The sequence below is a fragment of the Salvia hispanica genome, chromosome 2 (genome assembly GCF_029641045.1).
Source record: "Salvia hispanica isolate PSC_SH4W2 chromosome 2, Shi_PSC_v1, whole genome shotgun sequence".
Classification (NCBI taxonomy): domain Eukaryota; kingdom Viridiplantae; phylum Streptophyta; class Magnoliopsida; order Lamiales; family Lamiaceae; genus Salvia; species Salvia hispanica.
In genome coordinates, this window is record NC_142693.1 from 6,398,863 (window position 1) to 6,470,951 (window position 72,089).

Consider the following 72,089-nt stretch of genomic DNA (forward strand, 5'->3'; position numbering starts at 1 on the left):
TTATCACTTAGGGCGAAAGCATGGGCAAACAGATTCAGTAAAGATAGATTTATGTGGCGCAGAATTTATGGGCTGAAGAAGATAGTCAACATGCTGACGTCGCCCGGCCTGTTTAAATAAGGAAGTACTATTTTTTTTTTCTTTCTGCATGTCTCTTTTCCATGGAAGACATGAGATTGCATTGCACTACACACACACTACAATGCACATTGCACACACACACACTATACACACAATGCACTATAGTGCATACACACACTGCGCACACATACATACACTACACACACTGCACACACACACACACTGCATACACAATGCACATTCACTGCACACACTGTACACACAATGCACACACTACACACACATTTCATATCAATTCTTCCAAATTTAGTTCTTTAGAATTCAATTCCAATTCTGTGTACCAAACGGACGCTTAACGTTGTCTTTGTTGTTTCAATTACTATTGCATAACGGTTTTTCTCGTGTTTGTTAAGGCCTAGTTGTATTGTATCTCTATAGTCGGCATTTCTTAAGTAAATTGCTACCCATATATGTTTTCTTAGAAATTGTACATATATTTTTTAGTGGATGTTGAGATCGTCGATAGAGGATTGGCAAGTGATGCAGCGAAACATGAACGCTTTGAGCTCGCAGCGGTTGTTCTCCTTCCGGAGGCGGCGGTGCAACTCCGTCGCCTTCTTGTTCCGCTGTCACGTGAAGCTCCCTTGGTTCACCATTTTCTTGCTCTAGTCCATGTTAGAGAGCTTGCGGAAGTGGGTGAGGATGGACTGCACCTGAAACGACGATAGCCACACCTTCGACACAGTATTGTATAGGCTGTAGATGATAGCGCAGGTTTAGACACCGCAGAGGGTGATCTACTCGCTCACCTTCTTAATCAAACCCTTTTTTCGCTTCTTGTATGAAGCCTTTCTTTAAGAGTCATTGGTAATGTAGGCTATCTTTCTCGTCTTTGTTTGCAGGTTAACAATGATTTCTTGTGAGTTTAAGGTTATGTTTGTCAGTTTCTGTGTATATATATAGCTGTGGAAGACATGAGATTGAATTGAATTTGAATATGCTTAGGCTCCATTTGGCATCATGGAATTGATCTTGCAGAATTGAAATTGGAGCTTTCAATTCCAAATCCAATATTTGGTACCATAAAAGAAGTTGGAATTGGAGAGACACTCTACAACGCACATTGCGCGCGCGCACACACACACACACTGTATCATCGTGTTGACATTTTTAATACACTACGTTAATAAGTTAGCAAGTTAGCAATTTAAGAAAAGTTAGCAACAGATCACACTCCATAAAATATATATGTACAATTTCTTTAAGAATGAAAAAAGGGCTCAAGATTTCATAGTACATGTATGATGCCAATATTACTCCCTCCGTCCATCATTTAAAGAATCATTTAAACTCGGCACATGTTTTAAGAATCAGTTTGACTTTGTGAAGAAATGTAATTGGAGAAAGTGAGTGGAATGTGGGACTCATTTAAAATATTAATTTTATATTGAATTGTAAGAGTAAAAAGCTATTAGAATGTGAGGGTCCTTATACTAAAAAGTAGAAGCAAAATAGCTCTTTAAATGATGTACAAAAGGAGTATCACAATAAATGGTTTTTCCTCATAAAACATATGAGGGCTGCAATGCATTAACTGACACGGTAAAACAATTATGAAATTAAATGGAACAACTCAGACAATGCAAAGCAAATTTTCAAATAAATATGGACACAAAGAGAGCCCTAAAACTCACCAAGAAAAAGAAAGCATTGTTAAAACCAAAAAGCAATGACGAGAAAGAAGGTAACCCTTGCCTACATTACTAATGATTCAGAGAGAAAAGCTTCATACAAGAAGCGAAAGAAGGGTCTGATAAAGAAGGTGAGCGAGCTGAGCATCCTCTGTGGTGTGCAAGCCTGCGTCATCATCTACAGCCAGTACGACCCCGCGCCGGTGGTATGGCCAACGCCTCTTGATGCGCAGTCCATCCTGGCCCGCTTCCGCAAGCTCTCCATCATGGACCAGACACGGAAGATGGTCAACCAGGAGAGCTTCACCCGCCAGCGGATCAAGAAGGCGACGGAGCAGCTCCGCCGTCTCCAGAAGGAAAACAGCTGCCGGGAGCTTGAGGCCTTAATGTTCCGATGCATCCTCGGCCAAGCCTCCCTCAACGACCTCCAGATCCATGACGTCTCGGAGATGAGCTTTATCATCGGCCAGACGCTCCGAGATATAAAAGCAAGGATGGATGCTATGGTAGCTGAGCACCAGCGCAATCTGGCTGCGCCGCCGCCGCCGCTACCTCCACTCCTGCTGCCGCCGCCGCCTATGTTGGCGATGCCGCCTCCTTCTCCTCCAACCGCTGTGGAAGAGGCTCCAGTGCGGATGGAGGATGATGGGATGGAGAGCTTCCCATGGAACCTGGTCCAGAGCCCGGGAGGAGGAGGCGATATGGAGGGGACCGGGCTCGGGTGGGATCCCGGGATGGTGCTGCCGGATCCATACGATTTCGACCAGTCTAGCTCTTTTCAATCTGGCCAGAATCCAAATCGGAATCTGGATCCAAATCCTAACCCTTACCCTAACCCTAATCCAACTCCTTTTAATAAGTGATGATCTCATTATAATGTTTGAGATTTAGACGTGACGGATTAGAGTTTTTATGTTTGGTTAAGTTAATATGTGATTTGTATCCTGATTGGTGATGTATATATGATGGATGAATCTACAGATAAGTAATTTGTTTTTATTAATGTGCTCAGATCGCTCACCTTCTTAATCAAACCCTTCTTTCGCTTCTTGTCAGAGCCATTGGTAATGGTAATGTAAGTAATAGTCACCTTCTTTCTCGTCATTGTTTTTAGATAACAGGGATTTCTTGATTGATTTCGGGCTATGTTTGTGTGTATATATATAGTTGTGGAAGACAGGAGATTTAACTGAATTTGAATTTGCTTAAGCTCCTCTCGGTATGAAATTGAGCATGCCGAATTGGAATTGGGTCTTTAAATTCCTAACCCAAGGTGCATTATATACACACTATCTGCACAATGCACGTACTATGTGCGCACACACATTGCACAAACTATACACATACAATGCACACACATTGCACACATATTTTGCACACACTATACACACACAATGCACATATGCTACACAAACTACACATTGCGCACACACTTCATATAATTTTAACATTCCTTGTAAACATGAGGAATGCCCTTAAGTATTGGAATTTCCTTGTTATCTTTATATAATTTATGTGTCCTTGTAATCTAGAGATGAACACTTAAGAAATGTAATTGATTTTGTGTGATACGGAATATAATTGATTTTGCGTGATACAATTAAGGAATGTAATTGATTTTTTTTCATATAATTTATAGCATTTAATTCTATATATTTGCAACAATATTAAAGTTCTATCAGTGGTCTAATCGGTCCAATCAATTGATCGTGAATCAGTAACTTCATTACCACACCCTAAAACTCACCAACAAAAAGAAATCATTGTTAAACATAAATGCAATGACGAGAAAGAAGGTCACCCTTGCCTACGCTAAGAATGATTCTGAGAGAAAAGCTTCATACAAGAAGCGAAAGAAGGGCCTGATAAAGAAGGTGAGCGAGCTGAGCACCCTCTGTGGTGTGTGAGTCTGCGTCATCATCTACTGCCCTTACGACCCCGTGCCGATGGTATGGCCAACTCGTTTAAGGTTAAGTTAATGTGTGATTTAAGGATAAGTTAATGTGTGATTTGTTTTTATTAATGTGCTCAGCTCGCTCACCTTCTTAATCAAATCCTTCTTTCGCTTCTTGTCAAGAAGCCTTTCTCATTGAACTGAATTTGAATTTGCTTAAGCTCCTCTCGGTATCGTGAAATTGAGCATGCGGAATTGGAAGTGGGGCTTTAAATTCCAAACCCAATGTTTGGTAAAAAAAAAAAAAGGAATTGGTACTGAAATTTCAAATCTATATATTTCCAATTCCACAATTTGAATTTCGTATCACACAGAGATAATTACAATTAAAATAATTAGTAATAAAATTGGGAAAATTCACACAGAATGACAAAAACACATACTGCACACACTCTATACACACTGTCTGCACAATGCACATACTATGCGCACACACACATTGCACAAACAATACACACACAATGCACATACATTGCAAACACATTCTACACACATATTTTGCACACACTATACACACACAATGCACATATGCTACACAAACTACACATTGCGCACACACTTCATATCATTTCCTTTAAATTTTATTCAATAGAATTTGAATTCAATTCTATGTATCAAAGAGACCCTTAGCATTGTCTTAGTTGTTTCAATTACTAATTTCATAACTGTTTTTCTTGTGTCGGTTAGTTCCTAGTTGTATTGTACTTCCTTTGTCCCTTGTTTAGTGATTCATATTCCTTTTTAGGATATCCCGAGCTAGGCGATTCATTTCTTTTTTTAGCACTCTTTCTCTTACTTTTGCCTCTATACTTTTTCCTCTATCTTACTTTATTCTCTCCACTTAACTAACAAAAATTCACTTTCTTAAAACTCGTGCCAAAAAGTAATGCCTCACTTAGTGAGGGACGGAGGAAGTATGTCTATGGTCTTCACTTGTTGATTATTTACTAAACATATACTATGTTTTATGAGGAAATAAACATTTATTATGATGATATTGGCAAGGTACATGTATTAAATCTTGAGCCCTTTTTTTCATTTTTAGAAAATTGTACATACATTTTATATTAGACCCTTTTTAAATTATACATACAGTTTTATAGACTAATAATGTAGTGCTTTTGTTGGGAGTTCCCCACTATTTAGGACTTATTGATAGTAGGTTTTTCGCCTTGTTGCTTTCGTATGTGGTTTGCATCTTTGCGGCAGCCTTGTCATTTGTCGTATTTAACTTATGCTTTTGGCTTTCGGTAGTTTGATCCCTTTTTACTATATAGAAAACTAATACTTCCTCCCTCCCATAATAGATGTTACACTTTCCTTTTTAATTTGTCCCACAAAAGATGTCACATTTCCTCTTTTGGAAAAAATTCCCTCTCACATCAATTATAAAATTATATTTTTTCACACCACTTAATAAACAAAATAACATCTCCTAAAATCTCGTGCCATCTCCCAAGTGTGACATCTACTATGGACGGAGGGAGTAATAAAGTGGAACATCAACGTGCATATTTATAGATACTAATTAATTAGTACTCCCTACGTCGCTATTACTTGTCACTAGTTTCCTATTTAATCCGTCCGCCAATACTTGTTACACTTATTTTTCAACCCACTTTCTATTACACCTTAAAACCCGCGTCGAGTCGACTTGAGCCAAGTACTGGCGACAGAGGGAGTACTTACGAAGAGTATAAAATAACGGCAGATTGATGAAACCTCAATTTCCTCTACTAATTACTAATTTCCTCTTGAGCCAAGTATTGGCGGACGGAGGGAGTACTTACGAAGAGTATAAAATAACGGCGGACACCCGCAAGAACCTAGTGTCAGGATTAATACTAGTTAATAAGGGGTTTAAACTTGTATTCGAGTCTGATAGGTTTGTTTTGTATAAGTTTGGGAAGTCCCTCGGAAAAGGTTATGTAACCGACGGACTTTTCAAGCTTAGTGTGGCTACGCGCCTTGTTCCAAAGCCTTTGGCTAACAATAATAATAAAGCATCTACTTCCTCTTATTTGACCGAGTCTTCAAATTTGTGGCATTGTAGATTGGGACGTGTAAATTCAAAAGCTGGTAAATGATTGGTGAACTTAGATTTACTAAAGGCAATTGAAGTGGATAGGCAAGACAAATGTGAAATATGTCTTGAGGCTAAAATGACTAAGTTACCGTTTCACTCAGTTGAACGAAAAACAAAACCCCTTGAATTAATTCACACGGATGTATGTGATTTAAAGATGGTGCAAACTAGAGGTGGTAAAAAGTACTTTATCACTTTTATAGATGATTGCACAAGATATTGCTACATTTATCTTTTAAGAAGTAAAGATGAAGCAATTGAAGCGTTCAAAAATTATAAGAACGAAGTTGAGAATCAACTTGGTTGTAAAATCAAAGCGATTCGAAGTGATAGAGAAGGTGAGTATGTAGCCCCGTTTGAGGAGTTATGCAACGCAAGTGGTATAATTCATCAAACAACAGCTCCATATTCACCACAATCTAATGGTGTAGCAGAACGCAAAAATCGAACTCTAAAAGAGATGATGAATGCGTTGCTACTAAGTTCAGAATTACCACATAACATGTGGGGGGAGGCTATTTTGACAGCCAACTATATCCTAGACAAAATTCCACTCAAAGGAAAAGACGTCACTCCTTATGAGTTGTGGAAAGGTAGGAAACCATCCTACAAATACCTCAAAGTGTGGGGTGTTTGGCAAAGGTGATGGTTCCCCCGCCCAAAGAAGTTACAATTGGCCCTAAAACAGTCGATTGTATCTTCATTGGATATGCACTTAACAGTAGTGCATATAGATTTGTTGTTCACAAGTCTGAAATATCGACTATCACAGTAGGAACAACAATCGAGTCAAGGAATGCCGCATTTCTCGAAAATACATTTCCTTGCAAGGACAAAGAAGAAGTCCCAAACAATTCTGAGACAAGAATTGAGGATGAGGCCACTAGTTCTAAAACAGTGGATGAAGCTACTAGTTCTAAATCCGCGAATGAAGAGCCTAAATCACGCAAGCGAGTGAGGCCTGATCCAAGTGATGCAGTACTAAGACGTGGTAGTAGAGTCAGAACACCAAAAACGTTTGATCCTGATCACATTGCTTTTATGTTGGATAAAGAGCCAACGTCAATAAAAGTAGCCTTCGATGGCCCAGACGGGTTACATTGGAGAGAAGCTGTTCAAAGCGAAATTGATTCAATTTTGCTAAACCAAACTTGGGTGTTGGTTGATTTGCCCGAAGGTGTGAAACCTTTAGGGTGCAAATGGGTGCTTAAAAGAAAATTTAAGGCCGATGGAACAGTGGATAAGTATAAAGCCCGACTAGTTGTAAAGGGTTTTAAACAAAAGGAAGGACATGACTTCTTCGATACCTATTCACCTGTAACGAGGATTACATCTATCCGAGTGCTTCTCGCGATTGCTGCATTGCACAATCTTGAGATTCATCAAATGGATGTTAAGACTGCGTTTCTAAATGGTGAATTAGAGGATGAAATCTATATGGAACAACCCGAAGGGTTTGTAGTGCCCGGACAAGAGAAGAAGGTATGCAAACTGGTTACGTCCCTCTATAGATTAAAACAAGCGCCGTTGCAATGGCACTTGAAGTTTGATAATGTGATGTTATAAAATGGGTTTAAAATCAACGAGTGTGACAAATGTGTCTATATTAAGAGCACTGATAACGGGTACGTTATAGTGTGTCTCTACGTTGATGACATGTTAATCATGGGTATTAACACTCAAGTGATTAACGAGACAAAAGCCATGTTAAAGAGAAACTTTGACATGAAAGACATGGGTCTAGCCGATGTAATTCTTGGAATGAAAATTCTAAGAACATCCGATGGAATCATCTTAAACCAATCTAATGAGAAGATATTGAAGAAATTCAATGCCTATGATGGCGCGCTGGTTAAGACTCCAATTGAACTCAATGTTCACTTGAGCAAAAACAAGGGCGAACCCGTTGCACAAGAAGAATATGCACGGGTCATTGGGTGCATTATGTACATAACTAATTGCACTCGGCCGGACATTGCTTGTGGCGTGAACAAGTTGAGTCGCTACACGAGTAATCCAAACAAAGAGCATTGGAGAGCTCTTGTAAGGGTTTTGAGATATCTAAAACATACTCAAAATCATGGGCTACACTTTTCGAGTTACCCCCCGGTACTTGAAGGGTACTGTGATGCGAATTGGATATCCGACAATAAGGACTCACTTTCAACAAGTGGATACGTCTTTACTATTGGGGGTGGTGCTGTCTCGTGGAAATCCACGAAACAGACATGTATAGCCCGTTCAACTATGGAATCAGAATTCATAGCTTTAGATAAAGCTGGGGAAGAAGCCGAATGACTTAAGAACTTCCTTGAAGATATTCCAGGTTGGTGTAAGCCAGTGCCTCCAGTGTTGATTCACTGTGATAGTCAAGCCGCTATCGGGAGGGCAAATAATGGCTTCTATAACGGTAAGTCTCGACATATTCGTCGACGACATAATACCGTAAGACATTTGATCACAACAGGCGTGATTACAATTGACTATGTGAAGTCAATAGATAATCTAGCGGATCCGTGACCAAATGAATAAGTTGATAGAGGGAATGGGTTTGAAATCCACAAACTAAAGAATTGTCATAGTGGTAACCCAACCATGATGACTGGAGATCCCAAGAACTTGGTTCAATGGGAAAACTAAGCTATGAGAGTTCGTGAGAAACACTCATCTACATCTATTCCCTAGAGAGCAATAAAGTGTTTGAAAACTTGCCTTGTGGTGAGGATATGTCTATGACTTTTAATGATTCCTAAGGATCTCAAGGAGATTGAGTTCTCAAAGATACCGAGTAGGGCAAGATACTCGAGTAGGAATCACCTATGTAAGTGTGAAGTGTGGCCGCTTCAAATACACACTTATGAATCCAAAGTGGTATCCAAGGCCGCAAAGGACACAAAACGTGTGAACGGATGAGGTTGAGGTGTTTAAGTGTTAACACCATTGTCTCGGTGCACGCCGTGGGGGACTAGTTCAAAGCATCGCGCTACTAGGCCGCATGTGTATCCGATGGCGTTGACTATGGAAGGTTCAAAGCTAAAAGCTACCTATCCTTATGCTTATATACCTTTCGAGGGTTGAGCTTGTGTCTGCATGCATTTGCATTTTGGCTATTTCCACTCATGTGGGGGATTGTTGGAATCTATGCCCGGTCAATGAACTTTGACCAATTATAATTTCAACAAGACATTTAATTTTTTGAAATTAAATGATATAGCGTCGATCTACGTTCGGAGTAGATGACCGTGGTATATTCATTTTCTCAAATCTGATTCCCGGTGAGTGAGAAATAAGAGATTAAAGTTGTGCAAAATTGCGAACTTAATGAGCTACGAGAGAAGCTTAGGGAATAATTAAGAGAGTTAATTATCCCACATTGGAAGTTACAACCTTATTAAACTAGTATTTAATAAGAAGGATTATTACATGGAATAATTATAGTGAACTAAGATGAGCTTTAGAGCCCACACGCGCGCGCCGCCGCCACCGCGCGGCCCGCCGCGAGCCTCGAGCCCGAGCCCGTGCTCATGATCGTGCTCGTGCTCATGCCCGTGCCCGTGCCCTTGTCCTTGTCCTTGAATCTTGGCAATTGGTCTTTGGGTGGTCTTTGGGCTGTTCTTTGGCCTGGTCGTGGGCTTGGTGCTTGGGCCTAGTTGTGGGCTTGGCCCAAGGCTAGTGGGTCTAGTTCTTTTTAGACCAGCACCCGTTTCCACGTCAGTGAGCCAAGCGGGATGCCAACTCGTCAGTATGACGCGGTAAGCCAACGTGGCTGAACACGTAGTAATCCACGTCATGACCGATTCTAGAAGCTTCCTAGATTCAGCCTCTCAGCTCTGTAACGTTTTGTAACGCTTCGTAACCGACGACCGTTACGGTCTAGCATTGATGACATCCATTATGGCCGTTGACCCCCTGCAGTGGACCGAGCCTATAAATAGGCTAGCCATTCTATGCATACTACACACATCAAACACTAGAAATCATTCTGCATCATAAGCTCTCTCCCTCTCTGCATTGTTTTTCTGTCGAAAGCTCTGCCCTCTCCTCCATTCAGTTCGCTGGAGCTCTGTTGATTGCGGTGCTGCTTCATCAGAGACGCTACCCGTTTTATCTTTGGGGATGAAACGTCAATCCAAAGAGCACTACCGGAGCGTATCTCGTCTTGCGGAAAGAGGCCTCCTCGACTCGGCTAAATTCCTTTTCAGTTTATTTGTTTCGAATTTTCCTTTGTAATTTCGATTCAGTTAGTTCACTTGTATTCCTTCTTTTAGGTTGTATTACGCCCGGTTTATCTCTTGTATTCCAGAATCCAATAAAGTTAATATGTGATTTGTATCCTAGTTGGTGATGTATATATGATGGATGAATCTACAGATAAGTAATTTGTTTTTATTAATGTGCTCAGATTGCTCACCTTCTTCATCAAACCCTTCTTACGCTTCTTGTCAGAGTCATTGGTAATGTAAGTAATAGTCACCTTCTTTCTCGTCATTGTTTTTAGATAACAGGGATTTCTTGGTGGATTTTGGGCTATGTTTGTGTGTATATATATAGTTGTGGAAAGCATGAGATTTAACTGAACTTGAATTTGCTTAAGCTCCTCTCGGTATCACGAAATTGAGCATGCCGAATTGGAATTGGGTCTTTAAATTCCTAACCCAAGGTTTGGTAAAACAAAAATTGGAATTGGTATTGAAATTTCAAATCTATATCTTCCCAATTCCACTATTTGAATTTCTTTTCACACGGGGATAATTACAATTAAGATAATTAATTATAAAATTGGGCACATTCACACAGAAACACACATTGCACACTCTACACACACTATCTGCACAATGCACATACTATGCGCACACACACATTGCACAAACTATACACATACAATGCACACACATTGCACACACATTCTACGCACATATTTTGCAAACACTAAACACACAATGCACATATGCTACACAAACTACACATTGCGCACACACTTCATATAATTTAAACATTCCTTGTAAACATGAGGAATGCCCTTAAGTATAGGAATTTCCTTGTTATCTTTATATAATTTATATGTCCTTGTAATCCTCCTAAGTGTATTTGACCTCCTAAAACATGAGTTAATCTAGAGATGAACACTTAAGAAATGTAATTGATTTTGTGTGATACGGAATATAATTGATTTTGCGTGATACAATTAAGGAATGTAATTGATTCTTTTCATATAATTTATAGCATTTAATTCTATATATTTGCAAAAATAGTCAAGTTCTATCAGTGGTCTAACCGGTCCAATCAATTTAATCATGAATCGGTAACTTCATTACCACACCCTAAAACTCACCAACAAAAAGAAATCATTGTTAAACATAAATGCAATGACGAGAAAGAAGGTAACCCTCGCCTACGTTAAGAATGATTCTGAGAGAAAAACGTCATACAAGAAGCGAAAGAAGGGCCTGATAAAGAAGGTGAGCGAGCTGAGCACCCTCTCTGGTGTGTCAACCTGCGTCATCATCTACAGCCCTTACGACCCCGTGCCGGTGGTATGGCCAACTCGTTTAAGGTTAAGTTAATGTGTGATTTAAGGTTAAGTTAATGTGTGATTTGTTTTAATTAATGTGCTCAGCTCGTTCACCTTCTTAATCAAATCCTTCTTTCGCTTCTTGTCAGAAGCCTTTCGCATTGAACTGAATTTGAATTCGCTTAAGCTCCTCTCGGTATCGTGAAATTGAGCATGCAGAATTGGAAGTGGGGCTTTAAATGTTTGGTAAAAAAAAAAAGGAATTGGTACTGAAATTTCAAATCTATATATTTCCAATTCCACAATTTGAATTTCGTATCACACAGAGATAATTACAATTAAAATAATTAGTAATAAAATTGGGAAAATTCACACAGAATGACAAAAACACATACTGCACACACTCTATACACACTGTCTGCACAATGCACATACTATGCGCACACACACATTGCACAAACAATACACACACAATGCACATACATTGCAAACACATTCTACACACATATTTTGCACACACTATACACACACAATGCACATATGCTACACAAACTACACATTGCTCACACACTTCATATCATTTCCTTCAAATTTTATTCAATAGAATTTGAATTCAATTCTATGTATCAAAGAGACCCTTAGCATTGTCTTAGTTGTTTCAATTACTAATTTCATAACTGTTTTTCTTGTGTCGGTTAGTTCCTAGTTGTATTGTACTTCCTTTGTCCCTTGTTTAGTGATTCATATTCCTTTTTAGGATATCCCGAGCTAGGCGATTCATTTCTTTTTTTAGCACTCTTTCTCTTACTTTTGCTTCTATACTTTTTCCTCTATCTTACTTTATTTTCTCTACTTAACTAACAAAAATTCACTTTCTTAAAACTCGTGCCAAAAAGTAATGCCTCACTTAGTGAGGGACGGAGGAAGTATGTCTATGGTCTTCACTTGTTGATTATTTACTAAACATATACTATGTTTTATGAGGAAATAAACATTTATTATGATGATATTGGCAAGGTACATGTATTAAATCTTGAGCCCTTTTTCTCATTTTTAGAAAATTGTACATACATTTTATATTAGACCCTTTTTAAATTATACATACAGTTTTATAGACTAATAATGTAGTGCTTTTGTTGGGAGTTCCCCACTATTTAGGACTTATTGATAGTAGGTTTTTCGCCTTGTTGCTTTCGTATGTGGTTTGCATCTTTGCGGCAGCCTTGTCATTTGTCGTATTTAACTTATGCTTTTGGCTTTCGGTAGTTTGATCCCTTTTTACTATATAGAAAACTAATACTTCCTCCCTCCCATAATAGATGTTACACTTTCCTTTTTAATTTGTCCCACAAAAGATGTCACATTTCCTCTTTTGGAAAAAATTCCCTCTCACATCAATTATAAAATTATATTTTTTCACACCACTTAATAAACAAAATAACATCTCCTAAAATCTCGTGCCATCTCCCAAATGTGACATCTACTATGGACGGAGGGAGTAATAAAGTGGAACATCAACGTGCATATTTATAGATACTAATTAATTAGTACTCCCTACGTCGCTATTACTTGTCACTAGTTTCCTATTTAATCCGTCCGCCAATACTTGTGACACTTATTTTTCAACCCACTTTCTATTACACCTTAAAACCCGCGTCGGGTCGACTTGAGCCAAGTATTGGCGACGGAGGGAGTACTTACGAAGAGTATAAAATAACGGCAGATTGATGAGACCTCAATTTCCTCTACTAATTACTAATTTCCTCTTGAGCCAAGTATTGGCGGACGGAGGGAGTACTTACGAAGAGTATAAAATAACGGCGGATTGATGAAACCTTAATTTCCTCTGCGAAATCAAGAACATATCCTTTTTAAATATTAATTGTTTAAATTTGCATTAAAATATTATACTCCCTCCGTCCCATAATAATTTGCACTCATTCCTTTTTAGTCCGTCCCATAAGAATATGCACTTTCTAATTTTAGAAATTCTTTTTATTTTAACAATACTTTAATTACTTGTTCTCTCTACCCATCTCTCACTTTCCCAATTTTGCATTAAAAGCCGTGCCGATCCCAAAGTGTATATTCTTTGGAGATGAAGGGAGTAACTTGCAACCACAATCGGTAAGCGAATCAGTGAAACTATTGAATCATTTCTCATTTTGCCATTTTTTTGTCCAAAAAAGTAGTCACAAAACAAAAATGAAAATCTATAGTAAAGATCAATTTTGGTCCTGAACATATGATCAAAATATTAATTTAGCCCAAAAAATTTACTTATTAAAAATGGGTCCATACAAATGAAAATGTTGCCGAAGTAGTCCTTTTTTTACGGTTCCTGTAAAAAACTAACAGACAACGCTAATTCCAAAGTGGCATGAGCATTAGTTTTTTGACGAAACCGTCAGAAAAGGACCACTCTGACAAGGATTTTATTTGTTATGGTCCTGTTTCTCAAAAAGTGAATGTTTTAGGCTAAATTTGTATTCTGGTTTTAGGAGTGTGTGCAGTGTGTGGGTAGTGTGTGCAGTGTGTGTCCAATGGAGCAAGCTACTTTGTTGTTGAAGCCTGTGCCATCATCTATAGCCCTTACGACACTATGCTGAAGGTGTAGCCATCACCGTTTAGGGCACAGTCCGTCCTCGCCCGCTTCCGCAAGCTCTCTAACATGGACCAAAGCAAGAAAATGGTGAACCAGGAGAGCTTCATTCGGCAGCAGATTGATACGCTCGGATTTTGCACTATTTTAAGGCCGTTATTTGGTCCGTTTTTTATGTCAAAGTCACTCTATACGTCCTTTATTTACATATTTTGTCTATTTTGGTATTTTGACGTGTTTTGTGAGAAACGTGCATAATTGAGCCGAAATAGGGAGCCAAAATGCAAAGTCTGAAAATCTGGAGTCAGACGGTGACCGGTGACCGCCGCAGACGTGTGCGGCGACTGCCGGCGCCCGGTGGGCAGATCAATGCAGCGGTCCGCCTGGGAAAAATACGCTTGGAAGAGAAGTCTCGCCCGGCGACTGCGGGAAGTCGTGCGGCGGTCCACCGCCGAGGAAACAGACTCTCTGGACTCCAACGCGGTGACCGCCGGCCAAGGTGCGGCGGCCAGCCGGAGAAAGGCGGCGAATTCGAGATGCCCTAGATTTGCTCCAAGATTTACCATATTTTGAAGATCTTTTCCTTCTACAACAAGGATTGGCTTTTCCCTATAAATAAGACCTCAAGCTTCATAAAAAAGATATAGCTTCTACTTGCAAAATAATTCATAGAGATCAAGAGCTAGAGTACTTCACTTGTGCAAGGAGTTGGAGATGGATTTTTCAAGAACATCAAGAACGACAAGGATTCAACCTACAGGTTTTATTTGCTTTAGTTTTATGTTCAATTTTTCTTCCCTTCAATCTATGTGTTTAGCTTATTTCATCATGTGTAACTAAAATCATAGGATTCTAGGGATGTGTTAGTAACAACTTTGATTATACAATTCCAATTTTCTATTTAATATCCGTTTTGTTTTTACTTTGTTTCTTCACTAAGTAGTTTTGATGTTGCATGATTGAGTGACACAATCTTGTATAAAGATTTAATATAGCTCGCTTCATAACTGTGACAGAGTTCTAGCGAGTTAGATTCACTTAGTAGACGCTACAGTTAGCTTCCCTTAAAACGGCACTGTTAATTGAGAGTGAGGACTTTTCAAGGGTCTTAGGAGCTTTTTTGGAGTTACGTGTTAGGATTGACAACCCTAATTTTGTAATCAACGTTTGCATCGCATGAGCATAAACTAGGTGACTCGTCCTTTCAAAGTATAAACTGTGCTAGGGTATTGTAGTTTGGAACTTGTATAACCATAACTGTGAACGCACATCCCTAGGATTCCCTTATCTCTATCGATTATCTCCGTGTTTTATTTGCATTTAGTTGTTATATGCTATTTATTACTTTCAGTTTTCAAAAGTTTTCCAAAACCTACTGCTTTTCCAGATAGTAATTGAGTCTTAGTAGAGGATAGACACTTTGTGTTTGCCTTCCCCGTGTTCGATATCCGGTACTGACCTTTGGCTATACTATATATACTCTATATACTTGCAGGTTTATTTAGTGCTAAAAAATAGTGCATCAAGTTTTTGGCGTCGTTGCCGGGGAAGACAATTCACTTTGGAGTGATATCTTCAAACGGATAATTTTGCTACTTTGGATTTTAATCGCTTTTATTTTATTTTTATTTTTATTTTTATTTTTATTTTTATTTTGTTATGGATTTCCTGTAGGTATGGAGGATCCATATGGCTATGAGCAGCAAGGGGAATTTGTATACTAGAAATCACGTTTCGAGTAATTGAATACTGTAAAACTCTTATTTTATTTTCCAATGAATAAAACAGATTATTTTTGTCATAATGTTGTTATGTTTTACATTTAATGGATGTTAAGACATGTTTAAATGTATAAGTTAACTTAACAAAGTCTAAGTCTTTGTTTTAGTAGACCGGTTGTGGGCGTCGTCCACTTTAAGGTAACACGGTCAGTTCTAAACAAAGAAAAAGATGAATTTCACAACCTAGATGGAATTTGACTATCCATCGAGAAAGGTTGCAATGTCAGTCCGCATATTTCTAAGCCTTACTGAAATAAGATGACATTGGTGTGGTATAGCACTGAACGGATCTAACAGCAAGACTTGTCCTTGGGCTATCTACTGAAAGGCGAGGTCTTGATAATATTTGTTTCTTAATCAATGTAGGTTAGCATTGAGCATACGGTATTGATTATGCATTACTTTGACTTATCAAATGGTGCGGGTTTTTCGTAACCCAATGATCCTGATATATTGGGTAGTGGTGATCAATATCTAGCGGTGCTAGGATTGCTATTATATTGAATCGTGCACGAGGTGAGTCTCGTTTGATAATGTCCTCAAGAGGAGCGCGAAAAAAGGTTTTATTATTCGGAACCTAGCTACTTGGAGTTTGATTACTCTATGAATAATAAATAAGCGTTTCATGCTAAGTCCACTCTTGGAATTAATAAGAAGTTAATTAATTAAGTCAATAGCAGACATTAATTAATTAATGGACATTTTAATCTTAAGCGCGGAAAATAAAAGTTAAACGGAAACCCGGATTACTTGTAATTTCGGATTTGGATGGGGAGAGTTCAATATTACTTCTGTAGTGGCTGCTCGTAATATTCCAATTATAACTTATATTAAATTGTGGGTTCAATTTAATTAGTAAAAAGTAAATTGGATGAGCCCATATCCAAAACCTTCCATAGATCCCTGTCTGGGCCCAAAAGGAACTTAATATAAATAGGAGAATAAAGGAGACAGAAACAACACAATTTTATTTCATAAAATTTTCGAAAATTTTCGGCCCCCTAGCTGAAGGAGATTTCGAATTCAACTCCTATTCCCAAAAGGATTTCTTCTGTCTTCTTTATTTAAGTCCTAGTATTCTAGTAAGATCAGCCCACACTGATATCGGAGTACAGTTCGGGAACCAGAGAGAAGATTTGTGGTCTAGTATTCAAAGCGTCACATGGAGAAGCTGCTAGCCATCTTCAATTCTTTGGAGAATTAATTAGGTATTTTTCTGCTCCGTAGAAAAGCATGTTTTAGGTTTCAATATTCTAAAGCATGATTAATTCAAGTTATGAGCATGATACATGTAAGAATTACGCGAATAGATTTTGTCTAAATAATCTTATAAATAGATCTGATTATTATGTGATTTATTGGTGTGATTAATGATTGCTAAATTATGTTAATTCATGCAAATTAATTAGCGTCCACCAGCGCTTCCGCTGTCAGTTCCTTCAAATATGTGCAGGTATAGAGGATCAACCCCGCTCTAATTGGGAAGAATCTGCTGAAAATCTGCATCGCAGAAGTTTTCGAACATAGGAATGTGACGAACCAGCGGTTGAAAAATCTAGAAAGAAATACAAGCACCTTGGAAAGAGGGTTGGCAACCCTTGTTACTCAAGTCGAGATGCTGGAATTTAACCTTGGGATCCTAGCCACGATCATAGGAAGCAGGAACACTCCAGGTACGCTTCCTAGCTTGCCAGAAGTAAACCCGAAAGGAAAGTGCCACGCCGTTCAGCTGCGTAGCGGGACTACATATCAACCTCCGGAGGCAGGAGACCTAGAGGGGAAGAAGGGAGGCGGAGAAGTCGCCTGACAACACGTCTGTCGAAGACGTGCGGCGGCCCGCCGCACCCCAACATGGCGACCCACCGTCTACACCCCAGCAGATCGAGATAGACTCTGGATTGGTCACTGATGAAAACCCAGCGGCCGACACACCCCATCGCGGCGGTCCGCCGGCTGGGCAGCAGCAACCAGACATGCCCCCACATAGTAGTGTTACCATCCCGTATCCTCAACGATTGAAGAGCAAGAAACTTGACGCTCAGTTTGCCAAATTCTTGGAAGCAATGAGCAAAGTCCACATCAACATTCCACTGGTAGAGGCCCTGCAACAAATGCCCAATTACGTTAAATTTTTGAAAGATATGGTGGCAAGAAAAAGGAAGTTGGGGAAGTACGAGACAATAGGCTTAACAGAGAATTGCAGTGCTATCATCCAAAAGGGACTACCCACTAAACACAGGATACAGGGTAGAGCGTTATGTGATCTAGTATCTAGTATTAACTTGATGCCTTTATCTTTTTACAGGAAACTTGACGTTGATAGCATCCGCCCCACCTCAATCACGTTGAAAATGGCAGACCGAAGCACAACAACACCAATGGGGATAGTAGAAGATGTTTTGGTAAGGGTTGGAGAATTTATTTTTCCAGCTAATTTTGTTGTGCTTGACATGCAGGAGGACAAGAAGGTGCCCTTAATACTTGGAAGACCGTTTTTAGCTACTGGGGGAGCCATGATAGATGTACAGAAAGGAGATCTTACATTGAAGCTACACGATACAAGCATTACATTCAACATCTACGACGCCCTGAAATTTCATGGAAAGGAGGGGGCAGAAGGCTACCAAGAATGCAGTGTCATCCAAGTCGTCACCAATTGTGTGGGAGAAGTGGAAGTCACCTATCACCAAACCCAGGATCCTCTCGAAGCTTGTCTAATAAATTCCTTCACTCCTAGTAATGACTTATCTTCTTGTGATGCTAACGTGTGTGCCATCATTGCAGAACTGGAAGTGCTACCGGAAAAAATCCCTCAAAAGGGAAACACATTCTTACCATTACGCACTCCCGAAGAAGAGGTAGAAAGGAAGAAAACAGTGGGAAAGCCACGGGGACCGCCCAAGGTAGAGCTAAAACCTCTCCCCGAACATCTCAGGTACGCATTCCTAGGGCCGGATAACACTTACCCGGTTGTTGTGTCCGCTGCGTTGAGTGAGAAAGAGTGTGAGAAGCTCTTGTGTGTTTTGAACAAGTATAAGTCTGCCATAGGATGGTCTATTAGTGATTTGAAAGGAATTAGCCCAACCACATGCATGCATAGAATTTTACTTGAGAAAGGGCATAAACCTCGTGTGCAAAACCAACGTAGACTTAACCCTATCATGAAAGATGTAGTTAGGAAAGAGGTGATAAAGTTACTAGATACAGGGATTATCTATGCAATATCTGATAGTGAATGGATAAGTCCTACGCAAGTAGTAGCTAAGAAAGGGGGGATGACGGTAGTGCCCGGCCAGGATGGAGAGATGATAGCCACTAGGGTAGCTACCGGTTGGAGAGTATGCATTGATTATAGGATGTTAAATGCAGCCACTATGAAGGATCATTTCCCTTTGCCTTTTATTGATCAAATGCTTGATAGGCTAGGGGGATATGATTACTACTGTTTTCTTGATGGCTATTCTGGGTATAATCAAATCGCAATTGCTCCCGAAGACCAACATAAGTCTGCTTTCACATGTCCTTATGGTATTTATGCTTATAGGAAGATGTCTTTTGGCTTGTGTAATGATCCTGCTACTTTTCAAAGATGTATGATGGCTATATTTCATGATTTGATTGAGAAAGTGATGGAAGTTTTTATGGATGATTTTTCTGTGTTTGGAAAATCTTACGATCATTGTCTTGACAATTTAGCTAAGGTTTTGCAGAGATGCGTAGAAACTAACCTTGTTCTCAATTGGAAAAAATGTCATTTTATGATGAAATAAGGTATAGTTCAAGGGCATAAAGTATCTTCTGCAGGGATAGAAGTCGATAGGGCAAAGATTGCAGTCATTGAGAAACTCCCACCTCCATCCAATGAAAAAGGAGTAAGAAGTTTTCTAGGACATGTAGGCTTCTACTGGAGATTCATCAAGGATTTTTCTAAGATCTCTAAACCTCTTTGTAAACTGCTTGAGAAGGATGTGAAATTTAATTTTACTTCCGATTGCTTGTAGGCTTTTGAGACCTTGAAGAAAGCTCTAGTAAGCGCTCCTGTCCTCATCACACCTGATTGGAGTCAACCATTTGAGATCATGTGCGACGCAAGTGATATTGCAGTTAGCTCAGCTTTGGGGCAGAAGAGGGACAAGATGTTTAGAGTCATTTATTATGCTAGTAGAACTTTAGATTCAGCTCAAGCTAATTATACGACTACGGAAAGGGAGATGCTTGCTATTGTTTATTCTTTTGATAAATTTAGGGCCTATCTTGTTGGAACTAAGACTATTGTTTATACTAACCATGCAGCTATTAGGCATTTATTTGCGAAGAAGGATGCGAAGCCCAGACTTACCCGATGGATCTTGCTACTCATAGAGTTTGATGTGGAGATAAAAGACAAAAAGGGGTGCGAGAACGTGGTAGCGGACCACTTGTCAAGGTTGGAGCACCCGGTGGAAGGAGAAGATTTATCTCAAGAAATCAACGAGGACTTCCCAGATGAGCATTTGTTCTTCACTCAAGCCACCTTCCCATAGTACGCCGATATTGTAAATTATTTTGCGGCAAAGGTACATCCACCAGATCTTACTCCTTATCAGAAAAAGAAATTTTATAGGGATGCACGATCTTACTTTTGGAATGAGCCCTACTTGTTCAAAAGATGTACAGATACTATACTTAGGAGATGTATCCCTCAAGAGGATTGGGCGGCTATAGTTGAAAAGTGCCATTCGTCTCCAACTGGAGGCCACTTTGGTGTGCAAAGAACCGCGATAAAAATCTTGCAGAGTAGATTTTATTGGCCTATCATTTTTCGCGACTCTGCTAGCTTTGTTCTCCAATGCAATGAATGCCAACGGACGGGGGGAATTTCTAAGAAGAAAGAGATGCCTATGAATATCATCATTGAGGTAGAATTGTTTGATGTATGGGAGATAGATTTTATGGGACCATTCCAAAAATCAGGAGAGTACCAATATATCTTACTTGCAGTAGAATAACGACAAAGCAAAAACCTACTTCGAGTAAGTCTTAAACAACTGGGCACCCGATAAAGCTAAAAGCACTTATATTATTAGTGTTATTATTTAGAAAAGGTATATAATTAATATAATTGTATGTACAAGTGCTCTAAAAGTGTTAAATATTTCATAGGTGCATCTTGCGAATATCATGATAATAAATGTTTGTTTCCACTTAAAATATATAAGGGGCAGCAATTAACTCAAAAAATCTAGAATTCAAGAGATACATTTATACAATACAACTAGGCATTAACAAAATTTAGTGAGTCAGGTCCGTCAATTATTATTTCTATTGTAACAAACTTTCAAATTTAATTTTATAGATAAATTGACAAAAAATTTGTATGTACAAAATGCCCTCAAATTTTAAACCTCCTCAAACATGAGGAATGTCCTTATTATCTTTATGTATAATTTAAACAAACATGAGGAATGCCCTTAAGTATAGGAATGTTCTTGTTATCTTTATACAATTTACATATCCTTGTAAACCTCCTAAGTGTATTTGGCCTTCTAAAACATAAGTAAATCTAGAGATGAACACTTAAGGAATGTAATTAATTTTGTGTGATACATTTAAGCAATGTAATTGATTTTGCGCGATACAATTATGGAATGTAATTGATTTGTTTTCATATAGTTTGTAGCATTTAATTCTTTATATTTGCAACAATATTCAAGTTCTATTAGTGGTCTAATCGATCCAATCAATTTAATCGTGAATCGGTAACTTCACGAATTTGGTTACCGATTGTAAATATTGATTACAAGTTAAAATCTTTTAGTTAAATTTAAAAATTGATATTTAAAAAGTATATGTTCTCGATTTAGTATCAGAAATTAATGTATCATCAATCCGCCGTTATTTTATACTCTATGTATATGTACATTGGTGTTGCACTTTATTACTATGTTTTTATAGTAGTTAAAAATGATCAAACTACCGAAAGTAGTAAGTATAAGTTCAAAACAAAAAAGCCGACATGGTGCTATTGCAAAAATACAAACCACGTTCGTAAACGACAAGGCAAAGAACTTCCTACTACTTCGAATAAGTCCTACACAGGAAGGCACCCACAAGCCAAAAGCACTTCATTTTAGTGTTACTACTTAGAAAAGGGTATACTATAAAAAAATATATATGTACAATTTCTTTAAGAATGAAAAATGGGCTCAAGATTTCATAGTACATGTATGTGGCCAATATTACTCCCTCCATCCGTCCACTATTTAAAGAACTATTTAAACTCGATACGAGTTTTATGAATTTGTTTGATTTTGTGAAAAAAAGTAATTGGTGAAAGTGAGTAGAATGTTAAACCCATTTAAAATATTAGTTTTATATTAGATTGTGGGGGTAAAAAGCTACTAGAATGTGAGGGTCCTCATACTAAAAGTGGAATAAAGTAAATGGTTCTATAAATTATGGACAACTAAAGTGGCAAAATAGCTCTTCAAATTGTGTATAGAGGGAGTATCACAATAAATGTTTTTTTCCTCATAAAATATATGAGGGCAGCAATGCATTAACTGGCACAGTAAAACAGTTATGAACTTAAATGGAACAGCTCGGAAAATGCTAAGCAAATTCAAAATTGAAATGAATCTCATGTCTTCAGCCGCTATAAATATGTACACAAAGATAGCCCTGAAACTCACCAAAGAAAAAGAAAGCATTGTTAAAACCAAAAGGCAATGACTAGAAAGAAGGTAACTCTTGCCTACATTACAAATGATTCAGAGAGAAAAGCTTCATACAAGAAGCGAAAGAAGGGTCTTATTAAGAAGGTGAGCGAGCTGAGCACCCTCTGTGGTGTGCCAGCCTGCGTCATCACCTACAGCCAGTACGACCCCGTGCCGGTTGTATGGCCGTCGCCTCTTGAAGCGCAGTCCATCCTGGCCCGCTTCCGCAAGCTCTCCATCATGGACCAGACCCGGAAGATGGTCAACCAGGAGAGCTTCACCCGCCAGCGGATCAAGAAGGCGACGGAGCAGCTCCGCCGTCTCCAGAAGGAAAACAGCTGCCGAGAGCTTGAGGCCTTCATGTTCCGATGCACCCTCGGCCAAGCCTCCCTCAACGACCTCCAGATCCATGACGTCTCGGAGATGAGCTTTGTGATCGGCCAGACGCTCCAAGATATCAAAGCAAGGATGGATGCCATGGCAGCTGAGCACCAGCGCAATCTGGCTGCGCCGCCGCCGCCGCCGCCGCTGCCTCCGCTCCTGCCGCCGCCGCCGCCTTTGTTTGCGTTGCCGCCTCCTCCTCCAACCGCTGTGGAAGAGGCTCCAGTGTGGATGGAGGATGATGGGATGGAGAGCTTCCCATGGAACCTGGTCCAGAGCCCGAGAGGAGGAGGCGAGATGGAGGGGACCGGGCTCGGGTGGGATCCCGGGATGGTGCTGCCGTATCCATACTATTTCGACCAGTCCAGCTCTTCTCAATCTGGCCAGAATCCAAATCGGAATCTGGATCCGAATCCTAACCTTAACCCTAACCCTAATCCAACTCCTTATAATAAGTGATGATCTCATTATAATGTTTGAGATTTAGACGTGACGGATTAGTGTTTTTATGTTTAAGGGTAAGTTAATATGTGATTTGTATCCTGGTTGGTGATGTATATATGATGGATGAATCTACAAATAAGTAATTTGTTTTTATTAATGTGCTCAGCTCCCTCACCTTCTTAATCAAACCCTTCTTTCGCTTCTTGTCAAAGTCATTGGTAATGTAAGTAATGGTCACCTTCTTTCTCATCATTGTTATTAGATAACATGGATTTCTTGGTGGATTTCGGGCTATGTTTGTGTGTATATATATAGTTGTGGAAGACATGAGATTTAACTGAATCTGAATTTGCTTAAGCTCCTCTCGGTATCATGAAATTGAGCATGCCGAATTGGAATTGGGTCTTTAAATTCCTAACCCAGGGTTTGGTAAAAAAAAAATTGGAATTGGTATTGAAATTTCAAATCTATATCTTCCCAATTCCACAATTTGAATTTTGGGATAATTACAATTACAAATAATTAGTTATAAAATTGGGCACATTCACACAGAAATACACACTGCACACTCTACACACACTATGTGCACAATGCACCTACTATGCGCACACACATTGCACAAACTTTACACATACAATGCACACACATTGCACACACATTCTACACATATTTTGCACACACTATACACACACAATGCACATATGCTACACAAACTACACATTGCGCACACACTGTATATAATTTAAACATTCCTTGTAAACATGAGGAATGCCCTTAAGTATAGGAATTTCTTTGTTATCTTTATATAATTTATATGTCCTTGTAATCCTCCTAAGTGTATTTGACCTCCTAAAACATGAGTTAATCCAGAGATGAACACTTAAGAAATGTAATAGATTTTGTGTGATACGGAATAAAATTGATTTTGCGAGATACAATTTGTCACGACCACAACTCCCTAGTGCTAGTGAGCGTAGCTATTTCGCGACTAAACAATTTTCAATAATCAAGGGACAACATAAAAGGGGTGAAATCACTTAAAGCAATAGTCTCAAAGGCATATGGGTACATAGTCAAAATGAATTCAGCGTATCAAGACAAAGTTCATAACTTTCTAGAACATAACTTTAGATTGCAGCGGAAGAGTCCAAGACAAAATAGCACGTATGAAGACATGCTACTTTGGGCTACCTAACTACTTATTTAAAATTCTTGTCCCAACACCTTCGCTTCCTCGTCCACGTTCAATCTGCACATTTGAAAATAACATGCAGGGCTGAGTATTTGATATACTCAGTGGGCACATTGCCAAAAACAGTTCTATTTTAAATTGTCAATGCCACAGTTGAGTGATCACGGGGTTTTACTTAAAAGACCCGAGTCACTAAATACTTTTCTTTTCATTAAGATTTGATTGCGCAATCACATAACATAACTATACCATATCTGAACATGGTGTGAACCGGGAATGTGGCCACATTCCACGACGGTCATTGGACCGGCCAACTCTTATGTTAGCTCACGGTCCCCTTATGTGTACACTAGTCCGAGTAGGGTTTGCGGCCCTACTGGGACCCGAATTCGATTTAACTTAGTTGGCATAGCCAAGCAGATAGGTAAGCATAAAACAAAACATGGCATGACAACATACTTGAGTAAAGAATAACATTTTCATTCTAAAGTCATGTTTTGAAAGAATGCCCACCTCAAAGGCTATCTCTTAGCCGAACAAACTCCTTAGCTTGATTTTTAGATGACGCGCGAAGACGCCCCTTTAGTAACATGGAAATAATATTTAATTAGGCTTAAGAAGCCAAATGAACTCAAACGTGAATGCATCCTAAGTGCGTGCTCTTTTTTTTATTCTCTTTCTTATTTTTCTAGAAGAAGTTCTAGAATTCTTGAACATTAATTAAATCAGTAGATTTAATTTATTTGGAAAAATTATTCGCTTAACTAGAGGGTGTTACCTCCTATGCCATTTATTCAAGCACTAAAATAACTCGAGGTCTATCGTTAGCATATCAATTCTTATCATTAATTATTCGAGCACTTAAGATAAGGTCCGAAAATTAAATTTATCATCGTGCAATTAATTAGCGGACCATTACTTAACCTCAATTGTTTGATTGAGCAACAAAGGTGGGCTCATGATTTAATTAGGCTAAGGCCCAACTCCTACTTTATTTTATATGTTAGCCCAAGCCGATTCTCTATTTAAAACCTTAGCCATACTTTTAATTAAATAGGCCCAGCAACACAAAATAAAATCAAGCCCAACACATTACTCCTCCCTTTTCCATCGGATCTTCCTTTCTTCCTCATTTCCATTTTACAAGTTTTCCCCCAAATTTAAAATGGAAAATCCCTAGATTTCTTTTCTCTCTCTCTTCGCCTCATTCTCACCGCCGCTCGTCGCCTTTCGCCGCTCTCATCCCCGGCGAAATTTCGGAGCTCCGTCGGTGGGAACTCCCTTCTCCAATGTCTCTCTCTCTCTCCGTCGAGTTCGGAGAAGTCCTCGGCTGCCCGACGAGCAGGGCTGCCGCCTGCTGCGTCGCTCGGCGCCGGTCCAGCCATCTCCGTCTTTCCTCTCTTCTCCGGCGATTTGCCGCTGCCGTCTTCACCTCTGGAGCTTGGGCTCGCCGTGGAGTCCCCGCAGCTGCCCTCCAGTTGCCGTCGCCAACGCTGCTCAGTCTGCTTCTCAGACCAGCGCCGACGCTGCCGCCTCGCAGCCTTCCGTCGTCGTCCAGATCGGGCAGCCCAAGCACAATTTTAAAAGCTAAGTTCTTCCACCCCTTTCATTTCTTAGTATTTTGTTTTAAAAAAAACTTGGGCAGTAGCTATGTGTGATTAAAGACTTTGATTTTGGAGCTCAACCCACTGGAAAGGGCTTGCTGCCATTTTTGCTACACCAAGTCTTGCTCCTATGATTTAGATAACTTGGTTTTACTGATATGAGGTTTATTCCACTCGACTAAGCACTGGTATTAGCTATTTATGCTTACTCCATTCTTTGCTACTGCTGAAATTTCCCATAGCTATGATTCTATATTTTTGTGTTGGTACTTTTGTGGGTTTGCTACTGAAGTTGAGCATTAAGGCAGCCTATTGTACTCTTATTCCAGTTGTTAAGGCTCTAAGAAAGCTACTGTTGAGACTTCTATGTTGAGGTGTTTCTACATGATGCTTGAGAAAAGATTGGGAATGGAGGGAAATACCTCTTGAGCTGGTTGCTGCTTGAGATCAGCTCCTAAGGCACCAAGCTTTCTAACTCTCTCTAAATTTTTGCTGATTATTTTGAGATGTGTGGGAGGGAGTTCGAATGTGGTATGGAGGGGATCTTTATAGGAGAACTTGGGGTACTTTGCTGCATTAAAAATGCTGACTCCTCATTTGTTTTCACTCCCAGCATATCTCTCTGTTTTGATCTTCAACACAGCCTTTTATTTAAGAGGCTTGGTGTTATTTACAGTACTAGGTGTTTGACCCATTAAACATTCTTGTCCTCACATGGCCTCATGGTACTTGGTTAATAACTCATTTGTTTGTAAGCTGCAGGAGCATGTAGGGTGCACCTAGGGGGATTTAAATGGCTGCCCAGCCTCTTTGTTTTCATGCTGCAGAAAATCTCTTACTTTCTTGATCTCCACTTCTTTTGATTAATGAAACTTGGTGTTTAGCTTAGGACAATAGGACTTCTTATTTACTTATTTTGGTTGATTGTGTGACTAGGAAAGGCTACTTCGCATGGGCTGTTTTGGAGGAGCAAGATGGCAGATTTGACTTGCTATCTTTGGTGAGTCTTTGGTCCTCCATAGTTAAAGAGATGTTGTTTCCTTTCCTCTATTAAGAGCTTCATTAGTTCCTCTTATTCTTTAGTAGCTAAATCTTGTTTTATCTCGCAGGTGAGGGAGAAGCTTGGCTGCCACGTTGCTGTCCAGAAATGGGCTTGCTGCCCTGGCCCCCACGGGCTGAGATTTGGGCTTGGGAAAAAGAAGAGGCCCAAAATGCAAGCAATAGCAATATAGTTTCTTAAGCTCTAGGCCCATACTTGTGTATTTTGTAATAGCATCCATAATTCCTTTTTCTTAAACTCATAAACCCACATACATTTAATTATGCAAGTGAAAATGTAGTTTGGGATGTATACAAACGCTTTAGTCGGGAATGATATCTCCGTATTCGTTCTCGACATTTGTTAAGTTTCATAAATATCTTAAATTGCTTTAGTTCGTTTAACTTTCACTTCAGAGTTTTGTTTCGCGAACTATCAACACTAATTATCAGTAAGTAACGAGTTCTTAATTAATTCAACGAAGCAAGAGAGTGAAGATTCTCTAGTTCGACATTAAACATCAACGGAAAGGATAATGAAAGAAGCGGGTATTACACAATTAAGGAATGTAATTTATTTTTTTCATATAATTTATAGCATTTAATTCTATATATTTGCAACAATATTCAAGTTCTATCAGTGGTCTAACCGGTCCAATCAATTGAATCGTGTCGGTAACTTCATTACCACACCCCGAAACTCACCAACAAAAAGAAATCATTGTTAAACATAAATGCAATGACGAGAAAGAAGGTAACCCTTGCCTACGTTAAGAATGATTCTGAGAGAAAAGCTTCATACAAGAAGCGAAAGAAGGGCCTGATAAAGAAGGTGAGCGAGCTAAGCACCCTCTGTGGTGTGCGGCATCATCTACAGCCCTTACGACCCCGTGCCGGTGGTATGGACAACTCGTTTAAGGTTAAGTTAATGTGATTTAAGGTTAAGTTAATGTGTGATTTGTTTTTATTAATGTGCTTAGCTCATTCACCTTCTTAATCAAATCCTTCTTTCGCTTCTTGTCAGAAGCTTTTCTCATTGAACTGAATTTGAATTTGCTTAAGCTCCTCTCGGTATCGTGAAATTGAGCATGTGGAATTGGAAGTGGGGCTTTAAATTCCAAACCCAATATTTGGTATAAAAAAAAGGAATTGGTATTGAAATTACAAATCTATACATTTCCAATTCCACAATTTGAATTTCGTATCACACAGAGATAATTACAATTAAAATAATTAGTAATAAAATTAGGAAAATTTACACAGAATGACAGAAACACATACTGCACACACTCTATACACACTATATGCACAATGCACATACTATGCGCATACACACATTGCACAAACTATACACACACAGTGCACATACATTGCAAATTTTGCACACACTATACACACACAATGCACATATGCTACATAAACTACACATTGCGCACACACTTCATATAATTTAAACATTCCTTATAAACATGAGGAATGCCCTTAAGTATAGGAATTTTCTTGTTATCTTTATATAATTTATATGTCCTTGTAATCCTCCTAAGTGTATTTGACCTCCTAAAACATGAGTTAATCTAGAGATGAACACTTAAGAAATGTAATTGATTTTGTGTGATACGGAATATAATTGATTTTGCGTGATACAATTAAGGAATGTAATTGATTTTTTTTCATATAATTTATAGCATTTAATTCTATATATTTGCAACAATATTCAAGTTCTATTAGTGGTCTAACCGGTCCAATCAATTGAATCGTGAATCGGTAACTTCATTACCACACCCTAAAACTCACCAACAAAAAGAAATCATTGTTAAACATAAATGCAATGACGAGAAGAAGGTAACCCTTGCCTACGTTAAGAATGATTCCGAGAGAAAAGCTTCATACAAGAAGCGAAAGAAGGGTCTGATAAAGAAGGTGAACGAGCTGAGCACCCTCTGTGGTGTGTCAACCAGCGTCATCATCTACTGCCCTTACGACCCCGTGCCGGTGGTACGGCCAACTCGTTTAAGGTTAAGTTAATGTGTTATTTAAGGTTAAGTTAATGTGTGATTTGTTTTTATTAATGTGCTCAGCTCGTTCACCTTCTTATTCAAATCCTTCTTTCGCTTCTTGTCAGAAGCCTTTCTCATTAAACTGAATTTGAATTTGCTTAAGCTCCTCTTGGTATCGCGGAATTGGAAGTGGGGCTTTAAATTCCAAACCCAATGTTTGGTAAAAAAAAATAGGAATTGGTACTGAAATTTTAAATCTATTTATTTTCAATTCCACAATTTGAATTTCGTATCACGCAGATATAATTACAATTAAAATAATTAGTAATAAAATTGAGAAAATTCACACAGAATGACAGAAACACATACTGCACACACTCTATACACACTATCTGCACAATACACATACTATGCGCACACACACATTGCACAAACTATACACACACAATGCACATACATTGCAAACACATTCTACACACATATTTTGCACACACTATACACACACAATGCACATATGCTACACAAACTACACATTGCGCACAAACTTCATATCAATGCCCTCAAATTTTATTCAATTGAATTTGAATTCAATTCTATGTACCAAAGAGACCCTTAGCATTGTCTTAGTTGTTTCAATTACTAATTTCATAACTGTTTTTCTTGTGTTGGTTAGTTCCTAGTTGTATTGTACTTCCTTTGTCCCTTGTTAAGTGATTCATATTCCTTTTTGGGATATCCCGAGCTAGGCGATTCATTTCTTTTTTTAGCACTCTTTTCTTACTTTTGCCTCTATATTTTTTCCTCTATTTTACTTTATTCTCTCCATTTAACTAACAAAAGTCCACTTTCTTAAAACTCGTGCCAAAAAGTAATGCCTCACTTAGTGAGGGACGGAGGAAGTATGTCTATGGTCTTCACTTGTTGATTATTTACTAAACATATACTATGTTTTATGAGGAAATAAACATTTATTATGATGATCTAGGTGTACTTTTAAACTATTAATAAATATAAATTTAAAATAATAATCTAGGTGTACTTTTTAGATTTCCTTCAACAAATTTTTGGTGGGTAAAAGACATGATAATAATTTAATAGATTTTCGGTCAAAGGCACACTAATCATTGTTTTACGATAAAATATGACTGAGAATGTGTGGGTAGAATGTGAGTTATACTATAAATTTTCCATTTATCTCCAAAGAATATGCACTTTGAGTTCGGCATGGATTTTAATGTAAAATTGGTAAAGTAAGAGAGAGGTAGAGAGAAAAAATAATTAAAGTATTGTTAGTGGAGAATGGGTTTTACCTCATTGAGTGAAAAAACATTTCAAAAGTAGAAAGTGTATATTCTTGTGGGACGCACTGAAAAATAAAAAGTGCATATTCTTGCGGGACGGATGGAGTAGTAAAAATAAAAGGCGACAACATTTTTAGGAGCGGATGAGCCAGTGACAAATTTTCAGGACGGGTGAAGGATGGAGTATAATTTTTTATTTATGCCTTTTTTGGACAATTAAATATCTTTTAATCGGTGTCAAACTTAACAATTACTATATTTTAAATGGAAAGTATGTTCGGCTAAAGCTAGTTTGCTCAAATAGCACTACTCTTTTGAAAATGTGTTTTTGAATGGATGAAATTTTAATTGAAAATGTCAAATTGTTTGTGAAAGAGTTATTAGTCAAAATAATTGGGGTTAACTATACTAGTTTTTAGCCTAGATTTTACATATTTTTAAGTTTATATTTTCAATTTCAATTTTTTTATCTTGTCATTTTGAACAATAATTAACTCAAATATTTATATGGGCAAGGAAGCGGCAATGACCTCTCCGATCCCACCTGCCATTAGCCTAATCTTCTGAAATGTTGTTTGCATTGCACAAAATTGCAAATTGCAAATTTAATTTTATCATTTAACCTCTAAAAATTTGAGTTAATCTAGAGATGATACACTTAAAGGAACGTAAATGATTTTGCACAAATTCAAATGTAAAATAATCGGATGTAATATCCTTAAAATGAAATATCAAAATTTTTAAACTGAACCGTGAATAAATAGTTTCACTGATATGCTTACCGATCCGATTTTTAAATAGTGGTGGCTAATTGTAATCATTTAATAAAAATTTAAAGAATGATATTTAAAAAGTGTGTGTTCTCGATTTCGTATCTGAAATTAAGGTATCATCTATCCGCGGTTATTTAATGCTTTCATAAGCCAATTAATAATTATTTGTGTTTATGTATATTGGTGTTGCTTTTTAAGAATCAAACTATTGAAAGTAGTAAGTACAAGTTCAAAACGGCAATACACAAGACTTTGCCGTAAATACAAACTATATACGAAAACGACAAAGTAAAAACCTACTTCAAATAAGTCTTAAACTACCGGGCACCCGATAAAGGACAAAGCACTTATATTAGTGTTACTATTTAGATAATTTATATACTTAATAAAATTGTATGTACAATTGCTCTAAAATTGCTAAATAGTATTTCATAGACTATAAGAGATACAAATATACAATACAACTAGGCATTAACATGAGCCCAGTCAGTCAATTATTATGTATATTGTAACAAAATTTCAAATTTAATTTTAGAATAAAGATAAATTCACAAAATTTGTATGTACAAAATGCCCTCAAATTTAACCTCCTAAAACATGAGGAATGTCCTTGTTATCTTTATATAATTTAAATATTCCTTGTAAATGTTATCTTTATATAATAAATGTCCTTTAAACCTCCTAAGTGAATTTGACCTCCTAAAACATGAGATAATCTAGAGATAACACTTAAGGAATGTAATTGATTTTGTGTGATACAGTTAAGGAATGTAATCCATTTTGCTTGATACAATTAAGGAATGTAATTGATTTGTTTTCATATAATTTATAGCATTTAATTCTATATATTTGCAACAATATTCAAGTTTTATCAGTGGTCTAACCAGTCCAATCAATTGAATCGTGAATCGATAACTTCATGAATTCGGTTACAGATTGTAAATATTGATTATAAGTTAATTAAATCTTTTAATTAAATTTAAAATTTGATACTCCCTCCGTCCCACAAAGATAGTCTCACTTTGACCCGGCACGGGTCTTAAAAAATGTAATGAAAAGTGAGTTGAAAAAGTTGGTGGGATATGAGTCCTACTTTTAAAGTATTAGTTTTATAATAAAATGTGAGTAGGAATGAGTTGGTGGAATATGGGGTCCCCTACCAAAAATGGTAAAAGTGGAATGGGACAAACTTTGTGGGACGGACGAAAATGGAAAAATGGGACAATATTTGTGGGACGGAGGGAGTCTATTTAAAAAGTATGTGTTCTCGATTTCGTATCGAAAATTAATATATCATCAACCGCAGTTATTTTATACTATATGTATATGTATATTGGTGTTGCGCTTTATTACTAAGTTTTTATAGTAGTTAAAATGATTAATCTATCGAAAGTAGTAAGTATAAGTTTAAAACTAAAAAAACCACAAGGTGCTATTGCAAATATACAAACCACGTTCGTATACAACAAGTCAAAGAACTGCCTACTACTTCGAATAAGTCCTAACCATAGAGGCACCCCATAAAGCCAAAAGCACTTCATTATTTGAGTTACTACTTAGAAAAGGGTATACTATAAAATATGTATTTACAATTTCTTTAAGAATGAAAAAGGCCTCAAGATTTCTTAGTACATATAAGCTGCGGCAGCCAATATTATTCCCTCCGCCCATCATTTATAGAATCATTTAGACTCGGATATGTTTTAATAATTTGTTTGACCTTGTGAAGAAAAATAATTCAAGAAAGTGAATAGAATGTGGGACCTATTTAAAATATTAATTTTATATTAGATTATGGGTGTAAAAAGCTAGTAGAATGCGAAGGTCTTCGTACTAAAAGTAGAATAAAATAAATGGTTTTATAAATTGTGGAAAACCAAATGAAAAAATGGCTCTTTAAATGGTTTACATAGGAGTATCACAAATAACACAGCTTGTGAGCGGATTCAGTTAGTTATTATATCTGTTGTAACAAAATTACATATTTAATTTTATCATTTAACCTCTAAAAATTTGAGTTAATCTAGAGATAGAAACACTTAAAGGAACGTAAACGATTTTGCACAATTCAAATGTAAAATAATCAGATGTAATATCTTTAGAAATACTAATCACTGATATGCTTCCCGATCCAATTTTAAAATAGTGGTAGCAAATTGTAATCTTTTAATAAAAATTTAAAGAATGATATTTAAAAAGTGTGTTCTTGATTTCGTAACTGAAATTAAGGTATCATATATCCACAATTATTTAATACTCCTTCCGTCCCACTTTAGGAGTCCTGGTTGAGTTCGGCACGGGTATCAAGAAATGTAAGAAAAGTTGGTGAAAAAAGACAGTGGAATGTGGGTCCTACCTTTTTATATTAGTTTTATAATAAAATGTGAGTGAAAAAAGGTTAGTGGAATGCGGGGCCTAATACCATTTATGGAATATTCCAACCGGGACTGCTAAAGTGGGACACCGAAAAATGGTAAACCAGGACTCCTAAAGTGGAACGGAGGGAGTACTACACATAAGCCAATTAATGATTATTTGTATTTATGTATATTGGTGTTGCGCTTTATTATTAGATATTTAAGAATCAAATTATTGAAAATAGTAGGTATAAGTTCAAAACGGCAATAAACAAGACTTTGCCGTAAATATAAACTATATACGAAAACGACAAAGCAAAAACCTACTTCGAATAAGTCTTAAACAACTGGGCACCCGATAAAGCTAAAAGCACTTATATTATTAGTGTTACTATTTAGAAAAGGTATATAATTAATATAATTGTATGTACAAGTGCTCTAAAATTGTTAAATATTTCATACGTGCATCTTGCGAATATCATGATAATAAATGTTTGTTTCCACTTAAAATGTATAAGGGGCAGCAATTAACTCAAAAAATCTAGAATTCAAGAGATACATTTTTACAATACAACTAGGCATTAACAAAATTTAGTGAGTCAGGTCCGTCAATTATTATGTCTATTGTAACAAAATTTCAAATTTAATTTTAGAGTAAAGATAAATTGAAAAAAAAATTGTATGTACAAAATGCCCTCAAATTTTAAACCTCCTAAAACATGAGGAATGTCCTTATTATCTTTATGTATAATTTAAACAAACATGAGGAATGCCCTTAAGTATAGGAATGTCCTCTTTATCTTTATACAATTTACATATCCTTGTAAACCTCCTAAGTGTATTTGACCTTCTAAAACATAAATAAATCTAGAGATGAACACTTAAGGAATGTAATTAATTTTGTGTGATGCATTTAAGGAAGGTAATTGAGTTTGCGTGATACAATTATCGAATGTAATTGATTTGTTTTCATATAGTTTATAGCATTTAATTCTTTATATTTCCAACAATATTCAAGTTCTATTAGTGGTCTAATCGGTCCAATCAATTTAATCGTGAATTGGTAACTTCACGAGTTTGGTTACCGATTGTAAATATTGATTACAAGTTAAAATCTTTTAATTAAATTTAAAAGTTGATATTTAAAAAGTACGTGTTCTCGATTTAGTATCAGAAATTAATGTATCATCAATCCGCATTTATTTTATACTCTATGTATATGTACATTGGTGTTACGCTTTATTACTATGTTTTTATAGTAAATAAAAATGATCAAACTACCGAAAGTAGTAAGTATAAGTTCAAAACAAAAAATCGACAAGATGCTATTGCAAAAATGCAAACCACGTTCGTAAACGACAAGGCAAAGAACTACCTACCTACTTCGATAAGTTCTAAACAACGAGGCATCCCATAAAGCCAAAAGCACTTCATTATTAGTGTTACTACTTAGAAAAAGGTATACTATAAAAAATATGTGTACAATTACTTTAAGAATAATGAAAAAAGGGCTCAAGATTTCATGGTACATGTATGCTGCCAATATTACTCCGAATGTCTACCATTTAAAGAACCAATCGGCACGAGTTTTACGAATTTGTTTGACGGTGTGAAGAAAAATAATTGGAGAAAATGAGTAGAATGTGAGACCTATTTAAAATATTACTCCCTCCGTCCCCGATTAAGAGTCACACTTTGACCGGGCACGAGTTTTAAGAAATGTAAAGAATAGTTGGTTGAAAAGGTTAGTGGAGTGTGGGACTCATTTTTTTATATTGGTTTATAATAAAATGTGAGTGAATTGATTTAGTGGAATGTGAGACCTACTTACTATTTATGGTAAAAATGAAGTGTAACTCTTAATTGGGGACGGACTGAAATGGAAAAGTGTGACTCTTAATCGGGGACGGAGGGAGTAATTTTATATTGGATTGTGATAGTAAAAAGTTAGAGGAATGTGGAATCCTCATGCTAAAAAATTAAGTAAATAATTCTATAAATCATAGACAATCCAAAATTGCAAAATGACTCTTCAAATGGTGGATAAAGGGATAATCACAATAAAAGTTTTTTCCTCATAAAATATATGAGGGCAGCAATGCATTAACTGACGCGCTAAAACCGTTATGAAAATAAATTTAACAACTCAGACAACGCAAAGCAAATTTTCAAAATTGTATTGAATCCAATTTCTTCAGCCGCTATAAATATGCACACAAAGAGAGCCCTAAAACTCACCAACAAAAAGAAATCATTGTTAAATCCTAAAAGCAATGACGAGAAAGAAGGTAACCCTTGCCTACATTACTAATGATTCAGAGAGAAAAGCTTCATACAAGAAGCGAAAGAAGGGTCTTATTAAGAAGGTGAGCGAGCTGAGCACCCTCTGTGGTGTGCCAGCCTGCGTCATCATCTACAGCCAGTACGACCCCGTGCCGGTTGTATGGCCGTCGCCTCTTGAAGCGCAGTCCATCCTGGCCCGCTTCCGCAAGCTCTCCATCATGGACCAGACCCGGAAGATGGTCAACCAGGAGAGCTTCACCCGCCAGCGGATCAAGAAGGCGACGGAGCAGCTCCGCCGTCTCCAGAAGGAAAACAGCTGCCGAGAGCTTGAGGCCTTCATGTTCCGATGCATCCTCGGCCAAGCCTCCCTCAACGACCTCCGAATCCATGACGTCTCGGAGATGAGCTTTGTCATCGGCCAGACGCTCCGAGATATCAAAGCAAGGATGGATGCCATGGCAGCTGAGCACCAGCGCAATCTGGCTGCGCCGCCGCCGCCGCCGCTGCCTCCACTCCTGCCGCCGCCGCCTATGTTGGCGTTGCCGCCTCCTCCTCCTCCAACCACTGTGGAAGAGGCTCCAGTGCGGATGGAGGATGATGGGATGGAGAGCTTCCCATGGAACCTGGTCCAGAGCCCGGGAGGAGGAGGCGATATGGAGGGGACCGGGCTCGGGTGGGATCCCGGGATGGTGCTGCCGTATCCATACGATTTCGACCAGTCCAGCTCTTCTTATTCTGGCCAGAATCCAAATCGGAATCTGGATCCGAATCCTAACCCTAACCCTAACCCTAATCCAACTCCTTTTAATAAGTGATGATCTCATTATAATGTTTGAGATTTAGACATGACGGATTAGAGTTTTTATGTTTAGGGTTAAGTTAATGTGTGATTTGTATCCTGGTTGGTGATGTATGATAGATGAATCTACAGATGAGTAATTTGATTTTATTATTGTCTCCTCTGTCATTTAAATTTAATTACTATTATTATTACCTCCTTTTTAAACTGCAGAGATTTTAATTTATATATGGTTCATAGATATTGATATTATTATTACTTCCTTTTTAAAAGGCAAAAAAATTTCTATTCCGCGCGATTATTTATTATATGAATTACACACTTTTTCTAACTAGTTATTTTGCTTGAAAAACCAATTTTTTTTACTTTTATAGAAAAATATAGCATATTACGTTATAGTAGTAATATAACTCTTCATTAATTATATGAAGAATATACATAAAAATTACTAAATCTCGTAACGGTAAAATAAAAATAAATCATTATATGTGTTACAGTAAAAAGGTAAATAAATGCTACAACATGCTTCCCTCCTTGGTGGTGCCACCCCTGCCTTCATGCTAAAACCATAGTCAATCACAGAGCCTCATTTTCAATGTCCCTATTTTCTCTAACTTGATGATTTTCAAAAGCTCCTGATTCTCTCTCTAACCCTACTGATTGTCGGATAAAATTCTCTTTAATTTCTCTGTGTCTTGTTAAATATAGGTATTAGATTCGAACATTCATAAGACCATCAATTTATTATTTTCATTAAGTATTAAAATATTCTAGACCTCACATTATAGTTACGCTTTGTTCTTAAACTAAAATGTATGTTATAACTAACCAAAATATATACTTGCATACCATTGTTCATTTCAAAGCTCTCAACCAAACACCTTGTTTCCTAAGTATTCCCACACGAACATTTATGACAACTACATATGTAAAACTATTTTACTCCTAATACAGTTGTGACGGATTGAGAGAAAATTATCTCGTCATATCTATACGAGAATTTATGCAAGTGCATCAGTAGCCAAGACAGATAATGGCGGATGCAGAAAATATCTTTAGTAGGGGCTCTATAATACATAATTATTTTGTATAAAAAATCACAATATATCGTAACAACTAAAAAGTATATGAATTTTATGAATATTCTTGTTTGTAACTATGTTTGTTATGCTGAAGTAGTGAGCTAAATTCAGCATGATCTCATTTGTGCATTAAAAGATCGATTGCAACATTGTGCGTGAGAAATATTTGGAGGGTGTCATAAAGCCTATGCATATCATAAACAATTTACAAGTTGGCAGACATTTTCACTAAGCCATTGGGAGCATCTGCTTTCCATAATATTTTGCTCAAGATGAATGTTTTTAGCATGTACAATCCATCTTGAGAGGGGATTTTGAAGAAATTGGAATACACAGCTGAAAAAAGGAATGAGATCAAGCTGAAACTAGCTGTTGGAGAGAGTGAGCTGGAAGTGGCCATTGGAGGAGTTGTTGAAAGTTAGTTAGTCAGTTAGTTGGTTAATAAAAAGTAATCGCTTGTGATCATCTTTCTTGAGGCTTAGGTGCTCCTTCTGTGTTAGGTTGGTATGATTGTAAGAACTTTAGGTATCAAAGTAACTCCAAATTTGATTTTGTGAAGTTTATGCATAGTTTGGCATATTGATGAATTTACAAAATACACGTGGAGGTGGTTTTCCTTTGCAGCTTATCAAGGTCGCAGCAGTTGATTTCCTTTCGGAGGCGACATAGCTGCTCTGTCGCCTTCTTCATCCGTTGTCGCGTGAAGCTCTCCTGGTTGTTTCCTGCTCTGGTCCTTGTTAGAGAGCTTGCAAAAGCGAGCGAGGATTGTACCCTAAACTACGACAGCCACACCTCCAGCGCAGTGTCTAAGTGCTGTAGATGATGGCGTAGGCTTCAACACCGCAGAGGATGCTTAGCTCTCACAGACAATTCATATCAATTCCTTCAAATTCAGTTTCGTATAATTCTAATTCCAATTCCAATTCGATGTACCAAATGGACACTTAACACGGTCTTAGCTGTTCTAATTACTATTTTCATAACGATTTTTCTCATGTTGGTTAATGCCCAGTTTTATTATATCATTATAGTTTGGATTTCTCAAGTAAATTGCTAACATATATTGGCATTTATTACGGTGATATTGGCAAGATACATCTATAAAATCTTGAGCCCTTTTTTCTTATTTAGAGAAAATTTACTATATCTTTTTTCTAAATAGTACTCCCTCCGTCCCGGATAACTCATCTCATTTCATGTCAATTTTTAAAATTTGTATTAATATATTATAGCTTGCAACCACTATTTAAAAATCGGATCGGTAATCAAATTAGTGAAACTGTTGAATCACAATTCAATTAGTCGGACCAGGTAGACCACTGATCAAACTAAAAACTAAAATACTGTAGGGGGATATGTAATTAAATAAAAAATAATAAATTTAGTGAACACTTCTTTTTTTATTCTCTTTCGTTTCGTTCATTACTCTCTGTACCTACTTTAACTATTTAATACTAATAAATAGTTTGGGAATATGTGAAAAAAAAAAGAAATGACTAAACTATATTAGGATGGATGGAATACCAAATAGTTAATTATATATAGGAGGCAATTCTACTGAGAACATTTTTAAAAATGGGATATTTGAGAGCTTAAAATCATACACCCTTCGTCCCATAAAAATATGGGCGTATGATAGACACGGGAATTAAGACAAAATTGGTAAAATAAAATGAAAGAGAAAGAAGGTTATTAAAGTAGTGTTAGTGGTAGGACCTATACTATTACTAATGTTTTAATGGTGGTATAAATAATAAATAACTTGATGTATAGGGGTAATAAATTGGGATATGTTTTTATAAATGTAAAATGCCCATATTTTTATGGGACGAACGAAAATAAAAAGTGCACATATTTTTACTAGACGGAGGGAGTATCAGTTGTATGATATATTAATATTAGTTGGTATCATCAAAAATCATATAAGTTAGTTTGATTATTTTATTTCCCTATAATATCGACATAGTTTAAAGAAAAATTATGGCAATATTCATGTATATTATTCATATAATTAATGAAAAGTTATATTAATAAAACGTACTCCCTCCGTCCACGATTAACTGAGTCCATTTGACTTGTCAAGGGTTTTAAGAAATACTCCCTCCGTCCCCCATTAGGAGTCACATTTTGACCGGGCACGAGTTTTAAGAAATGTAAAGAAAAGTTGGTTGAAAAAGTTAGTGGAACGTGAGACCCATTTTTTTATATTGGTTTTATAATAAAATATAAGTGAATTGAGTTAGTGGAATGTGGGACCTACTTACCATTTATGGTAAAAATGAAGTGTGACTCTTAATTGAGGACGGACCGAAATGGAAAAGTGTGACTCTTAATAGGGGACGGAGGGAGTATAGTGTTAAGTAGTAGGTGATAAAATTTGTGGAATGTGAGTCCTACTTGTATATATATATTAGTTTTATAAAAAACATATTAGTGTGATAAGTTAGTGGAATTTTGGGTGTATTGCCAAAAGTAATAAAAAGTAAGAATGATAATTAAATGTAGACGAACGAAAAAAGAAATTGGTATCAATTAATAGTGCATAGAGGAAGTAATATGCTTTATAATTATATAAGAGTAGACATTTTTAGCTTTTCTAGTAAAATAAGCATATTTAGTTTTTCTTTCGAATTCATTAAAGTTATGTCTCAATTCGTTAAAATTTAACCAATTTATCGAAGCGATGACTGAGTCGATGCATTGCCATCCTATTGAGTGTGACAATGAGCCTATGTGATTGACTGTGGTTACGACCTAAAGGCAAGGGTGGCACCACCAAGGAAGGAGGCATGTTGTAGCTCGGTGTCATTGAGGTGGGCCTTGAGTTCCATCTCAATGTTGAGCTTAATACATGTGTAGGTCTAATCTGCTCATAAATTCTTTGCCAATGAACTTAATGTTGTACTCCAGCCTTCTTTGTTAATAGAGACATTTCTTTTTAACACGGAATTTAAGGATAATGTGTTAAATGGATGGTAAAAAAAAGTATGAGTAAAACAAGAGAGATGAAGAGAGAATAAATAAAGTAAAAGAGTAATGACTTTTTGCAAAAAATAGAAATAACTCAATTAACTTGAAACTTTCCAAAAATAGAAAAATGACTCTATTAACATGGAACAGAGTATACAATTGTGCCTATCTTTTAATTTACTACTCACCCCGTCCCATAAAAATATGTGAACTTTTCATTTTTGTCCACCCTATAAATATATGGTCATTTTCCATTTATAGAAAGTTGTCCCAACTCATTACCCGTATATATTATTAATTTATTTACAACTTATATCACTGGATCCACCATTACAACTCATTAAACACTAATAATGACGTGGGTCTCACTATCCACTAACACTATTTTACTATTTTTATTATCGTCTCTTTTATTTTATCAATTGTGCATTAATTCGCGTGACATTTCAAATGCAAATATTTTTATGGGATTGAAAGATACTATCTAATATCTGTCATTATTATTCTAATATCTGCCATTATTATACACGTTATTCCTGTATAAAATGGTAAAAAGTATTAAATGTATGAACTGTTAAAAACAACCATGATGATTAACAATGGTTGAAAAAAAACATGTGTAATTTATTCGGAAAGTTCGATATCGACCAGTTTCGATTGCAACTATCTCTTCTTACTGTAACACAATATGTAACGATTTATTACTATTTGAATTGTAAATTTGTAATATTCCCGCGTATATGATTATTTTATTTTCCCTATAATATACACTCTAATACACATGAAAAAACATGGCAATATTCATGTATATCGATCAATTAATGAAGAGTTATATTACTACAACGTAATATGCTTTTTTCTATAAAAGTAAACATTTTTAGTTTTTATAGTAAAATAAGCATATTTGTTTTTCTTTGGAATTTCTTAAATTATGTCTCACTTCATAATAAAAATTTAAAGAACAACTCGGAAGAGGCATAAAATTGATAATAAATAATCGCGCGGAATAGAAATAACAACTCGGAAAAGGAAGTAATAATAATATTAATATCTACGAATCATATAACTCAAGTTCTTTGCAGTTTAAAATGAAAGTAATAATAATAGTAATAAAATTGAGATGACACAAGAGACTTCAATCAAAACAAATTACTCAACCTCAATCATGTAACGATTTATTCTTATTTTATTGTCACGAAATGATTTATTATTATTTTAATTGTAATATTCCGTATATGATTACTTCATTTTTCCTATAATATATACTCCACATACTTTAATACACATGAAAAATCATGGCAATATTCATGTATATTGTTCATATAATTAATGAAGAGTTATATTATTATAACTTAATATACTTTATTCTATAAAGGAAAACATTTTAAATTTAAATTGTAAAATAAGCATATTTAGTTTATCATTGGAATTTCCTAAGTTATGTCTAACTTCTTTTTAAAAATTTAAATAACAAGTCAGAAAAGGTATGTACATGATATTCCTTTTATAAAAAATAATCACGCGGGATAGGAAATTTTTTTTTCCTTTTATAAAGGAAGTAACAATAATATCAATATCTACTAATCATATAACTCAATTTCTCTGTATTTTAAAATGGAAGTAAAAATAATAGTAATAAAATTGAGATGACAAAACAGACTTTAATTAATAAAAACAAATTATTCAACTCCACATTCATTATACATCAATCAACCAAGATACAAATCGCACATTAATCACTTAACATCCTAAATTAAAACACTGATAAACTGGAAAAAGGGGGGAAACAACATATGATTAATGATTAATCACTGGTTGAAAGGGTTAGGATTAGGGTTTGGGCTAGGGTTAGGATTTGGATTACGACCAGATCGAGAAGATCTAGACTGGTCGAAATCGTAAGGATACGGCAGCACCATCCCGGGATCCCACCCGAGCCCAGTCCCGTCCATCTCGCCTCCTCCTCCCGGGCTCTGGACGAGGTTCCACGGGAAGCTCTCCATTCCATCATCCTCCATCCGCGGTGGAGCCTCTTCCACCACGGATGGAGGAGGAGGAGGAGGCAACGTCATCATAGGCAGCGGCGGAAGGAGTGAAGGCAGCAGTGGCGGAGCAGTCTGATTGCGTTGGTGCTCAGCCGCCATCGCCTCCATCCTTGCTTTGATATCTCGGAGCGTTTGGCCGATGACAAAGCTCATCTCCGAGACGTCATGGATCTGGAGGTCGTTGAGGGAGGCTTGGCCGAGGATGCAGCGGAACATGAAGGCCTCAAGCTCTCGGCGGCTGTTTTCCTTCTGGAGACGGCGGAGCTGCTCCGTCGCCTTCTTGATCCGCTGGCGAGTGAAGCTCTCCTGGTTGACCATCTTCCGGGTCTGGTCCATGATGGAGAGCTTGCGGAAGCGGGCCAGGATGGACTGCGCTTCAAGAGGCGACGGCCATACAACCGGCACGGGGTCGTACTGGCTGTAGATGATGACGCAGGCTGGCACACCACAGAGGGTGCTCAGCTCGCTCACCTTCTTAATAAGACCCTTCTTTCGCTTCTTGTATGAAGCTTTTATCTCCGAATCATTCGTAATGTAGGCAAGGGTTACCTTCTTTCTCGTCATTGCTTTTAGGATTTAACAATGATTTCTTTTTGTTGGTGAGTTTTAGGGCTCTCTTTGTGTGCATATTTATAGCGGCTGAAGAAATTGGATTCAATACAATTTTGAAAATTTGCTTTGCGTTGTCTGAGTTGTTACATTTATTTTCATAACGGTTTTAGCGCGTCAGTTAATGCATTGCTGCCCTCATATATTTTATGAGGAAAAAACTTTTATTGTGATTCTCCCTTTATCCACAATTTGAAGAGTCATTTTGCAATTTTGCATTGTCTATGATTTATAGAACTATTTACTTAATTTTTTAGTATGAGGATTCCACATTCCTCTAACTTTTTACATTCACAATCCAACATAAAATTAATATTTTAAATGGGTCTCATATTCTACTCATTTTCTCCAATTATTTTTCTTTACACCGTCAAACAAATTTGTAAAACTCGTGCCGATTCTAAATGATTCTTTAAATGGTAGACGGTGGGAGTAATATTGGCAGCATACATGTACCATGAAATCTTGAGCCCTTTTTTCATTATTCTTAAAGAAATTGTACATATATTTTTTATAGTATGCCCTTTTCTAAGTAGTAACACTAATAATGAAGTGATTTTGGCTTTATGGGATGCCTCGCTGTTTAGAACTTATCGAAGTAGGTAGGTAGTTCTTTGCCTTGTCGTTTACGAACGTGGTTTGCATTTTTGCAATAGCACCTTGTCGTTTTTCGTTTTGAACTTATACTTACTACCTTCGGTAGTTTGATCCTATTTAACTACTATAAATACCTAGTAATAAAGCGCAACACCAATGTACGTATACATAGAGTATTAAATAACTGCGGATTGATGATTCCTTAACTACCAATACGAAATCGAGAACACATATTTTTTAAAATGTCAATTTTTAAACAATTATAATTTGTAATCAATATTTACAACCGGTAACCGAATTAGTGAAGTTATCGATTCACGATTCAATTGATTGGATCGATTAGTCCGCTAATAGAACTTGAATATTGTTGCAAATATATAGAATTAAATGTTATAAATTATATGAAAAAAATTAATTGCATTCCTTAATTGCATCACGCAAAATTAATTACATTCCTTAAGTTTTCATCTCTAGAAGGTCAAATGTTAAATTAAATTTGAAATTTTGTTATAATAGACATAATATATGACTGACATGGCTCATTAAATTTTGTTAATGCCTAGCTGTATTGTATATTTGTATCTCTATAGTCTGGATTTTTTTAGTTAATTCCTACCCCATATATGTTTTAAGTGGAAAACATGCATTAATTATCATGATATTCGCAAGATGCACATATGAAATCTTTAGCAATTTTAGAACAATTGTACATAAAATTTTATTAAGTATATATCTTTTCTAAATAGTAACACTAAATAATAAAGTCTTTTGGCTTTATCGGGTGCCCCGTTGTTTAAGACTTATTCGAAGTAGGTTTTTGCTTTGTCTTTTTCGTATATAGTTTGTATTTACAGCAAAGGCTTGTGTATTGCCGTTTTAAACTTATACTTACTACTTTCAATAGTTATGATCTTTTAAAAACCTAATAATAAAGCGCAACACCAATATACATAAACACAAATTATTAATTGGCTTATGAATAGTATAAAATAACTGTGGATAGATGATACCTTAATTTCATATACAAAATCGAGAACACACACTTTTTAAAATCATTCTTTAAATTTTTATTAAAAATTTAATTTCCACCCCTATTTAAAAATCACATCGGTAAGCATATCAGTGAAACTATTGATTCACGGTTCAGTTTAAAATTTTTAATATTTCATTCAAAGGATATTACATCTGATCATTTTACATTTGAATTTGTGCAAAATCAATTATGTTATTTAAGTGTATCATCTTTAGATTAACTCAAGTTTTTGGAGGTTAAATGATAAAAATAAATTTGAAATTTTGTTACAATAGACATAATAACTAACGGAACCGGCTCACAAGTTGTATTATTCGTGAAATACCCTTCTTGGTGCATAAATGATGTTGGCTCCAGGCCCCAGCCACAGGGGCGGACACACGTGAGATGAGGGGAGGGCTTAAGCCCTCACCAAAAATTTCATTTTCTTAATTTTTCTACTTCTTAAATTTCTGAAAACTTCAAAAGCGATCTTCAGCCCTTACTAATTTATTGCAATAGACAACTAAAATGGTCTGAATTTGAAAGGTAAAAGGGCTGAATTGAATCAAGAAAAGAAAAAATACAGAGGTAAAATGTTGCAAAAATGGCCGCCTGTGGTGGAGGAAGAAGAAGACCCGGTTTTAAGACAATATTATTAATATTAGAGCATCTCCAACAAAGAGAGGCAAATGAAAGAGGTATATTATCTGTTTACCTTCTCATAAAGTGAAATATATCCTTTCAAAAAACAACACACTCCAAAAGGAAAAGGTATATAGGAAGGTAAATCAAAATTTTAAAATGCATTAGAAAATATAAAGTTTAATACCTTTTCAAATACCTTCCCCCTTTAAGAATGATTTTTCATTAAAAGAAGACAAATATTATAGTTATTTTACCTCACAATTGATGGAGAGATAAAGATACATTTTCAAAATAGAAAAAGGTATAATACCTTCTCAAATACATCTCCCCTAGAAGAATGATTTTTCATAAAAAAAAAAAGTAAATATGGTAGTTATATAACTTTATCTCTTCATTTACGTCTCCCCTTGTTGTTACTCTTTGTATTACTGCAGGGAGTACAAAAGCTCATGTGTGAAAAGTGAAAATGTTGACAGCCTTAATATGAGTAGTTGTTCATTTATTTCTCTTGTTTTAAACTGCTTTACTATTTAAATGTCAAACCTTTTTGTTTAAAATAATCACTAAAAAATGTGTCGAGTATTATTCTGTATTTAGCGAGTTAGAACACAAAATTTTAATAAATGATAGATTCACGGATAAATCAACATTTTTATAAAATATAATTTTAATTTTTCTAAGTATTGAACTAGTCTAGTTTATAATAGTTATGTTTGTTGTATGATAGTATATATTTCCTCCGGATCAGTTAGTGGAGTGTAAGTCCTATTTTTATATTAATTTTATAATAATTGTACGTAGAATGAGTGAACGGAATATGAGCTAAAAATAGTAACATAAAATGAGATATTTTGTGGAGTCCATCCAAATAAAAAAAATATGAGATAGTTAGGAGGGGATTGGAGAGATTATATATTTATACATTTTTTAACTCTTAAAAACAGATATTTTACGTACGTTACTGATTTTAATTTTAAACTGAACTAGTTTTGTTTGACGAACCAAAATAGGTAAAAGAGACTTTTTCAAGAATAAACGAGTAGTATAGTAGAGCCCCTACTAACAAAATTTTCTGCATCCACCCCTGTCAGCCATGGTGTTTGTCAAATGTGAAACAACCTTTCAGACAATTAGGCTAATGACAGGTTGGATCGGAGAGGTCAACCAACTCACTGCCTCCTACTACTGAGGGTGAAAAAATTTAATTAGATTCGGTTTTTCTCTGATTTTATTTTTCTCTAATTCGCCCTAAACCTTTCTCTTTTGTTTCTTGTCCGACATTTATTGTTAGTGACGGCTACTTCCTTGCCTCTACTTTTCAGTGTCGGTGATAAATTATTTAACTATGTTCGATCCCATAAATTTTATTTTCGGATCAATAGCACATGCTTTTGGAGTTTTATCATCCTAAGGGGAAGCAAATTCAACAGCCCTTAGTTTAAAAAAAATTTCTTTTTAATTATCTGAAGATGAAGCATTTGGTAATAAAATTTCCCTAACATGATTCCATGACAACAAATAATATATTCTCTTCATCCCAAAAAATAGTCTACTTTTACTATTTTGGTATATCCTCGATCATCAGATTATTAGTTCATAATCCTAGTCCATTCCCGTTTTGGTTGGAACATATCTACTTTTTTTTTTAATTCCTTTTAGTAAGAGGGGTCTTGAACTAAGATATGCAAAGAACGTATTCGTGCACATAGGCACACCACAAATAGGAACTAATAAAGAGACCCACAATTCTGCAGAAAGACATCACGATCCCCAGTGGAAAAAAAATGATTTGCTGAGACGAAACAAAAGATATCAAATTTCCTGGAAAGTAGGTAGTGGTTATGATCGATTTGATAGAAAGGAAGGAATAGTGTGTATTTTTCGTTGGGGATTTCCTGGAAAAAAATCGTCGCATATTCCTCCGATTCCTTATAAAAGATATTCAATCTGTTCGAATAGAAGTTAAAGAGGGTATTTTTGCTCATCCTGTCCTTTATATGGATATCAAAGGCGCGCGCGGGGGGGCCGGGGGGTTGTTCCGCTGACTCATAATGATAAGAATTTGACTCCACAAGAAATTGAACAAAAAGCCTCGGAATTGGCCAATTTCTTGCATTTACGCGTATCGATTGAAGTATTTTGAGAAAAGGAATTGGGTTGAAGAACGCATGCTTTCTCAGCAAGAGGGAAAAAACGAAATAATCCAGTTTTTTCTATAACTGATACGGGCAAGAGGGTCCGACCATCAGTTTCGTCGCCAACGGCAACTAGCACGATACGGGCTTCTATTTGGCTTCCACACCACCCTCTCGCTCACCTTCTTTATCAGACCCTTCTTTCACTTATTGTATGAACCTTTTCGCTCGGAATCATTCGTAATGTAGGCAAGGGTTACCTTCTTTCTTGTCATTGCTTTTAGGTTTAATAGTGTTTTCTTTTTCTTGGTGAGTTTTAGGGCTCTCTTTTGGTACATATTTATAGCGTCTTATTAAAAATAGACACTCCCTCCGTTCCTTGTTAATAGAGACGCTTCTTTTCTGCACAGAGATTAAGAATAGTGTGATAGTGAATAAAGTAAGAGAGAGTGTTACTTTAGCCAAAAATAGAAATGAATCAATTATCTTCGTACTTCCTAAAATAGAAAAATGACTCAATTAACATGGAACGGGGAAGTATAGATTAGACCATTCAATAGGAACATCAAATTATTATTTTTATTAGAATTATTAAAATATCCTAGACCGTCAAATTATAGTTACGCCTCATTCTTTATTAAAACGTCCATTATAACTACTAAGCATAGTATTCTTGCATACCATTGTTCATTTCAAAACCATCAACCCAACACCTTGTTTCTTGAATATTCCCATGTGGACATTTATGACAATTACATCTGTAAAACTATTTTATGCCTAATACAGTTGTGCGGATTGAGAGAAAATTATCTCTTCTTATCTATACCAGAATCTTGCAAGAGCAGCAGTGAAAAGTTATTAATTTTTCATGTGCAATGAATAACTCTGGATAAACAGTTGAGCATGAGATAAATATGTTGCTATATAACAATATAACATGGAAAAGTTATTTTAATAAACATGTTTCTAACAATAAAATGGAGCAAACTTATTTGGGTGAAAGCATGGGATGAACTAGCAAAGACGGATTCAGTAAATAGAACTCGTTTTTTCATTTCGCAGTTGTCTCTCTTCCATCAATGTCTATGTCTCATGCAAGACCTCTCTACTCAAGATGGAGAGGAAGAATAAAAGTGTGGTGATTACAAAAGGTTGTGTGAGTTTTTACGGAAAATAATTCAGTAGATATTTGCATTATGAAATTGCAGTTTCCTTAGATATGCTCTGATCATACACCATGACGAGGCACTGGAAATCACAAGACAGAAAAAGAAGGGTTAGGGCGGAGGCAAAGTTGCGGTGGAGTTGAATATCAATAAATGATAATGACGTTTCTCGACGTTACTTATGGGTTGATGGTGGAGTCGGATGTCTCCTTAGAAATGTGGCTCCCGACACCTTCCCTTCTCCGTTCCTTAATATATATATATAGTAGCTTATAGACACTTGACGTCTCCTCTATTTTACGTTCGTATGTTTTGTACGTAGCACGCTTTTACGTGCTCTCAGTATCCCTATATTACAAATCATCTACCAAATAAATGTTGTGCGAACGTGAGTGCATCTCTTTTTATGTATGTGGAACTCTATCATTATGACATACTGTATAAATCAAAATAAATAAACAAAGACTATATCTCTCCCTAGAAATACCGCTCACTTCTTCCTTTCTTTGTTCCTTAATACAGAGTTTTATAGATACTTAACGTCTCCTCTATTTTACGTTCATACTCTCAGTAACCCTTCTTATTGGAATTAGTATATACGTCTCATGGTATGACTATGAGATTTATGATTCAAAATCGTAGTTATTGTCTTAATACTATAATTTATATCCGCAACCTATTTTACAAGTCATCTATCAAATTAAATTTTTATACAATTAGGGGTATGCATTGCCCGATCTATACATATATACATTCAAACATACGATTTTTTGAATGGATGAAATCAAAATAAGAAAATACACGTAACAAATAAATCGAAGACGTGCAGATGTGCTTGCTGGATTAGTCCAAAATTAATCCAAATAAGTAAATCGAAAACAATATGTAAAACGTTTTATTAAATGTTATGGAAATGATTTAATGAAAACTAAATTACATAACATCTCGAAACCAGAATATTAAAATGCTACTACAAAATTAGCAAAATAAAAAATTCTACTACTTTTACATAGCTTAACGCGACCATAGATTAATTTTAAGTGATTCAACGGCCCATAGATTAACGCGACCCAAAGTCTGTATAAACTGCGAACATTAAGTTTGTACAAAATCAGACATACTCAGTTACTCACCATAAATTAAATTAGAAATGATTGGATGGAAATGGCAAGAATATGAAAAAACTATCATGATGAAAGTTGCATTTTCTGAACAATCAGGACTCGGATTTTTCTTAGATTTCTTTCCTTAACTAATTTTATAGCTTTGGGAGAAATGTTCATGTTAATTTTGTATTTTCTAGAAAGTTCCTTCCTCTTGAAATTAAAATATAAAGTAGACTACTTAAGACAACTCATTCTAATAAACTAACACATAGATGAATACCAGAACTGGAGTTAGAGAAAGGAATCTATTTGGTTATTATATATAAGTCGCTCAAAGCCTATTATAATTAACAAGCAAGTTGTCGTTAGCGCTGGCCACGAGCATATACTAATTTATATGCATATATTCATTGGATTTAATTTTCCAATTTAATAAACTTTTTTTCAAGACATCACTCGATTAATTAACATAATTTATCTCACTAAATTATCAATTGCAAGCACACACTTTTGTGCAGGATTATTTATGAACATCTTATCCTCATATAATTAAGAATCAATTGAATTAGCATAAGATTCTGTGAAGAAACAATTTTTATGTGCACAAGTTGCAATAAACAAACACTCAAGCACAAAAGTCCCAAACCTCAAAAATATTTCCAAACAAATGTTTTTTCCCTTCGAATCACTCGCAAATCAATAGGTACATTGGCAAGAAACACCACAAAAAAACCAATAATTGTGACCTAAATTTACAAGATAATTGAAGTTTTATGCTGATGAAAATGATAAAATTGTTCTAATTTTGAAAATGGTGATATATTCTGACCTTAATTTTTTATGACCACTAGAACTGCTGCCGGCCTCCCCCGGCAACGTTTCCGGCCCATGCACCGCCTCCACCTCCGTCCATTGGGAGTTGACCGTTGACCATATTCAGCGGCAAATTCAAGAATGGCTGCCCCGGACCCGGATCCGGAAACTGACCTCCAACTCCGCCCCCGATGTTAAGCTGCTGAGGCGGAGGCAGAGGCTGCATCTGGATCCCGTCCTCCTCCTCCAACGGCAGCCGCTCATACGCGACGTTGGTGAAGGAGGAGGCGATGATTGTGACCGGGCCGGCAGCAATCAACGCTCCAACGACATTCCCACCAACCACCTGGCCCTGCACGCCGGCGAGGTAGACGCTCAGGCTGGTGGCCCCCGGCGGCGCCGGCGGCGGGAGGAAGGAGCCGGAGAGGGACAGGATCTCGAAGCGGCCGTGGAGCGTGACGACGCCGCCGCCGCCGGCCTGGCGGAGGCTGACGTTGGTGACGGTGCCGGTGCAGCTGAGGATGCAGACGCCGCGCTGGCGCCGCCGCGCGTAGGTGGCGACGGCGTCGAAGATGTCGCAGCCGCTCGCGACCTTGAAGATGTGGGCCCGGAGCGTGTTGGCGCTCTCGCGGGTGATGATCACCGGCGGCTTCGGCTTGTTCTTCGACCCCGGGGGCCGGCCCCGGGGGCGCCGCCCCGCCATGTCGCCGGAGGAGTTGTTGTCGCCGGAGAATTGGTTGGGGTTGGATTCATTGTCTTCGGATTCGGGGAGGTTGAGATGAGGGGCGAAGTCCAAACCAGCCATGTTGATAATTGATATAGCACACAAGAAAAGCCTGAAAAAAAATTATTATTTCGATCCGAGGGAATTAATCAGTATTAAAATGAAACTCAATTAAATAAACAAAATTAAACCATAAACAGTTTCAAACCCTAGAGCGAATAGAAAAACAAAGGGGGAGAAAGGAAAGGTTGAGGAAGGAGGAGAGGAGAGAGAGGGGGCAGTACCTAAAGCATAAGAAGTAGTATAAATTATTACATCGTGTGCTGGTGATTATAATATAAATAGCAATATGTGAATATGTCAAGCTTAAAAAGTGATTAGAGATATAGATGAATATATGACTAGAGATAGGATTTCTGTCCTGCTCCCCGACCATAATAATAGCTTTTATCGTTTTCTACTTCAACTCAACTTATCATCACATGAAAATATTAAATTACCTTTCAAATTTTAATTATATGTAATAAACTATAATTACAATATTTGAAGTAGTTTAAAAGTATTTGAAATGATGTTGATAGCAATTTTGAGTTTTGTTGTTTTTTATTTTGAGTTAGTTAGTTTGTTAGTGCTAGATTAATATGACATCAATTGCAAATATTCGATGAACCAAAAAATAACCGCGTGCGGGAAAGTGGAAATAAAAATTGAGTGTCGTCAATTTCAATAGAGGAGTATTGGCTATTGTCTAAGATTGTTTTAATTCAAATTGCTTTCGTAAATCAGCATTAATACTAATGAATGATATTCATGTGCGCACTTTAACAAAATCGATTTATTTAGTGGTTGAAGTGTGGAGTCTTATAATTATTAGAATTTGGATGTATAGATCTGGAGACTTTTATGGTCAAATTATGATTAAGCTTATTAGGATTTTTTTTCATGTTTATAAATTCCTTCTATTATTGTAATTAGAGATTGTATCATACTCTTTTTATAAATTTTCCATTGAAAGATCTTTGGTTTGATAGCGCTTCCAAATGTAATCTTTAAAAAATGAATTGTGTAACTAATTCTCATTTTTTTTATTTCACTTTTTCTCGGCTTTGTGTGTAATTTCCCTGCGACTAATATCGGGATATACATGTTCGGACGAAGCAAAATTAGGTTTTTTGATGATGCAAATAGATAATTACCTTCAAGTAGATTCTACGGATGGAAGAATCTTGGTTACAGAAAATCTTTCAGTAAATTCCTTATATAAGAAAGGTAAGGTTCACAACCTAGATATATAGATGTAAATAATTTATTCTCTTTTTCTCGACTCTGTGTGTAATTTCCCTACGACTAATATCTGGATATACATGTTCGGACGAAGCAAAATTAGGTTTTTTGATGATGCAAATAGATAATTACCTTCAAGTAGATTCTACGGATGGAAGAATCTTGGTTACAGAAAATCTTTCAGTAAATTCCTTATAAAGAAAGGTAAGGTTCACAACCTAGATATATAGATGTAAATGATTTATTCTCTTTTTCTCGACTCTGTGTGTAATTTTCCTACGACTAATATCTGGATATACATGTTCGGACGAAGCAAAATTAGGTTTTTTGATGATGCAAATAGATAATTACCTTCAAGTAGATTCTACGGATGGAAGAATCTTGGTTACAGAAAATCTCTCAGTAAATTCCTTATATAAGAAAGGTAAGGTTCACAACCTAGATATATAGATGTAAATAATTTATTCTCTTTTTCTCGACTCAGTGTGTAATTTCCCTACAACTAATATTTGGATATACATGTTCGGACGACGCAAAATTAGGCTTTTTGATGATGCAAATAGATAATTACCTTCAAGTAGATTCTACTGATGGAAGAATCTTGGTCACAGAAATCTTTCACTAAATTCCTTATATAAGAAAGGTAGGGTTCACAACCTAGATAGATGTGAATAATCTATCGTGAATGATTGCATTGTCGATTGGGAGACTAATGACACTAGGTTTGGTACCATAAACCCGAAGAATCCTAACATTAACTACCCAAACCCGTACCCGAACCCATAATTTCGGGTTTCGGGTATTGGGACTGGATCGGGAATACCCGAAACCCGCGGATTAAATTTCCAGGCCTACTCATAAGGATTAAAATTAAAATCCATAGACGAAATCCTAATCAGATTTGAAATTTTCAAACTATAAACTTTCTCTACTTATAAATTGCTCCGCTCATTGTATCGTAGAGTACATCATATTATACTACTCCACTATTTAGTAATTTTCTAGATATTTTTGGCTCGATAGTACTTCAGGATATAATCTCGTATTTTTTTTATTACTTTTTCAAGATGCACAGTATTATTGATTTATTTCCCACAATTGGATATGTAATTATGGTTAAAACTCTAACACTACTGATTCTAGTTATCTAGTAAAAGTTTGTTTTCATTAAATAAGCGTCTCATTTAACACTTTAATTATATATCTGCATTATTCTTCTAACGTTGGAGTACCTTTATACAACCAAAGGTGGGATTAAAATAATATCACTAGGGACCTTATGATGTGATTAAGTTAAAAAAAGAGTAGCGTGGCCTAATGTTGTTTGGTCTTTTCCATATTTTATAATTGGGGTAATATTAAACATTTGGTGAGGTTAACGAACTCAAAATAATATTGAACGACATACATCTGAGGCCCTTATTCTATTTGATAATAGGATACACTTATCCTAACAATATAATTAAAAAAGATTAGATCCGATAAGTGACTTTTCAATTAGTAATTACTGATTTCTACGCCTTGATTTTGTTGTCTCGTGAAAGTTATTATACTAAGATTTATGTTAACGTGAAAGAAATTAAACGATACTAATAATTACTTTATGCTCTACCTTTATCTTTACGTACTAGTACTTTAGTTTATTTTAATTATATATGCAATGATATTTAATTATTTTCATATACTTCATGAGTTCAAATAGCTTTATGGCACAGGGGAAATTTTGTTACATCAGTTAGGATTTTTACTTTACGATATGACGCTCAATGATTATAATGATGAACGCAAAGTTAATTAAATTCTTGGGCATTTATCGTGTGTTTTATTCATAGCTAAACCCCGCAGTCCACAATAAAGAAAAACCGGCCGATATTTACTTTAAACTTAAAATAAATAAATAAAAAGCTATAGATGTTTATGCCTTTTGATTCTCAGATTAATTATGGTTATTTAAATTATATTTGAAGTTAAAATTTTCCAATGATTTTCAACAGCATTTTTTTCGACGTACTTGGACGAGTTCTCAGCATCGTGCAATACCTTTTGGAATTCAAATTGTCAGAGATTCTCAACATTATTTTTTCAATTTATGTTTAAATCTTTTTAATCAAGTACTAATTTATAATAGTAGGCTTCATGTTATGCCTAAGTATGTTACATCAAATAATTTTTTATGTTCCTTTTATAAAATTTAATTATAATCTAATATAGAAGTACATTTTTTTGTAATCTCGTTTTCACTCGTGGTTAGTATGTAGTCTTTTGTAATTATGTAGTAATATTTGAAATTTTGAGAGTTTATTTAAATTAAAAATTTAACAATTTTATATTTTTATAAAAGTGGATATGAATAAAATAGATATGGAAGAGAAAAAATAAGCGATGTGACAATATATGGTACAAACTCTCATTAAGTGAAGCATTTTCTAGTTGATAAAAATTTAATGTAATTTGTTTTGTGAGTTAAAAAATAGGTAATTAAGTGGAGAAAGTTATATGATTTTAATTTTAAAAAATATACTATCAATTTAATGAGATATTATAGAAAAGAAAATGTATCATTTTGAATCGGATGAATGAAGTATATATCTAACCTAATTTTTAGTCTCAATATTGTGTGTATTCGAAGTCTTAACTAAAACTAATATACACGTAAATAGTATCGGTTGTAGTTAAGTGATGGCTCGACGTATTGTAGCGAATTCTCTAATAAACTATTTACACGTAAATAGTACTAGTTGTCGTTATTTATGTCATGATGTCGTTAGTGCCCTAGAAAATTATTGAATCGTAAATAGCATTGGTTGTAGTTTATTTATGGCTCGAATGTCGTTAGTGCTTTAATAAACTATTCAGACGGAAATAGCATTGATTGTAATATATTTATGGCCCGACAGTTGTAGTAGTACTCTAATAAACTATCTGACGTAAACAGGATTGATTGTAAGTTACTATTTATGACTCGAATGTCGTGAGTGCTCTAATAAATTATTCTGACATAAATAGTATTGGTCGTAGTTTATTTATGGTTTGATTGTCGTTAGTGCTTTAATAAATTATTCCTATGTAAATAGAATCGAACTCTAGTTTATTTATGGCTCGATTGTCGTTAGTGCTCAAACACCCCCTCTAATAAATTATTCTGATATAAATAGTATTGGTCGTAGTTTATTTATGGTTTGATTGTCGTTAGTGCTCTAATAAATTATTCCTATGTAAATAGAATCGAACTCTAGTTTATTTATGGTTCGATTGTCGTTAGTGCTTAAATCAACTATTCGGACTGTAGTTTATTTATGGCTCGATTGTCGTTAGTGCTCAAACACTATTCAGACGGAAATAGCATTGATTGTAATATATTTATGGCCCGACAGTTGTAGTAGTACTCTAATAAACTATCTGACGTAAACAGGATTGATTGTAAGTTACTATTTATGACTCGAATGTCGTGAGTGCTCTAATAAATTATTCTGATATAAATAGTATTGGTCGTAGTTTATTTATGGTTTGATTGTCGTTAGTGCTCTAATAAATTATTCCTATGTAAATAGAATCGAACTCTAGTTTATTTATGGCTCGATTGTCGTTAGTGCTCAAACCACCCCTCTAATAAATTATTCTGACATAAATAGTATTGGTCGTAGTTTATTTATGGTTTGATTGTCGTTAGTGCTCTAATAAATTATTCCTATGTAAATAGAATCGAACTCTAGTTTATTTATGGTTCGATTGTCGTTAGTGCTTAAATCAACTATTCGGACTGTAGTTTATTTATGGCTCGATTGTCGTTAGTGCTCAAACACAACCCCCCCCCCCCCCAAATAAAATATGGGCAATTGAAATTGCACGAGAATTAATGCATCAATTGTAAAATTAGAGAGAGAAGAAAAAGAGTAGTTAAAAGAGTAATGTTAGTAGATAGTGACACTCATATTATTGTTAGTGTATAATGAGTTGTAATAGTAGATAATAGTGGTATAAGTTGTAACTAAATTGATATATATGAGAAATAAGTTGGGACAACCTTTCCTAACTTGAAATGCCTATATTTTATAGAATGAATGGAGATAAAAAAAAATGCACATATTTTTAATTAATATATTTATGGCCCGACTATTACTCTTCAGATATTATAGCAACTTACACAAGAAATATGGGACATAGAGATTAATATAGTCAAAAATTGAGGCAGGTAAAAGACAGTCAGATGTTAATTCGATTCTATCCCAACTTATCTCTGAGTGTGCACAGAGATGAGGTCACGTGAGTGGAGTGTAAAGTCAAATGCAGAGATAGATTTCATAGCTGTTGAGCACGAGGCAGCAGTCCCTTTCATATGCAATCGGTCAAACCTACGTTTGACCGCCCCTCCACGTGCCCTCTCCCACTTCTTACGCTTTCTCACAAAATTCACAACCTCAATTATGTGTTATAAATTCTTTTTACTTCTTTAATTGTAAACTTATTTCAGATTGATATGTTAATTTTTTATTTCATTTTTCAACTATCGCCTAATTTCATGTTTAATTTTTGATTTTATTATTTTATAAGTTAAAATAAATAACTTAATATGACATTAATTTAATACTACCAAAAATTACACGATTCTTCTTCCTAAAATTGCATAATTTAAATTTCAATGTAGAAATCTAAATGAATTGTTTCGGAAGATTTATAGAAACAGTGGTAATAAAATTTTAGAATTATGAAAAAACTCACCTCCACCCCACATTGGAGTGCGGTTCAACGCACTGCAACGTGGGATCTAGCCGCACCACAAGTGTGAATCATGGCCTGAACCAGACCCCTACTTTTGCAGTCTCGCCACATTGTTTACACTACCATTATTGATGCAAGTGTTTGCTAGCTAGCTCTAAATGTTTGAATACTCAGTTGTTCAATTTATAATAAAATAGCATCATAAAAGGCAATAATAATTCATTTAGAGCAGTGGGACGACATATATTGTGGAGCTATAATTAAGTGGAATACTCTTTTGAAAGATGTTTTTGTTTGGAAGAATGCTTTTCTAGAGTTAGTTTTACATAATGATTAATTTATGGGCCACACCAACGCAAGTACTTGAAAACAAAATTTAGTGATGAATAATGATGTGATTTTTTTTAAAAGAGGTAGACGCGCATTGGCATTAGCTTTTCATTCTAAATTTTGAACTTGAAATATTGTGACAATAAGTTTAATGGAGTATGATTTTTATGATAGAATAGCTTTTGTACAACGATTCAATAAAATACTAAAAATTCGATCATATTTTATAAATAAAAGCGAAAAAAATATTGTGACAATAGGTTTAATACTTCAATGTTCAGGGAGTTAATTTGTTAATTAAACTTCGGAGCTTATTGTCATACTCCCTATGTCCCACTTTAAGAGTCCCAGCTGAGATCGGCACGGGTTTTAAGAAATATATAAAAAAAGGTGAAAAAAGATAGTGAAATATGGGTTAATTTTATTTGCTTAGTTAATTTTATTTTGGAACATCGAAGTTTGGTTTATATCACCTTCCCGTATCAAATTCACGTATAGCAGGCCCGTATAACTCTAACCAATAATTAAACTCCGGAAAAACATTCTTGCAAAGATTAATTAGAAAATTTTAATGGGGTAAGTTTAATTTTTATTGTGAATGCAGTGATTTTATACATTCAATGAAGACATAGTTTTCATAATAACACGTAGTTTTATGCAATGATATATACTCCTACTTATCATTTGTAGGTGAATTGAAGTAGTTGGTGATTGTATTTATGTATGAATAGTCTAATATGTTATAGATATTTAATCAATATATTATATTTACGCACTTTTAATTTTACACATTCAATTCAATGAAGGCATAGTTTTCGCAATAACACGTAATTTGTTATATTAACTCTACTAAATATAATATACTACTCCGTGATTTTATAATTACGAGAATGGGTTATAAGTAGTACTCCCTCCGTCCCAGATAATTCGTCCCAGTTCCTTTTTTACACTCATTTTGCAAAAATAATAATAAATAGTTAAAGTGGAGAGAAAGTAAAGTCAAAGAGAGAATAATGTAGAGAATAGTCTTATCTACATTATTGTTTCTCTTATTTTACTTTCTCTCAACTTTACCTATTTATTACTCCCTCCGTCCCACTTAAAATGCAACATTTGAGAATCGGCACAGGATTTTATGTAGTGTTATTTTGTGAGTTAATGAAGAGAGAGTAAAGTAAGAGAGATGAAAAAGTAGAGATAGAGTTGTTTCCATTTAAGGAAACGTTTCATTTTTAATGGGACAACCGAAAAAGGAAAACGTTGCATTTTTAATGGGACAGAGGGAGTATTATTTTTGCAAAATGAGTGTGAAAAATGAATTGGGACGAATTATCTGGGACGGAGGGAGTATGTAGTTTTATTTTTGTTAGAATGTAGGACATACATAATAAACACTAATTTTCTTAATATACGTGCATAACTTTAGTGCAATAATATAACAGAACATGCCAACCAAGACAAATTGAATTGCCTTTCTAGAAATATAATTGATTGTACGTACAAAACCTAGTGAGCTTTTTCTTCAGGTATAGTGAGCTTTATCCTTGCGTAAAGTACTTGATGAACGTGAAAAAACTATATACATATACAACAAGCATTTTGGCAAATATACTAGTACTATATGTTTACCGGCAAGCATTTACCGAGCAACAAGTAATAAATAAATCAATAAACAACAAAAGTCATGTGTATATTATAAATCAATTCATTTGACCTATACAGGGGAAATTCGAATGTAATCCAAAATGATATGTTATTGATTTTTATGAAAATTAAAACGCTTAAGCCAAAGTTCAGCGAGTTATAAAAACATATGTATCATAGTGCAAAACCAACAAGATGTTTGAAACAGCCTACCAAAGATTAGGGACGCAAAGAACAACAAAAGAAAGCAAAAGAATTAAAGACAATTCATAGCCCCAAAAAAGAAGTAAACCAACACAAAAATTCACTGCATTACCGAGATAAATACACACAATAATGCCACAAGAAAAGGAAAAAACTAGGTGTATTTTAGAAACGAAAATGGAAGAATCACTTGCCCTATTATTAGTAGTCAAATGGGTTGGGTCGGCGAGGACCGAATAGGTGAAGGCCTAGCCCGATCCTGCCCCATTTCAGAAGCGGGTTGAGTCATGCTTTAATAAATATACTCCCTTCGTCCCATAAAAATATGTGCATTTTTCATTTTTATCCGTCCCACAAAAATATGTGCATTCCACTTTTGCAAAGTTATCAATTAATAATATAGGTCTCACTATCTACTAACATTACTTTAACTACCATTCCACTGATTTTTTCAATCTACTTTCAGTTACAATTTATAAAATTATGCCGAGTCAAAATGTAATAATTAATGTCAAATGGACGGAGTGATATAACAAAGTTTGTATAATACTCTCTCCGTCCCACTTTAGAAGTCCCGGTTAATCATATTTGGGTGTCCCACTTTAGGAGTTCAGTTGAATAAGCCTCATATTTCACTAACTTTTTTTCACTCACATTTTATTACTATAAAACTAATATATAAAAGTAAAATCAACATTCCACTATCTTTTATCACAAACTCTTCTTTACATTTATTAAAGTTCGTGTCAAACTCAAATGAGACTCCTAAAATTAGACGAGAGAGCACTAAATATGAATTGTTGGTTTTCTTTATTAAGAAGAGGAATATGTAAATAGTAAAAAAGAATAATTATTAGATGAGTAGTAGGTAAAGTGTTGGGACATAAAGCTGTAAGAGCCTCAGTTCTCAAAACCTTAAAAACCCCACCCCCACAATTTCCGGGCACCCTAACCTATGCTAAGTCCCTTCTTTTTGTATCAAATTCATACATGCCCACGCCACAAACTCCACTTGCATTCATTTATTTCCCACAATATAATCTATTTTATTCGGCCTTCTGTCACATTCTGCAAGCTGCCAAAATTACATGCTTTCTGCTAAAAGGAGAAAAAATTACACAATTAGGGTTTTCTGATCTAAATCCAATCTGCTTTCAGAAAGATCTACCAGTCCCTTCATACTATCATTTCAATCCTGTCTACATCACAAGTCACAATCACTCTTTTGCATACACCATTATCTTAATTAAGACTATATATATAGCGAGTATTATTTCACATCAAATAATTAAATACTCACAATTTAGTTAATTGAAAGTGTCGTGAGCTGTATAAGAATACACTTTTTTTATTGAGTTCAAAGATTAGAAGGTCACTATAAATGGATGTGTACAGATGTTGTGAATAAAACTAAAGAAAATTGTGACAAATATATGGTGGACAGAAAGTGTACTAGTACTATTTGTTTGGTCTATTACCTGAAATTTATACTCATTCAGTCCATAAATTAGTTTTTCGTTAAACTATAACATTTTTCAAAAATAGATTGTTCAGACTATTTGAAGAGAAAATAAATAAATTGTTGTTTTTATGCGTTTTGACAAAAATAGAAATAATTATACATGGGGTGTGTAGATTTGGGGGTTTCTATATTCTATAATTATTAATTGCTTTCTGGATAGTAACGGACAGCTGCTAATTAATGTGGTCTATTCCAAGTTTAAGTGCTAATTCTGACCATTGAAATTAGGATTTATTATAATATGAAATATTTTAAATTATATTCGTTGAACACAAAGGTGAGAGGGTGTGATTGTTGTGTTAACTTCTGTTTCTATTCTTTTTTCTTCTTTGTACATAAAAAATGGCTTCTCCTTAATTAATAATTTGATGCAGTAGTTGGTTAGTAGATTTCATGATTTGGAGAGTGGAAATTAAGAACTAAGTACTACTATATTTTAATGTTTCATTAGGGAGCAATAGATTATTTTGGTACTCCTTCTTTCAGTAATTAATTCAAAATAATCGCGATGTTGTCATTATTTGACAGAGTTAATTTTATCAATGTGAGCACACTCACCTCTTCATTTGAAACGGTCAACTATGCTTTGTGCCAGCGACACATATTAATGCCATAGAAATATTTATGCCAATATGAATTTCAGTGTGAACGAAGATGTTTTCTTTATTTTATATGTCAAATCTCAAACAATAAAATTCTACCTTCTTTTAAAAAACCATTCTTACAAGGTTGACCTCATTGTAACAACTAACAACAATGCTTTTCTATATCAAAATTATTTTATTGAGTCGCTAATTTAAAATTGTTATTTAAATTCAAGTCAAATAACCTCAAAATTATTGTACAAAATAATTGCAGTTCTTGTCGCCGCCAGGTTGATTTCAATGCGACGAATCTTGCATCATTTTTTTTTTATAATTCCATGTAAAATACGTGTACGAATAATAACATTGCTAGGTAATAGTTTTAATTAGTAAGTTAATAGGAATGTCAAAATTATCACGATTATCATATAAAGCGAGCTACCGTGAGCATTATATAGTTTGTCACATGCAATATTAAAATTGCAAATTTTACCATGATGTTTAACTACAAGAACTAACCATTAAAATTGCAAATTTTACGATGATATATATAAATAAAATAACAACGGATCCAGATGGAATCGGCCACCTCCGTGAATGGGGACCGAAAAATTCAATTAAATATATATAGCTTTCAGAGTTGTCATCAATTCCACAATTCCGCAACTCATCGACCATTGCTAGCAGCGATGATCATTGCACCACATCTACCTTTTGATGTCAGCGACCACCTTATTCACAGTGTTTCGTCCACAAGCTCTATTTCCCTAATCTGCCAACGACACGAACACCGGCGCAAATACAAAAATAATTTGGACAAAAATATTAGACCTAATTAAGTTTTTGGTCTTTTCTTAGAGGTACAGTAACGACCCCTCAATCCGCAAAAAGTTAGCTTCTCAATTCACAACTTGGAAAGATTATTTCAAAGCAAATACTGTCATATTTTTCATTCTTGCAAATCAAATATGACTCGTTTGAACACTTGCGCTAAATTGTCCCCATGCGCCTTAATTTATCATTAATTAACAACTTTTCTTGATAATCTCAAAACCATGTCACCATCCACCAATAGGAAGGCGTTTACGGACTCAAATAAAGTTATTAATTCCTCCTAATCACATTACTTAAAATCCGAGGTCCCCACCATGTTTCATACCTAAACAATATTATATTTTTTAATACATGGTACTAATGCTAAATGTAGTTGTGGGTGCACCAATCACAATGAACCGTTGAAATAAACAAGTCTACGATTTTATTTCAAACTATGTAGAATGCAAACGATGAGTGAAATTGTAATCAAATTACTTATTTGATGTGCGTTTTGGAGTGATTTCACTACAAAAGAAAGTGAGAAATTGATAAAGATTAGTGCACCTGTCACACCATATAGGGTGAGTTTAAAAATATTCTTGGTCTAATTAGGGTGAAAGATTGGTCCATTTAGATTTATTGGTTATACCAACTTTTGTACTGATTTTAAGCAACTCCAAGGTTTTGTCTAAGTGATGGCAATTATATCAACAGCTAGATGTGGACCTTGATTTTATCAATTATATTATAAAACATTCAACTTTAGTATTTAACCCCATCCACTCAATATTTTTTTCTTTTCGAAAAGTAGACTTTTAGATAGCATCACTAGGTAGTGAATATAATTAATATATACTGGGTTTTGATGTTGAGCATGAAATGAGAGGTTTAGACTGCATAACCATAAAACATGTTCGTAATTAAATATGTCAGTATTTGAAAAGGAATAAAAAGAGGATATAAATAAGAATATTTTTTTAAGAATATGTACTATTTTTGGAATCATTTGGAGATCTATTGATGAGGAAGAATAGTGATTGAAATGCCTAGATTTTAGCATGATTTAATCCAGCAATCATTAGATTGATGATTAAGTACATTCAACTTTTGATTTAAAAACATGTGCATTTCTTAATTCGCAAATTTAGAAATAGCAGTGGAGGTGGATATGAAGATGTCGCATTATTCTATTTAAAGAGGGCAAATGAATTGATTATATTGAAATAAATTAAATAATCAGCGTAGGTAGTACACTGTACACAGTTGTTTATGTATTCCCCCTAAAAGGGTAACTGATTATTAAATTTATTAAAATACTATAGTATGTACCCTGTCGAATTTCGACGACAATCGTTTGGCGCTATAATTTATAAATATATACTCAAAGGAATTTCTATATTGTTTTCGCATAATTGAAAATAAAAATTGACATCTAATCATTATTTCATTTGGAGCTTGAAAATTGTGGGTTATTTAATTTAAAACTTGAAATATCAGAACAAACTTGCAATCAACATAATCTAGTGTTGATTTTGAAAGACCATATATAACTGAGTTCTTAAAGGGACGAATAATTGTGATCTCCAATACCGATTTACAAAAGAAAATTTTAAATTTGAAAGGTATACATAATATGAAATATGCTAGGAGTTTTTGCTATTAATGAAAAGATTCAACAGATTTTAATTTCCTTTAATTTTATAACATGTTAAATGCACCCACGCACGTTAATACATTATTTAAAGAAGTTCTTCACAACAAAAGTAAAGAAAAAAATCGAAGACGTTAGTAAAACGTATGCTCAATTTGATATAGTGTTAGGCCCATTTAAGGTCACCCAAAACGCAATACATGTTCTTATTGGGCCTGAAGCTTTAATTTATTGAACAAATTATGTTGATGCGTTATCATATTCTTAAAAATAATTTCGACATATAACACACCTCTAAAACATATAAATGACAGATCTGAAAAATATCTGATTATAATTTTTTTTATATTTTATGAAATAGGAGTAAAATTTTTAAACTACCGATAAACTATTAAATCAATAATTTATTATTTTTAATAAATACTACTCCCTCCGTCCCAGATAATTCGATCCAGTATTCCATTTTTTGTAGTGGACCTCATATTCCACTAACTCATTCCTACTCATATTTTATTATAAATCTAATACTTTAAAAGTAGGACTCACGTTCCACCAACTTTTTCAACTCACCTTCCATTAGATTTCTTAAAACCCGTGCCGGGTCAAAGTGTCCCAAATTATCTGGGACGGAGGGAGTATACTGTATTGATTTAAATAATTTTGGATAGCATGTTATAATGCATGTGACGAGTTTTATCAGTCAAATTATACTGCGGCATTATTGACACCAAAATGACTATTTTTATCTCCGTCCCAGCTCAAGTGATAGATTTTTTTTTGCCGTTGTTTTGTGGAGATAATAATAAATAGTTAAAGTGGAGAGAAAGAAAAGTAAGAGATTGAATAATATAGAAAAAAGTCGTATATAGATTATTCTATTAATTATTTTACTTTTCCTCTACTTTAATTATTTGTTACTCCATCATTTTTCTCAAACAGGTGCCAAAAAGCAGTTAATCAGGTGAGAAAGTAATTAGAATACTTGTATATATCTATTAATCAATTAAATACAGAGAGGGTAATTAGAATACTTGTATATCTCTATTAATCAATTAAATACTATCTTCTGTATTAAAGGACTATTAATCAATTAAATACAGAGAGGGTAATTAGAATACTTGTATATCTCTATTAATCAATTAAATACTATCTTCTGTATTAAAGGAGGGTGAAGAGATAAGATTGCACTCCAGAAAAGCATTAAATACTTGTATATCTCTATTAATCAATTAAATAGAGTACTATCTATTGTGTAGGAGGGGGGGGGGGGGGGGTGAAGAGATAAGATTGCACTCCAGACAATATATCCCAGTATGGTTGAAATTTTTCAAAAATAAATTATATGGTTGAAATTTAGAGATTAAGTTTCCTTTTCAAGTATTGAACAGATAGATTTTCCTTTGCTGGTAATGGTAATACATTGGAAAACATAAATGACTATAATAAATCTAGTAACAGCTGTGAAATTGCAAATTTTGACCGGTAGGAGTCGGTTCATATATTGAATTAAATTAAATAAATACTAAAATTATTAATATGCGAATCTATTATTTATACAAAATGGATTGGAACTTTAGAATGTACTTAACTCATATCCATATTTGAAATAGTTGGTAGTCAATGTTCACGCAGATACACACTGACATTCTTAATGATATGTTTGGAAGGGGTGATAACTCATCTAAGGATGGATCTATCACCCCTACCTAAAATTATATACTATTAAATTAATTTACCAAGTGTTAATAATTATGGAGAACTAATTTTCTGGGGCCTGCATCTATATATTGATGCGCACATGAACTTGCTTCCCCATCCTTAGTAATCAGGAAAAAAAACCACTAATCAGTCATATAACAGAACAATAATTCCTATGTAGTTCAATCTTCTAAAGTCAGTATATAGACACCCCTAAATTTGATACGAACTCTAAATTTGATGGTACTATAATTTGATATACTTACATATGAATATTATTTACATGACACCCCTAAATTTGATACTAACGGTAAACTGACAATTTACCAAAAATATCATAACCTTATTTGATATTTGATATTTCTATGGATTTTGCAACTCAACAGTCAACATGATTTTGGAATTTATGAACAGGGCTGGCCACGGCTCATGTCCAGTATGAGCCGGCTCAAGCCCAATCCGAAACAAAGCAGGTCTTGATTGGGCTAATTATTGAAGTGGACTTTAATTGTATCATTTTTCAAACTCACTCAGCCCAACCCAATCCAAAATAAGACCATAATTACAAATCCTATTTATCTTCTAATTTTAATAAATTTAATCATGTTTAGTCGTTAATTTATATTTTTTTAAAATCCTATTTACATCCGATTATTGAAAATAATTATAATAAGATGATAAATTTGAATATAGATATTTATTTTATAGTATAATTTTAAAATCATTCAATAAATATATATGATTATAAGTAAATAAGTAAATTATAAAATCTTATAAATAATTTAATTCTTTAACTATTTTTTATTTTAATAGTATATAAAAAATAAAAAATATAAAAAATTAAAATAGATTACTTCATCCATCCATCACGTAAATTAATACCCCCTCCGTCCCTAGAGAATATACACTTTGGGATCGGCACGAGTTTAGTGTAAAATTGGTAAAGTAAGAGAGAAAATGTAATTAAAGTATTGTTAGTAGAGAATGGTCTCACCTTATTATAAAGAAGACTTTTTAAATTAGAGTGCATATTCTTGTGGGACGGACTAAAAAGGAAAGAGTAGATATTCTTGTGGGATAGAGGGAGTACTATTTTGGCTCAGCACGGGTTTTAAAAAATTGCTTAAATTTGTGAATAAAAGTAAATGGAGAAAGTAAGGAGTATCTAAGAGCACCTCCAATGGGACGGACTTCCTTCGCCCTTCCCGTCGACCTTCCCAAAAACACCTCCTGCCACGTCATAAGGACTTCCCACCCTCCTGCCACGTCATAAGAATTAAAAAAGAGAATTACAAGCTCTAAACATCGTTTCATTAAAATAGTGGTAATCTAAACATCCTTACGGTGCTTTTGGGATCGGCGGTATCTTCTTCTTCACGTCGTTCTCTGATACACTACGTGACATCCAACCAATTGAAGTGAAATTTTTGCCAGATTTTGTCAATTTTAAGTCAATCATTGTACGAAATCATACTAACCTTTTCCGTCATGCCTCGCCGATCCAGAAGCGTCGACCATTGTTGAAGTAGGCTTTTGGATCACCCTCCTCGTTGATTTCAGAATCGTATTAGTATGACATAACGTTACTATCAATTATCTTTGCCCACTTTTGCCTCCAAATTCGCTGCATCAAGACGAGGTTAATACTCTTCAATAAACAACAATTGTGTAGTTGATATACAATCACAATAAAATCAAGTCATGATTTATTTTGTCTGACTTTTTCCAGAATTAGTAACATCTCTTGCATTTGCTACCCCTTTTTCACTTTTTGCAGAGATTTTTTTTAGGATGCTGTATATGAAGCATCAATAATTTAGTGCTTAACATTTACACAAACAAATCAGATTATGAAAAAACACACGAACAAAGAGTGCACAAAAAGAACTACTATACGTAAGGTCCAAACTGAGAGTGAACGAACAATAGCAACAGAGCAACTAGCAAGGGAGGAGGCGAAGTGGCGGGAAGACGACGATGTCGACGTGGCTAAGGAGACTTCGGTGTAGCTCGGAGGTTGGCGAGGAGGAACTGCTTGGCGCAGACGGAGCAGCGGTGGAGAGGAGCGCTTAATTGAAGTTCCCCCGCCGCAGCAGCAACTCCACAGCTTTCGCCAAGCCGTCAACAATCAATAAATATACCAATGATTTCCAATTTATTCTCGTGAATAACCTAATGGGATGCGATATTTGCTTCACACAAAGGCGGAATCCACCACAAACCGCAATCAGAGGCGTTTCCCGCCAGGTGTTCGACGTTTTGCCTGACTCAGAACCATCTCCCGAAATTGACGAGCAAGAACGGCTCTTGCTCGTCAATTTCTACTTCTGCTGCGAGAATTGGGGAAAAGGTGGATTGGATAAAAAAACCGGAAAATATACGATCTTTGTATATGGTAAAAGCGCCGAACACTTCTTGTTTGGAGGTCGGAGTCGGGGAAAACAGGCTTAAATGGTATTCGGAAAAGCTGAGAGATTGTGGCATTGTGCAGCTGGAATGTGTTTTAGAGAAGGCAGAGCGATTCATGGCTGTATTGTTCGAAGAGGGACTGAGCCTGATGTGCATCTCTGGGTTTCTTTGATTAACTTCTACGCAAAATGTCGGGCGTTGGAGTGTTCGTGCCGTGTGAAATGAGGAGGGATGATGTGAGGCCGAATGAGTTCACTTTGGCCACTGTGCTGAAGGGCTGCTCGCTGTCATTGGATTTGGATTTTGGGTAGCCATTGTGATACGAGCAGCGTATCTGCCACACCATTGAAGGATCCAGTCAATGAGGCTGACCCATCAACAAGCAAGAGCCCAAAGCCAGCCCAAGTTGTGAATCATCTTGAAGACAACGTACCTGCTTTGATTTAGAGTTGGTTAGTTAGTGGATTAGTTAGTTATTAGTGTTATCATCTTCTTTAAATAGTTGTAAGCCCGTTATGGCATTTTCATCAAGCAAGTAATAGCATATTCCCTTTTCTTAAATTTTCCAAGTTTTCTTCTTCAATTTTCGTACTGTAGATTTTGGGAGTCAGAATCCACTCAAAGAGATTCAAGATCATAACACAGTGCACGCGGAGGTGGTTAAGGTTGGCCTTCTATTAGAAATGGGACACTCACCCCTTAAAAGGCCTCATAAGGGGGAGGGTTATCCACACTTAAAGAGAAGAGATAGGATCATCACCAAGCCGACTTGAAATTAAACAGCTAAACGCAGATCCACGAACGATAAAACAATTAAACATCATCAACATCAAGGTCGACTCCAAAAGTGAAGTTCGACGGTGAAAACAAGCAAAACAATTGAAATTAAAGGTAATTGTATCTTCGCCCTCACTAGGACGGTGTTGCCAAGCACGAAATTTGCTAGAAAGTACCCCTCCGATCACGACTACCCCAGATCCATTCTCAAGTGTGTGTAAAGTGTGTGAGCTAAGAAGAGTGAAAAACTATCTAAAAAACTAATCTCCCTTTTCCGTTGCATGCTCTTCCATATATATAGGCGTTTGAGTGGGCCCAGCGAGGTATAGATAAGACTTTGTTGCCCTCAGCCGTAGACTCCTCTGTCACGCCAACTTTCCTTGTAAATCCTGCTCACTTCGTTCCTTTCCTTCGCTAGACCATCTCCTTCAGTATTTCCTTGATCTAGCGATTTTCTTCACACACCTGGCTTAGGAAACGTGTTAGACCCAGCAAATTATAACATTTTTCGCACATTACCGATGCATGAAATTAGCCTTATCAAACTGCTCACACTTAAACCATACTTGTCCTCAAGTATAAAGACAAGAAAAAGAATAAGACAAATTTCAAGCGAGGTTATCTCTTGACCGACTCCTAGACCTAGACACAAGAAAAACTAAGAAAATATAAGAAAATCATACAAACACGTAAAACACATATACATGAGCTAGTTTCAATTTTAGGCATCTGTCCCCACAAGATTAAGGTCAATCCAATAGTTTGCACTCCTCCAAATAGGCCCTTTCCCTTCCTTTACCTAGCCGATCTGTCAGCTTGTCAAGATAGCTTTCTACTTACCCAATTGTTGGGTTCACTCGATCACTCATTCCTCACCAGGGATGTTAGGATCGATTATCTCTTAAGTTAATGCTACACCACTGAAGCGTTGGGTTATGAGAGTTTCTCCTTCCTTGGTCAGGCTATTATCATTCCTGTTTTTAGACCATTCCCCCCCCCTTGGACTTCGTCCAGCTTATTCCTCCTCTTTTCTTTCTTTTTTTTTTTTTTTTTTTTTTTTTTTAATCTTTCTCTGGACTTTGTCCAGCTTATAACGCCTTTCCCTGGACTTCGTCCAGCTTATACCTTCATAACCCAATTCCCAATTTTTCTCCTTCATAGCTCTTCTCCCTAAGCATTCAGTGGTGGCCCTTAAACATGTGTTAGCTCATAGTTATCTGAGGTTTATAACTCACAATATAGTAGGGCTTCACAACTAAGTAAGTAGAGGCATTCTCCGTCGTTCTTGCTTCACTCAAATTGACTAGGCTTATTTAAGGAAAAAGCTTCTAAGTTGAAATGCCTCCTATCTTCAATTACTTTCACTAAAGGGATCATGCCGTATTATATCCACTGGCTCATGTGACAACACTTAAGACTAACAGACTCTTAATATGCAACACGGGTAATGCATTGACTCCTCTCCCCCTCCCACTTCACTCAAGCTTGTCCCTAAGCTATCGTCGTGAAGGGGGGAACAGAGAGATCAATGCAAAATAATAAAACAAAATAATAAAACTTCTCACACTTAGACCAAGCAATGGGCTAAGTGGGAGAAGAAACACAGAAAACATAGGAAAACAAACATAACAACAGAAAACAAAAACTTCTCACACTTAGACCACGCAGTGGGCTAAGTGGGAGAAGATATAACAAATATTAAACACATATATAACAGGTAAATTAAACGAAAAGAACGGCAAATAAAAGTTACTTGGTCAAGAGATGATTGATCACTTCTGGGGATGGCTCCCTCGAGAGCCAGACTGGGGTGGGATTCCAGGTCGGGTCACTTTCACTTTCTTCTTAGCTGGCTGCTCCAGCTCTTCTTCCTCCTGTGTTGTTTGTTTAGGTACTGGCTTTCTCACGATAGACTTTGATTTTGGTGGGGCTGGAACTTGCACGGGAATGGTCGGGGAGATCAACTGGAGCGACTGCTGTGGTCGCTTGACGGAGGGACTGCTCTGAGTGGGCTGCCTGACTTCTTCACTGCTGGACCCGGGAGTTGTCCTCGACTGGATCAAGGGGAGCGTCTGCTGCATCCACTTCAACATTTTCATTGAAAGCTCCACCGCTTCCGTCATCCTATCATTCTGTTTGGCACACTTCTCCGCCAAATCAGCAATATTTTCCCTCAAGGTCTGTACTTCCTCCCGATTTCCCATCAGTTCCTTCCTTATCCCACCGAGCTCCTTTATCATTTCTCTCCTCATCATCTGCATCTCCTTTTTCACGGCCTGGACTTCCTTGCGCAGCTCTTCAACCTCTTCACTCGGCATGGCTTCCTCGGCTTCCTCCGGCTCTGCTTTCACCTTGTCTCCCAACGAATAGAAGAGAGTTTTGGTGCCTTGAGTCTGCAGCAACCCCTTGTTGAAGAAATAATCAACACTAACACCTCTGGGGGTTCGCACATGACTACTAGCGGAGCGGCCTTGGCAATTCTCATCTCTATATTTCTCTGGAGGTAAGCGCCGATGAGGTGGCAGGTGTACATATGACGCCCCGGGTTGCTCGTCATCTGGTGGCACGCCTGCGCCAGCCAATATCCGAGGTGCACCTTAACACCCTTCGCCATGCACCATGTGAAGTAGAGATCGGTAGTAGTGAGAGCTGAATTCGCACTGCCCATCAAATTGTAGCTGACAAATGTTTGAGCAAAACGGAGGACCCGGTCTTCGATGTGGGAGGCTTTGGAGTAGCTGGATTTAAACGCCCCTGACTTAGGGTGCGTAACCAGTTCCCATGCTGTTTGGACCTTGAATCCAGGTGTGTTCTTTGGCATCCCGACCATCCTGTCGTTCCATGCCCCCTCTTCATCTTCTTCCTGGGTAAACAACCCCATCCGTAGGGACCACTCCCTAATGCTCAATTCGTACTCCTGATTGAAAAGCCTGAATGTGATAGAATCCGCGTCCAGGTCAGTGGTATTATTCA

At 35.8% G+C, this 72,089-nt stretch overlaps 4 protein-coding genes, 2 long non-coding RNA genes and 1 pseudogene across 7 annotated transcripts; 4 read left to right on the plus strand and 3 right to left on the minus strand.

Annotated features, from left to right (window-relative positions):
* The first annotated feature begins 1,810 nt into the window (after positions 1-1,810).
* Positions 1,811-2,635, plus strand: LOC125185531 (agamous-like MADS-box protein AGL80). Its single transcript, XM_048082083.1, has one exon. The coding sequence runs from the start codon at positions 1,811-1,813 to the stop codon at positions 2,633-2,635; it is 825 nt and encodes a 274-aa protein (XP_047938040.1).
* Positions 2,636-22,414: 19,779 nt separating this feature from the next.
* Positions 22,415-23,242, plus strand: LOC125185555 (agamous-like MADS-box protein AGL80). Its single transcript, XM_089064800.1, has one exon. The coding sequence runs from the start codon at positions 22,415-22,417 to the stop codon at positions 23,240-23,242; it is 828 nt and encodes a 275-aa protein (XP_088920926.1).
* A 1,031-nt stretch (positions 23,243-24,273) lies between these two features.
* LOC148931481 (uncharacterized) lies at positions 24,274-24,995 on the minus strand. Its single transcript, XR_016135081.1, has 2 exons — positions 24,933-24,995; positions 24,274-24,476 (listed from the first exon to the last, which is right to left on the minus strand). It is a non-coding gene; the product is annotated as an uncharacterized LOC148931481 (long non-coding RNA).
* Positions 24,996-25,501: 506 nt separating this feature from the next.
* On the plus strand, positions 25,502-27,416 carry LOC125201966 (uncharacterized). The gene is made up of 2 exons (XR_007173009.2): positions 25,502-27,023; positions 27,133-27,416. It is a non-coding gene; the product is annotated as an uncharacterized LOC125201966 (long non-coding RNA).
* An 8,346-nt stretch (positions 27,417-35,762) lies between these two features.
* Positions 35,763-36,587, plus strand: LOC125185564 (agamous-like MADS-box protein AGL80). Its single transcript, XM_048082119.1, has one exon. It carries the CDS (start codon positions 35,763-35,765, stop codon positions 36,585-36,587), a length of 825 nt encoding a protein of 274 aa, XP_047938076.1.
* Positions 36,588-42,431: 5,844 nt separating this feature from the next.
* On the minus strand, positions 42,432-43,232 carry LOC125185573 (agamous-like MADS-box protein AGL80). Its single transcript, XM_048082128.1, has one exon. The coding sequence runs from the start codon at positions 43,230-43,232 to the stop codon at positions 42,432-42,434; it is 801 nt and encodes a 266-aa protein (XP_047938085.1).
* A 5,425-nt stretch (positions 43,233-48,657) lies between these two features.
* On the minus strand, positions 48,658-51,740 carry LOC125215533 (AT-hook motif nuclear-localized protein 23 pseudogene; annotated as a pseudogene). The gene is made up of 2 exons (XR_016135161.1): positions 50,771-51,740; positions 48,658-48,917 (listed from the first exon to the last, which is right to left on the minus strand). The product of XR_016135161.1 is annotated as an AT-hook motif nuclear-localized protein 23 pseudogene (transcript).
* Positions 51,741-72,089: the final 20,349 nt, after the last annotated feature.

Coding starts and splice junctions, on each gene's coding strand:
- LOC125185531 (XM_048082083.1), top strand. CDS start 1,811: ATGACGAGAAAGAAGGTAACCCTTGCCTACATTACTAATGATTCAGAG.
- LOC125185555 (XM_089064800.1), top strand. CDS start 22,415: ATGACTAGAAAGAAGGTAACTCTTGCCTACATTACAAATGATTCAGAG.
- LOC125185564 (XM_048082119.1), top strand. CDS start 35,763: ATGACGAGAAAGAAGGTAACCCTTGCCTACATTACTAATGATTCAGAG.
- LOC125185573 (XM_048082128.1), bottom strand. CDS start 43,232: ATGACGAGAAAGAAGGTAACCCTTGCCTACATTACGAATGATTCGGAG.